We start from the raw sequence: 72,089 nt of genomic DNA, 5'->3' as shown, positions 1-72,089 counted from the left end.
CAGGCAGGGGCAGGAAACATGTAGAATCCAGACATGGCTTCCTGTATGACAACTTTAAAGGCTCCTGAATGCCCCACTAAGAAGACATCCCTGCCCTGGGAGAAGGCAGCCTGTGTTACAGGAATATAGTAAACAGCTTGGAAGGGTGAGAATCACAAGACCTCACAATAGGAGTGCAGGAAGTTACTACAGGGAAGACTTCCTAACCAGGATTGGAAGAAATGGAAAAGTAGCTAAAGAGCAACTTTTAGAAGCTTCCAAATATTTTAAATAATAATAATAATAATAATAATAATTGCTTTCGTTGCTATTGCTTAAAGGGTTTTTCCTGATGTTTTGTTTTCATTGTGTATGTGTGTGTGTGTGTATGTATGCTCATTTGTGTGCCTGTGCATGTGTGTTATCTGTGACCATGGAGGGCAGAGGTCTTAAATGACTTCTTTAATCGCTGTCTACCTTATTTTTCAGACAAGGTCTTTCACTGAACATGAGGCTCACTGATTTTGGATAGCTGGGTAGCTGAAAACCAACAGATATCTGCCTGTCTCTGCCTCCCGAGCAGTGAAGTAACTAGCATATATTACTAAGCCTGACATTTCCTTCCCTTCTTCCCTCCTTCCCTCCATCCCTCTTTCCCTCCCTCCCTCCCTCCTTCCCTCCCTTCCTTCCTCCTTTCATTTTTCTTGTGGGTTCTGGGAATCAAATTCAGATCTTTGTGCAAGTATTTTACTGACTAAGCCATCTTTCAAGCCAGATTTCAAGTTTATAAAGCAAAACAATCATGGCTTCACAGGCAGTTGCTAAGAAGAGTGCAGAGTGATTTAAAATGCCCTTCTGCAGCTTCTCCCAGCTACACCTCAAACCGCTGCTGATCACTCATCCCAAGGGAGGTGACGGTGGACATGGCCACTGACCTTAGTGTACTGTCATCTTTAATTTATGTCTCATGTCTGTGTCCAGCTGTGCCACTGGTGTGCACTCATGTGGCCACAGGTAAAGGATCTCTGAACCCTCTCCACCTACAGTTATATCATCCTCCAGACCATGGACATCTCTGTCTTGCCCTCCATCTCCACAGTCAGAAGGGAGGCGGAAAAGCAGAAACCCTACTGTGATTTTCTGGGCCCCATAGAGGCACTCTACAGAAGCCTTGCCTATGGCAATGTGTTGTCAGACTCCACAGTCATGGTGACATACCACAGGACCCTACTCCCTGGACTTTTGTACCAATGCTTGCTCCGTAAGAATCCAGGCTCATGATAAATAAAGTGATCTTGTATGGTTGTTAGTAGGATTTAAAAAAAAAAAAAAACCAAACCCACATGACCACATGATGAGCTACCTTGGACATTCTGTGGAACAAGCCAGAACTCGAGCACACAGACAAAGTGACAGCCATCAGTCACTCATCAAAGAGCCTGGCAGAGCTGGGACTTATGGTCATCCACTAACACATGTTTATATATTGTAAGGCTTTAAAAAAAAAAACAAAGAATCCCTGCCACTAATCAGTAGATTCCAAAGGGATTGAAAGCAGATGGTGACGGATGGGAACCAATGTGTCCCACACCTAGAAGGGAGCATGCTGCTGTCCGTGGTCCTGCCCTTCTGTCGGTCTTAACTCCTATACACTCCTTTGCTTCTGGGCTGCTTGGAACCCTGATGAATCTCCTTACCCACTGACCCCGATGACCAAGAGGCTTTTCAGGAGGGAAGAACCAAAAGAAAATTCTATAAATTACTAGTCCCTGCAGGTTCACAGTAGAAAGAGTGGGTTTCAAATAACCACACAGTGGTTTTTTTCCTTGGGCTAGGAAATGTGTATATTTGCTTTTCAATATTTTTCCTAGAATCAAAATAGTGACTCATGATCACTCTGGCCAGTGCTTGTGTAGGTTTTCCAGATCTTCTCTGTAGGCCCAAAGATCCCAAGTCCTGGTCTCTTGTGTTGCTTTATATCACATCCTGATCTCTTAAATTGCCTTGTATTGTATTGAGTCCTGGGCCTTGTATTGCCTTTGACACGATTGTCATTGTGAGAAACTAAAAGCAAGGGCGTGTGCATTGGATTCATACAAATAGATAATGGCAGTTACTTTGCCTACATTACTGCTTCCCACCCATCTTCAGTCCCTTCGAAGGTGAGCTTACCATGTATGTGTCCATGTCTATGTCTGTGTCCATGTCCTGTGTGTGTGTGTGTGTGTGTGTGTGTGTGTGTGTGTGTGTGTGTTCTGAACCTCACATCACCTTCTTGGCAGCTTGTAGAAAAACTGAAAAAAGTCGGGGCCGCCTCCAAAGCACAAGGTGGTACCACACTGGACACAGGGCCGACAGGAGGATAAAACTGTCAGGAGGGAAAACACACAGAGAAATACTGCCATTTCCTATTATCCATGTCCTTTTAGCAAGCTGTTTGCCCAGTTGCCATGGCATGGGCACTGAGATTCCATAATTTTCCCCTGCCTGCCATCCACTCATGCGACAATTGAATTTAATCAGCCCAGACGGTTGGTTGGGTTTTGTCTGTGTGGGTGGAGCAAAAACTTTTCTCACCAGCTAAACCCACAGAGTATGGAAAAGCCATAAATAACCAGTAGCTTCTAAGCTTCGCACCTGCCTGCTTCATTTAATCTGGGCTGCAAGGACACAGAAGAGTAAGCCTCGAGTTCTCAAGCAGGGACCACCGTGGGTAGGCAGGGCTGGCTAGACATGTCTGGGGAAGAAAACACCCATTTTGGTGGGGAGGTATTAATCCTGAACAACAGAAGTACTTCTTGTCCAAGCAGTGATGTAAAACAGAACACTTCTAAGAGACTTTCCTTCCACCAGCTAAAGAAACATGGATGACAGGGGAAAAAACCCAGGGATTATCTGAACAGTGAGAGAACAGAAAGTTTAGCAAGAAGATGGTTCAAAGTGAAATGTGAGGTCTGACCCCCACTCTACTTAGTCCAGAAGAAAGACACAAAGGTGCAGTGCCAGCCAACTGTCTCTGCCTTACCTGCATAGGACATGTAACCTAGCTAACAAAACATGTGCAGTTCTTCATAGAAAATGGTCCCCCGCTTTGCTTTGAAATAACATGATCAAAGGGAAAGCCCTCTCAGGGATATTTACCTGCTGGCAACATGTCATAAAAATGTATTAGGTTTCAATTTACAGTAGTAGAGATCAAAATGTGGGAATATTTTTCTCTATACCCCGATGCAAGACTGTTGGATTTCCAAGACCTGTCAAAACTTCACTCACTGTATGGTTAAATAACCATGAAATTCCTCACTGTGTACTTAGTGTAGTAAAGAGCCTGTTAAATGGTTCTTCACTGTAAAGCTAGGAGCTGAGATCATAACAAATGTGCTTGCTGGTTTCATTTTTCAAATTGACAAGCTTGTTTCCTATCATATGTAGCCAAGCCATTTTTCTTCTCAGTGGCTAGCGGAAAGGAACGGGTGGCTAAGCCATTTTCGGTTCAGCTGGAATTGAGGGATTATAGCCAAACCACGGTGCAACTGCAAACTCTTCTCTGAGAGTGGCACGTGGTACCTACCTCAGAGAGCCTCACTTTGCAAAGGGAGGCAGAAGCCACAGAGGAGCTCACAGTGAGCTTGAAGATGACAGATAGCAATCAGGAGATGGTGATGGAGCCGTCAGTCGAGCTGGCTGGAGATGGCTTGTCCTAGGTGGTCCTGTAGTGTGCTTGGTGTCCAGGATGGAAAAGATGGAAGCCATGGGGCCTTCAGAAGGTAGGGCCTTGAAAAAAGTGGAGCCTTTAAGAGGTGGGGTCTTAAGGTAGGAGCCCTGAATGGTGGGGCATAGAATATGGGCAGAGGTTCATCACCCTTGGGAGGGTTTAGGTAGCGCTCCCGAAACCCCACCAGTTCTCACATGGGAGTTGTTACCAATGAACAAAGCTGGCTCCTCCATGGTTCCTGGCTTCCTGTCTCACCATGTGATCTCTCTCCAGCTGTGTTTCTGCTGTGCCCGGCCCACCACGATATGATGTGGTCACAGGCTCTCACCAGACTCACATCATAGTCTGTGGAATTTTAGCCTCTCAGACAAAGAACCCTAGATGTTTGCAATGTCAATGCAAAATAGACAAATAGAGCAAGCCATGGAGTGTTACTTGGTATCTTAATCATGACTCAGTTTCTCTATCTTGCCAAAGTTTATACTTGTCCCTTCCAACTTTTCAGATGTTGCCACCAGTTCACCATATATGATATTAACCATTTCTGAATCCCAGATTTTTTTTTTATTGAAATACTGTTTGTTGAATGTTTCCATAAAGAAGCAATCCACAAACTTCTAGACAGGGGGTGTCTGGGAATAACAGAGAGGGGTGCCTCTCCCAGACTAGAATTTAAATTCAGCTCAAAGATAAACAAGGGTCTCCCCCAGAGACATGATGATAACTGCAGCCTCCCCATAATACCATCAGGATTAAACTAAATTTAACTGCTAATTAGAGCAAAGCAAAGCAATGGCCTGTACCTCAGATACAGCCCAACACCCTGTTCTAAAGATGGCTGGAAAATACCTAGCTTCCCAGAGGCAAGATCCCAGGGGGAAGTGTGAGACTAAGAGTCGGTAGCTAGAATGTAGTGGGGCTTGCACAAGACCTGCTTTCTCTTGGACATGGATGGAAGAAATAGCTTCACCAGCAAACTAACCCTACTGCCTCATATTGGTGTATCCAGTGCACAATGACGCTGCTGGTGGTTCGCTGTGAGGCCACAACAGACAGCAGCACGTATGCATCATGTTTTCCCACTGGATGCTTTGACTTGTGGATTTTCAAGCAGCACAATTCTTTTTTTTTTAATATATAGGTAATCTTTATCTTTTGAGTCCATTGATCACAAAAGTAGAAGGGGAGTAAAAAGGAGGTAGAGATGTGAGGAATGACAGGAAGGAAGGAAGGAAGGAAGGAAGGAAGGAAGGAAGGAAGGAAGGGAAGGAGGGAGGAAGGGAGAGAGGGAGGGAGGGAGGGAAGGAGGGAGGGAGGGAGGGAAGGAGGGAAGGAAGGAAGGAAGGAAGGAGGGAGGGAGATAGGGAATGAAAAAGAGGAATAGGACTGGCCCAGCACCACCAGAGATGTGCTTTGGGCTTCTGTCATGCATCCTTGACCCTGAGGAGGTGTTAGGAATCCAGTCTTCTCATGAAGAATACCCAAAACTCCCTGTGGTCTAACAGTTCTGCTAACAAGTGAAGACCCAGAGATAGGCCACAGTGGTTGCAATAGTCCAGGCACCCTGAATATTAACTTTATCACACAAAGGAAAATGAGTCCTTTATTTTGATTGACTAAGATATACTGCCACATATTTTCAAAGCGAACCTATTCGTAGAAAATACTGCTATTTCAAATGGTGTGTGAGCATTTGTGGGTTAAGATTTGTATGCATATGTGCGTGTGTGTGTATGTGTTTGGATCAACCAACAGAGTGGAGAGTATCTGCAAGAGATAGCAAGTCAAGCCATACTATTTTTCTCTGTACAGGGAAGAAATTCATGACAAAACTGTGACCATGTAGTTTATGAGTATGATCATTGAGCCGGGTTATGGTGGCGCATGCCTTTAATCCCAGCACTCAGGAAGCAAAGGCAGGCATATCTCTGAGTTTGAGGCTAGCCTGGTCTACAAGAGCTAGTTCCAGGACAGGCTCCAAAGCTACAGAGAAACCCTGTTTAAAAACAAAACAAAACAAAAAATATAATAATTACCGCAAAATTATGCCAATATAAATGGTGTCAACATTTATTGGAAGTGTGTGCTCATGCAGAATAAGGGTGTAACCATGAACAATAAGGGTATGGACATGGGGAAGAAGAGTGTTTCTTGGTAGAACAAGGGTATCCCCCCTGTAACTCAAGGATGTGGCCATGTAGAACAACTGTGTGTCCTTGTAGAGCAACAGTGTGTCCTTGTAGAGCAACACTGTGTCCTTGTAGAGCAACACTGTATCCTTCTAGAGCAACAGTGTGTCCTTTTAGAGCAACACTGTATCCTTCTAGAGCAACAGTGTGTCCTTGTAGAGCAACAGTGTGTCCTTCTAGAGCAACAGTGTGTCCTTCTAGAGCAACAGTGTGTCCTTCTAGAGCAACAGTGTGTCCTTCTAGAGCAACAGTGTGTCCTTCTAGAGCAACAGTGTGTCCTTCTAGAGCAATAATGTGAGCATATAAGCCAAGAGTGCTTCCTCGAACAGGAAGGGTGTGGTTGTGTACGATGAGGATATGACCACATCCAACAAGAGTGTGCTCATAGACATCAACCGTATGACCACAGAGACCAAGGATGTTCCCTTGAAGAGCGGGGCTGTGACCGTACAGAATAAGGGTGTGTCCATGCCGGGTAGATGCACTCACACAGGACCAGCACACCAGTAAATGCAATGTACACCATTTCTGTGTCTATCTTGTTATGGTTACTCATGTGAGCCTCTTTAGCTAAACTGACTATACAGATGTGCCTGCCCTGAGGTGCTGATGCTTCAGAATATCCCAAAATAGTAGAGGAAGAGGATACCTGCCCCACTGGCTCTTTTGAATCAATCATGGAGAAACTGTTTCATATTTAGGAGTTTGGGGGGACAATACCTCTTAGTAAGACCTCAATATTAGAGAAAATGGCAAAAGTGAAGAGGTATTTTTGGTCTTTTTTAACACTCTTCCTTGAGCTGGCCACTAGCCATGGGCTGGATTTCCTGACAATCTGCCCAGTCAGGTCATACAGCCCTCCTGTGAGCTCCATGTCCTATATTGACAAAGGGTGACCCTCGTCTCTGAAGGTGTGGGGTTAGAGAAGTGAGAATACTTTCAGAGACTCGCTCAAGAGCGCTGCCACCAGATTCTACCTTTGCCCACTTTGGCCCCCCCAGATGTGTCCACATCTTCATAAAATCTAGCATAAAAACTAAAATTTCTTCACAAAAAAAAAGCCAGGTGGTGGTGGAGCACATCTTTAATCCCAAGTGTTTTCAGCTTTAGAGAAGTAGAGACAGACGAATCTCTGTGAGTTCGAGGCCAGCCTGGTCTATAAGTGCTAGTTCTAAGACAGGCTCCAAGGCTACAGAGAAACCCTGTCTCAAACAAAACAAAACAAAACAAAAAAAAACAATTTCTTCTGAGTTTTGTTAGCTCACACACACTTCTATTACATAAATTTTCGGGATTTTTTTCTGAATCTGTCTTTATCAGTTTAATTTCAAAATCCAGACAGGGATCTCCCCTCCCCCAAAGAAACTATTCATTCCCCGTATTTTCTGGCACTCAGGGAGGGCTTGAGCTGTCTCACTCGGTCCCAGAGCTGCAGTTTAGAGTTAGGAGCCCACAATAGTCATCTCCCCCAGGCCCATCTGGTAGGGTTGTTCAAGTAAAGGTCATAGCAGACTGGATTCACAGACCCGACCAGGACCCTGCACACCATGGCAGATGACTCCCAGTAAACTCAGGAGGCCATTGGATGCCTCTGGGTTGCTAGGACGCCTGAAAGCATCAGTGCATCTCTGCTTTCCTCTTCACAGAACGCATTCCCCAGAGACCTGTCTGTATCCATGGTCTCCTTGTCCCTAGAGCACGATCATGCAGAACTGGGGCCCTCATCTTAGGTTTAGTCATTTGTGCAAACTGCTTCACGCAGCCCTGGTCCAGTACAGGCTAGAACAGCTGCACCTGCCCAGGGATAACCTGAAAGTCCTGATGACTGGGAAATGTAGCCAAGCGTTTCCAGGTACACACTTCAGGAAGGATGTCCGAAAAGCAGAGCAAGGAAGAGTAAACAGAAAGGTGAGAAGAGGGAGTGGGAGGGAGAGAAGGTGGCCCAGGCCCAGCTTACATGTCTCCTTCAGTGTGGGTTCAGGTCCATGAAGACCCTTCTCTTTCCCTCTGCATCCATCCACAGCTCTGGCACATTCTCCCAACCAAGAATCGCCGGTAGGCCCAGCCCAGTTAGGGTGTGGACCCAGAGGGAACAGCCCAAACTCAAGCTGAACTCCAGGCCCAGTTAGGGTATGCACACCCCTGCCCCCAATCCCAAGCTCAACTCAGAAAGTGTTAACAGAGTCACAACACCACCCCAGATGGGTAACAGCTTCACCCCTCTGTGCTATAGGTCACATCTGTGTGTGAAAAGTGAGAGAGCCTCAAGAAAGAGACTAGAGTCCTTAAAGAAAGACTTCTTCCTTCATTTCCCTTCAGGTCTCTTCTGTCCTGGTTTTCTCTCTCCCTAGGTCTTCTCTGGAGGGAGCTCTGAGGTTCTGTGGGTAAAGCGGAAGGCAGGCAACACCCTGACCTACTGGCCAAGTCTCCTTGGGAGATGGTAAGAATTTGTGGAGGAACTGCTCAGCCATGGGAGACCAAGGCCAGTGTTGGCCCATGAGACTGAACGGGGGAGTCAGACAGCTGCACCTGCCCAGGGATAAGCTGAAAGTTCTGATGACCGGGAAAGGTAGCCAAGCCCTAGAGGGGGGAGATGCCTGAATCCCTTGTGAGACTCACTCACTGAAAGTGTGCACCCACTTGTAGGCAGCCCAGGCTAGCCAAGAAGACATTGGCGTCCCTCAGCCAGAGACTATTCATGTATCAGCAATCCACTGTCAAAGTTAAAGAGTTTGCCAAAGAATAATAGATGCTTTATGCATAACTAGTTCTAAACCGGGGCTATAAAAGTTTTCTATTAACATGTAAGCACTAAGACAACTATTTTTTTTAACTTGATAAATATACATAACTCCTTTACAATGGAGCTCTTGTGTTGCTGATGAGGACTCGTAATGGAGAGTTATATTTCCAGGATTATATCTTTATTCAGTTGCAAATGATGGGGGGGGAGTTTAATACTCTGCTTGGTCTATGAATAATAGTATCATTTGAATGCGGGACACCTGGTGCAGGGCGGACAGTGGGGGCTCTGGGCTGACCTGGCAGTCCTGCCAGCTCCACATTTTCCCAGCCTTCCTATCCGCTCCATTCAGCATCTAATTTCATTCTCTCTCAGCAAAACGCTAGACACTTGTAACTTTATTCTCCCTCTGCAAAAACTTGCTCTCTTCTAAGGAAAAAAATCCCGGGAAAAAAAAAATTCCCTTATCACCCTCTTCTTATGTGGAGTCTAGTAATTTGAAGGCTGGCTAAAGTTTCAGGAAAGACCTTCCAATTAAATACTGTAAAAAGATAAAATAACAGTGGCCTTGCTGCTGCCCAATAGCTTTATTGAAGCGCTCTTTTGTTGATTTATTGTACATTAGCCATTGAGCCGTGCAAAGAACATTACGTTTCAGAAAGAGCTATTCGTATGCGGCCGGCATCCACTCCAAAAACAATCAGGCCTGTATTGCGTTTTGCAAATTTATACCAGGATGTTGGTTTAGAGTGTTTCCCTGGAAAGGTTTGCAAGGAAGGGTCTGCTTTCACGGGCAGAGTGATTGAGGCACACAAACAAACCTTTGTTTCAAAACTCACAGATGTATGGCCCGGCTTGAGCTTTGTTTTCTCCTTTAAGAAGTAGTCTCAGATTTTTGTTTTGAGCACAACACAGGATTGTACCAAAAAAAAAAAAAAAAGACAGAAAAAAAGGAAAAAAAAAAAGACAGCAGGAGCAGAGGATAAATGTCTCCTGTAATCTTAGGCCCTTCCAGACTTTTCCCAGGGTTGATGTTGCTACCCTAAACTTTGTGTGCCAGAGAAGTTTGATTTTTCTTCTCCATTATCATTTGTTTGTTTGTTTTGTTTTTTGGAAATTCTGGCACACGACAAAAGGGCATTCTGTGTACTTCAGCTTTGAATGGCATCAGGAAACCATCTCAAAGCTATTTGAGGTTTGCAAGCCCCATAAATAACCTTTTGTCACCCTGGAGATCTGCCTCTTTCTTGCGCTGAGCATGGTGAGTGTGTACGTGGTGTGTACGTGGTGAGTGTGTACCAGGTCGTGTTAGTCGTAGAGCACAGAGGACCTGAGTCACCCTAAAAGTGACTCCCAAGTGACAAAATATTTATACTCCAAGTCAGGTCTCTCTAGAGGCACCAACAGTGGCTTCCTTCCCAAACAGCAGCTGGAGAACTCGTATAGGACAGGAGTCAGAGACGCAGCAGAGAGTATTTGATGGTAAGTGGAGCGATGAGAAGCACAGAGACAAGAAGCCACCAAGCCGCAAGCAGAAAAGCTGCCCTGCCACCCGGCCACCTCTGCAACCCCTCGCCAGCACAAAAGCCAAACTGTTTGTCTGAAAAGCCAGGAGTTGGCAAAGGAAGTAACAGATTGGCAGGGCTAAGTGTAGATATGCACACACCACGGCTCTCAGTGACTCACACCGCTGGGAGATGATTTCTCACACAGTAAGTGCAATGGCGTGTGCAGTCCCTGGCGCATCTTCTCTGGGGTATATCCTTCCTTAGGAACAAGATGTGGCATCTATTTCAAAAGCAGCATGTCATCCCCCGGAGTGTGTGCAGTATCTGGAGAGTCTGCTGACAAGCTTGAGGAAGATGAACTATCAAAGACAATCTGGACAAGAACATCAATGGTGCTAGAATATCAATGGTGACATGGTTTGTCTGGGCTGTGGTTAGTGAGCACACACGTCCTTTCTATACCCTTCCATTTATTTCTATTTAACATAACCGTGGCGCTCAGCGCTCACAGCAGTCTTGTTTCTGAGACTACGGAAGATCCCATTTTAGAGATGAGTCAAGTACTAACGGTTATGGGAACTGAAATAATTGGCCCTCTGTTGCCCTTTGGAAGAGCCAGCTCCCAGTTCAAGTCTAAGCACAAATTCTACTTCTGTTCTCAACATCACCTCCCACCAGTCCCAGGCTGGGTGTCCCAAGGATGTGGGAGGAGGGAAGGGGAATTGTCTCCTGCAGATGTCTTGAGGCCACTGGCTGTCACTTGAGCACTCCCTGCCCTCGCTTCCTTCCCCCCCTTTGAGAAAATGATTTAATCAGCTCCTCGCTCTCCTCGGGACTGACTAATTTTGGCATCAGTCAGTCTGTGGCCCGCTTTCATTGTTTAAAGACCATGACTAAACTGGCCTGAGCCAAATTATACTACAGTGTGAGAATTCACTCTTGCTCTTTCGTCTCTAAACATCGCCTCCATCAGCCAGCATGAACCCCCAGTTCTCTTGGGATGTCTCAAAGACAGTGGTAATTGTCCCAGGGGTGTTAACTGGAACACAGCTTTGTGTCTCCACACCCAGAAAGTGCTGCATTTGAATGACTTCTCAGGAGAAATGTTCTGTGGGCTGGCAAGGACAGAACAGGATCCTGTGGTCACACACTCTCCTGCCCTCAACCAAGTAGACAGAGGTGAAAAGTTGACCTGGGAGGAACCATTTCAAAATGTCCCAGGATGCCTTGTTCTCTTCTTCTCCCTCATGCACAGGGGCCATCTTTGTCCATTCTGGTGGCGTCTGAACAGATCCATCAGGGCCAGACAAGCATGCCTCCATCTTGAATAAGCAGGTGGGCGTTGTCCTCTCTGGGCAGCTTTTACAAAGTTACAGGGAGTTCTCCTAATGTACAGCTTGTGGGCCTGACCTAGTGGTGCCCCTGAAACTATCAAAGCCTGTGGGGACCATGCACACTCCCTATCAGGGCAGGAGAGGCCACCATCACCTCCCTACTGCCTCGCTGCCAAGATTGAGCCCCCCACCCCTCTTGTCCCAGGACCTGAGTTAGGGAGGTTGCACTGGAAGTACTTTGGAATCTAAGCCCAACATCGGCAGGAACTGTCTGAAGGAGCTCACAAACATTGTGAGCAGAGAAAGAGAGGGGAAGATGGAGGGGTGGGTTTGTGGGTGGAGGGGGTAGTGGACGGTGAGGAGGGGATAGACACATGGGTGGATAAAAGCAAGTGCATTAAAGAAGAGGGGAAGAGTAGGAGGTTGAAAAGTAGAGGAAAGTGCCTTGAAGAAGGAAGGGAGGTGGACAGGTAGGCAAGCAGGTCGGGGAGGAGAGGGAGGGAGAGGGAGGAAGGCAGGTGGGAAGGGGGAAAGGAGGAAAGAAAGAGCAAAGAGTGAGGGAAGGCAGGTCCCACCTGCGATGTTTTTGCTTTATCATGATTGCTGACGTTAGGTAGCAGTCTACTTTTCAATGTTTATAATTTATCAAAAAGGTACATTCTTGTCACTTTAGAACCAGAGATTATCTGATCTGTGTAGTTCCTGTTGCTGATAGCAGTTCAGGCCTGTTGAACCTTACAGGGTCAGTCTGGGCAAATCAAAGGAAGAAGAACATGCATTGGTGGAGAAATGCATCTGGTCTGAGCCTTTACACCAGTGGGTTTTTTTTTTTGCTCTTTAAAAATTTTATTATTATTATTAGAATAATGATAATGTTCCTCCAGATACTTTACAAACTGTCTGTCTTCATTATCCCAAAAGATGTGTGGGAAATGCAGACTCAAATGTGAGACGCTGGCCTGGCAGGGTCTCCAAACACCCTGATCAGCATAGAGAAGTAGGATTAGCTATGACCCCTCCCTCGGCTCTGATCTCACCCTCTACACCTTGCTTTCTGCTTCCTTTCTTCGGATGAAGTCCCATATCCCTGGAGCTATGTTAGGCTCAAGAATCATGGCTATTTAACACAAAATCAATTTTGCAGTGACTTCCCAGCCACTGAAAGAGCAAAGGTCGCGAGTGAATCAGATCAGGACTCTAGCTGCCACATCTTCACACAACCTGTGGCCACCACGGCTACCAGGAGAAGTTGTGAGAAGCTAGGCAGATCTGGACACACCAAGGATGCCGCTGGGTTCCCAGGAAAACATTAGGAAAAGAAAACTAAAAACCTCTCGATTGTTCCCCTTGGTATAAGTCCTTCGGAATTCGCTGCCTACAGCCACTGTGTCCAGTGCTGTCTGCCAATGGCATGGGCCGCCTCCTGGCAGGAGAGAAGAGGCTGCCAAGTTCATCAGAAGCAACCAATCACCCATCCTAATGGGCCGACCCACCTATGCTCAAGTGGGCTTGTTCATAGCTCTAGCATGTCCCCTTCTGAGATCCCTAATTGTCCCATAAAAGCAGCCAAGCAATTTGACTGCAATACGCAGAAACTGTCCACTAGTGAAACTTCTACCAAAGCCCCTTCCCTGCTGCTCTTTGCCTGGTGCACACACCTTGTGGGCGCTCAGCCTCAGAAATCTGGCTGCATCCTGCAGTGGAGATGGCATGCCCAGGGGAAGACAACAGGGAATGACCCTGAACACAGCAGGTGGACACACATGTGTGTCCCTCTCCCAGCACTTCCAAACTTGGTCCTTCCGAGTGGCCGTAACTGTTACAGAGACCTGGTTATTGTTATAGGATGGTGGCCCATAGTGTGGCTTTTGTTTGTTTGTTTGTTTTCCTTTTAAAAGTTGTGGTAAAATACACACAGCATGGAGTTCTTCCACTTCAATCATGTTTTAAATGCACTGAGTTCTTGCGTTGGGCTGTGCAGTCAGGCACTGCTCTCCATCTCCAGGACTTGCCATCCTCCATGGAGGACACTCTGTCTCCATGAAGCATTGACCCTCAGCCCCAGCCCCACGGTCTCACATTCTGAATCCAAGAATTAACCTGGTCCCTCCCATAAGGTGCCACATAAGGCACGGCAGGACCCTCACCCACTGCATGGCAGGGTGTCTTCCACACAGAGAGCCTACTTCAGTGCTGAGAGGCTCTCTGCCACTCACGCCTCCCGCGGCCTGGGCCTGACCTTCTGCAGGCTCCACTCTACTGTGTGCTCAGGCTTTCTCCAGCTGAGAACCATCTGGAATGGCTTCAGCTGCTGAGGGAAAGGAAACAAGACAAGTCCTAGCTGCTCCATTAAAACTCAGTCACTATAGGTCTGTTATATGTCTTCTACCATCAACCCACCTCTCACCCACTTGTGGCCTTTTATCTGCCCATCATCTAGATAGCCATCGAGCTATCTATAATTTACCATCTACTATCTATCTTCTATATCCACCTATCTCCCGTGGGTTCTGTGTTCTAGATAACTTTAGAAACTGAAGTTTTAACACTAACTTCTCAATCGGCTCCTGCTGTGGCTCTAACCAAACCTTTTCCTCCCCACTAGAGACAAACCTAGGGCTCTGTAATCTAACTCCACTGTTCTCACAGACACGAGTCCCTGTCTGAGTCCTTCCCCCAGATTCTCCCTGAACTCTGCTTAGGATAGAAAGGCAAACACTGTGCCTCTTTGACTGTGGTTGACCTTTGTGGGCTACAGTATTGTTCCCCTATAAAGACTATAAAGACCACACTGTTGGTGGGGGTGCAAACCAGAGAAACCACACTGTAACCTGTAAACCTCTCAAAGAGCTAAAAATAAAGCTGTACGCGACCCGGTAACATAGCCTTTATAACCACATGGCGAAACTCTACAGCTGAAGAACACGGCTGTACACGTCCTGGTTACATTGCCTTTATAACCACATGGCAAAACTCTACTGCTGAAGAACACGGCTGTACACGTCCCGGTTACATTGCCTTTATAACCACATGGCAAAACTCTACTGCTGAAGACATGACACACTTTTGCTACGGGACATAGAGAAGCCAGTCTCAAACTGGCTAGGGAGCTTCCTCCTGCTGGCTAGCTTTTACAGAGCTGGATGGTACTGCAGGCTGTAAAGGAAAAGAGCCCATATTGGACCCTACATGCTGCAATACTGACCTGCCGCGCGAGATGTGCCTACGGGTGCATTAGTGGCACATAGGATAACTAAGCTCCCATTGGATTTGAAGCCTTCTCCATAGTATGGAGTTTCATATCTGGTACTATAACTCTGGTCAAGAATCCATGGTGGCAGCAGGGCGAGGTGGGAGCGTAGTAATATGTCCTATTATAGAAACTGGTATTGCTATTTCCCTAAATGCCCATGTTGTCAACCCGCTTTCTAAATATTTATATTTCTACCCATTACTCTGTGTTGCTTTCAACCTGGGTCAGAGAAGGTTTTTTTTTTTTTGTTTTTTTGTTTTTTTTTTTTTTTTTTTTGCAGTGGGCAGCATTCCACAAAAGGACCCATATGGTTAAGGTACTGCTGTGTTGACTGGCTTCTCAGACACCCACAGCATATTTTACTTCCCCTTCATTACTATAACCTGTTGTATGATGGTTTATTTTTCAGCTTTCTTGGTGGGGGGGAGGTACCACCCAAGCTCCCAAATAAATCACACATGAAGGCTTATTCATTGTTATGAATGCCCAGCCTTAGCTTGCTTCTTGCCAGCTTTTCTTAAATTATCCTGACTACCTTTTGTCTCTGGGCTTTTATCTTTCTCTATTTCTATATACCCTTCTTTCCTTCTTACTCCATGACTGGCTGGGTGACTGACCCCTGATGTCCTCCGTATTCTCTCCTTTGCTCCTGGCTCTTCCTTCTATTTATCCTCTCTGCCTGCCAGCCCTGCCTATCTTTGCTCCTGCCCTCTGGAGTCTAGTGAAACATTTCATCCCAAAGGGGCCCCTTCATCATACTGAAGAACACAAGGTCCATTCTGCAGGCCCCAGGACTCTCCTGATGAAAATCATGGCCCTCCTAGCACCTGCATTGGCCACTCTTCCTGTTTCTGTGATAAAAAAAAAAAAATCCTGACAAAAGCCACTTAAGGATGAATGGTTTATTTTGGCTTCTAGTTAAAAGGAACATAGTCCATCATGATGAAGTCAAGGTGGCCAGAGCTAGAGGCAGCTAGTTGCCACACTGCAACAGCAGGGGAAGATAATACATAAATTATATTGTATATAAATGATGAAGAATGGTAAATGTTGGTGCTAAGCTTTTCCTTTACACGCAGCCCAGATACCAGCCTAGGGACTGATGCCACCTACAGTCAAGGTAGGTGTTCCACTCAACTAATCTAAGCTAACCAGTTTCTCATAGACAGGACCCCAGAGGCTTGTCCCCAGGATTACTCTAAATCCTGTCAAGTTGATAATCAATATTAATTGTCACAAAAACCCATGTACATAAGACACACTGACAATGGGGACCAGCACTCCCCTGACATGGATAACACAACCACTTCTAAGTCACATAAACTAGAGGCAGTGGTGGGCAACATCGCAGCTGCCTCTGTCACCGCCAGTCATTCCTGAAGGCATACACTTCACAGGCGGAGCAAAAGACAGGGTGGGGATGTTTCCTTCTGGTCCCAAGATGCTTCACTAAATGGACACTGACTGGCATATGGCTTGTTTCAGAGGACCCAGGGAAGCTCCCTTCATCCGAGGAGGAGCCCTTCTGTAATAGGCCCTTTGTCTTTAACAGTGAATATGACCCCTACAAAGTGCAGCCAGGGCTGTGGCCGTCAGCAGGACGAGAGAATGCGGCTCCTCTGCACATCCTCCTCTGCCCAGCCACCATCTCCACTAAGCACAAATGACAGTAAAATCAAAGCAGGGATCATATTCAGAAGACTCAGCGTGGGGGCCAGGAAGCACCATATCACTTCAGTATGTTCCATGGTGAGGGGGAGGAAGAGACTGGCTCAGGCCGCTGTATCAATAACCCAGAGGACGGATGGAAGGATTGGTGTCCCCTGAGCATTTTCTAAAGTCTCCTTGACGCTGCTGAGTGTGGCACTCTGGGTAATCACTGAGATGGCCAGCACCTGCCTGTGGGCATGACCCTCTGTTTCCTCAACCAGAAATCCTAGCACCAAGTCACTAGAGGATACACAGAAGCATGGGCTTCCAATAGGAACATGTTCTCCAGGGACAGAGCAGCCATGTGTGTTCCTTTCTGCTGCTCTAACAAAATGCCACACATCTCAAGTCACAAGCATACCTCCTCAGGGGCTCTGGCAAGCAAAGGTCGGAAGTCTGTTTCATTAGGGCCATGACAGTACCAAGGTGTTGGCAAGCTCTGTAGGAGAGATCGGTGATTCTCTTGCTCTTGACTTAGGACACATAACTACAGTGCTCCAGACTCACAAGAGACTATCAGAAGAGAGAGAGAGAGAGAGAGAGAGAGAGAGAGAGAGAGAGAGAGAGAGAGAGAGAGAGAGAGAGAGAGAGAGAGAGAGAGAGAGAGATGAGGAGAGAGAGAGAGAGAGAGAGAGAGAGAGAGAGAGAGTGTTACCAGGTCAGTGTCCAGCTCTGCAGCTCCTTGGATATGAAGCAGGCAAGTGACCTGTCTTACTTAGGGTTTCTAATGCTGCAACAAAAACACCATGACAAAGAAGCAAGCTGGGGAGGAAAGGGTTTATTTGGTTTATTCTTCCACATTGCTGTTCACCACTGAAGGAAGTCAGGGCAGGAACTCAAACAGGGCATAATCCTAAAGGCAGGGACTGATGCAGAAGCCATAGAGGGGCGCTGCTTACTGTCTTGCTCCCCATGGCTTGCTCAGCCCACCTTCTTATAGAACCCAGGACCACCAACCAAGAGATGGCACCACCCACCATGGTGTGGGTCCTTCTGTCAAGCTGACACATGAAACCAGCCAGTACAACTGACCCCTTGTCTACCTGACACACAAACACATCACTGTTAAGCCACACCCCTTCCTTTCTTATTCATCCCCAAGATCTCGCATTAAAATCATAAATAACTTTCAACGTCCCACAGTCTTCACAAATTCAAACACATTAAAAATTTAGTCATTATAAAATATCCAATCTCCTTTAGAATTTCAAGTCTTTTCATCTGTGTGCTCCTTTAAAAACTAACATTAATTAAATACCTTCATCAAGAAAGAAGAACCAAGGCACCATCACAATCTAACTCAAGCAAAAGCAAACTCGCACAATATAAATAATTCAATGCCCAATTGTCTGGGATGCACTCACCATCTTCTGGACTCCTCCGAAGGTCTTGGTCACCCTCTGCAGCACACACAGCTTGTCTTCTAGGCTCCGGCTGGCTCTGCTCCACCACTGCTGCTGTTCTTGGTGGTCATCCCGTGGCACTGGCATCTCCAAAACACTGAGGTCTTCTGCTGCAACGGGGCTGCACTGTCACCAACAGCCTCTCATAGGCCCTTCTCATGGTGCTAAACCTCAACTTCTTTGTAAGACCCCTTCAGTCCTGGGCCTTCAACTGCCACTGAGGCTGCACCTTCACCACTGGCCTCTCCTGGCCTCTCACAGTGCCAAGCCTCAGCTGCTCTCCATGACCCCTTCGTGCCTTCAAAACCAGTATCACCTGAGTGACTCTCACGCATTACCAAGTCCGGCTTCCAGCATGAGGTAGAACCTTAGCTGCCCCTGGAACATATCTTCTCTGTGCTCTCAAAAAACACTTCTCAGAAGATTTCACCTCAGTGATGCTGGTCTCTTCTTAAACACCTCTAATTTCTTAGCTCCAGCAACCAGCATCGGGCATCCAGCAAAATATTTACTTCAGCAGTCCTGATATCTTGTTACTCATAGCTGATTCTTCAGCCCCAGCTAACCAGAACCACAGGATCCTAATTCAAAATAACAAATGGCCCTGACCGAGTCTTTAAACTTCCCTCTGAAACTTGACAAGCCAGGCCTCTATCCTCTGCAATGCTCTTCACATTCTTTTCTTCCAGGTCCCACAGAGCTCCTACCCCTCAGTGGCTCTTCTAGCCCAAAGTTCCGAAGTCCTTCTCCAGTCCTCCCCAAAACACAGCCAGGTCTGCCACAGCAACACCAACTTGTCTTAGGGGCTCTATTGCTGTAACCAAACACCATGACCAGAAAGCAAGTTGGGGAGGAAAGGGCTTATCAGGCTTACACTTCCACGTTATTGTTCATCACTGAAGGAAGTCAGGGCAGGAGCTCAAACAGGGCAGGAACCTGAAGGCAGGAGCTGATGTGAAAACTACGGAGGGGAACTGTTTACTGGCTTGATTCCCATTACTTGCTCAATCCACCTCCTTATAAAACCCAAGGACCAGCAGCCCAGGGATGGCACCACCCACCAGAGGCTGGGCCCTCCCCCATTGATGACTAAATGAGCAAATGACTTACAGCTGGGTCTCTCTGGGGCATCTCCTCAATGGAGACTTCTTCCTCTGATGACTCTAGCTTGTGTCAAGTTGACACACAAAACCAGCCAGTCTGTTGACCAAGGTTTCTGTCCTGCCCAGTCCTACAGCCATTTAGTCCCAAATAAATATACCGAGGTCTACATTAATTATAAACTGATTGGCCTGTTAGCTCAGGCTTCTTATTAATTGATTCTTACATCTTACATTAACCCATTATTTTTATCTGTGTTGGCCACGTGGCTTGGTACCTTTTTCAGCAAGACGGTCACATCTTGTTAGCTCGTTTCCTTCGTGGCTGGGTCAAGACTGCAGATTGTAACTTCCCACTTCTCAGAATTCTCGTTGCCCCACCTCTACTTCCTGCCTGGTCACCCTGCCTATACTTCTTGCCTGGCTACTGGCCAATCAGTATTTTATTAAAATACAGTTGACAGGTACAGACCATTTCCCCACAGCAATAGTTATTCTAGGATTTCTCTGCTTCTAAAGTTGTGTGAGAGTCCCCAGTAAATTTTTTGCAGCCACGAACCTCTTCGGATCGTTTTCGGGACATGGATATTGCACACACAGAGTATGTGCCATAAACTATATATTTAATATTCTATGTGTTTTATTTTAATCTCTTTCCATTAAACAATGTCTGGATAAATAGACATGCATATCATCTCACATATGTAGATATGTATATAGAATAATTTAGTATAGGTGATCAGAATAAGACAAAGCATATGAAGTTTTATAGTTTTTTAATTGTTTTTATTGGGCTATAAATTTTGTTCACTCCCCTCCCTTCCTCCCTTCTCCCCTTCTATCCTCTTCTGTGAACCCCATGCTCCCAATTTACTCAAGATATCTTATCTTTTTTCTTCTTCCTATATAGATCTATGTATGTCTCTCTTAGGGTCCTCTTTGTTGTCTGGGTTCTCTGGGGTTGTGAATTGTAGCCTGGTTTTTCTTTCCTTTATGTCTAGAAGCCACATATGAGTGAGTAAGTAAGTACATATGATATTTGTCTTTCTGGGTCTGGGTTACCTCACTCAATAGGGTTTTTTTCCTAGATCCCTCCATTTGCCTGCAAATTTCAAAATGTCATTATTTTTACCGCTGTGTAGTACTCAATTGTATAAATGTACCATATTTTCTTTATCCATTTTTCGATTTAGGTGCATCTAGGGTGTTTCCAGGTTCTGGATATAATGAATAATGCTGCCATGGACATAGCTGAGCACATGTCCTTGTGGTATGATTGAGCCTCTTATGAGTATACACCCAAAAGTGATATTGCTGGGTCTTGAGGTAGATTGTTTCCTCATTTTCTGAGAAATTTCCACCATACTGATTTCCAAAGCAACTGCACAAGTTTTCACTCCCACCAGCAATGGAGGAGTGTTCCCGTTACATACATCCTCTCCAGTATAAATTGTCATTCGTGTTTTTTTATTTTGGCCATTCTTACAGGTGTAAGATGGAATCTCAGAGTTGTTTTGATTTGCATTTCTCTGAAGGCCAAGGATGTTGAGCATTTCCTTAAGTGTCTTTCAGCCACTTGAGATTTGTCTGTTGAGAGTTTTCTGTACCTCATTTTTTATTGGACTATTTGTTCTCTTGATGTCAAGTTCTTGAGTTTTTTGTTTATTTTGGAGATCAGTTCTCTGTTCAATGTGGGGTTGGTGAAGTTCTCTTCCTTATCTGTAGGCTGCTGTTTTGTCTTGTTGAATGTGTCCTTTGCTTTACAGAAGCTTCTCAGTTTCAGTAGGTACCATTTATTAATTGTTGTTCTCAGTGTCTGTGCTACTGGGGTTATATTTAAGAAGCGGTCTCCTTTGCCAATGTTCAAGTGTACTTCCCAGTTTCTCTTCTTTGAGGTTCAGTGTGGTTGGTTTTAGGTTGAGGTCTTTGATTCACTTGGAGTTGAGTTTTGTGCATGGTGATAGATATGGGTCTTTTTTCATTCTTCTACATGTTGATATCTAGTTATTCCAGCACCTTTTGTTGAATATGCTTTCTTTTTCCCATTTTATATTTTTAGCTTCTTTGTCAAAAATCAGGTATTTGTATTGTGTGGATGGATATCTGGGTCTTCAATTCAGCTCCATTGGTCCTCCTGTATTTATGCCAGGCTGTTTTCATCACTGTAGCTTGATAGTAGAGGTTGAAGTCAGGAATGGTGATGCTTCTAGAAGTTTCTTTATTGTATAGGATTGTTTTGGTTATCCTGGACTTTTTTGTTTTTCCATTTGAAGTTGAGTATTGTTCTCCCAAGGTCTATGAAGAATTTTTCTGAGATTTTGATGGGCATTGAGTTGAATCTGTAGATTGCTTTTGGTAAGCCATTTTTACTATGTTGATTCTACCTACTCAAGAGCATGGGAGATCGTTCCATTTTCTGGTGTCTCCTTAAATTTCTTTCTTCAAAGATTTGAGTTCTTGTCATACAGGTCTTATACTTGCTTGGTTAAAGTTACCCCAAAATATTTTATGTTATTTGTCATTATTGTGAAGGGTGATGTTTCTCTAATTTCTTTCTAAGCACATTTATCCTGTGTATAAAGGAGGGCTACTGATTTTCTTGAGCTAATATTGTATCCTGCTACATTACTGAAAGTGTTTATGAGTTGTAGGAGTTCCCTGGTAGAGTTTTTTGGCATGCCTTTAATCCTAGTACTCAGGAGTCAGAGTCAGGTAGATCTCTTTGAGTTTGACGCCAACCTGGTCTATGGAATTTATAGTTTTTTAAGGCACCAACAAATTGTTCACCCAGTGACTGTTGATGGGATAGTTACCATCCTCTATAGCAGTACGTTTTTCCTCTCTATTCTTAGTAATACGTTCATGCATGCATCCTGAGCTCTTTTAGACTTCTCACAACTCAGCCCCATTCCGTAGGAGTGATATGCCATGAATCGTTCACCTCTCGGTGAGAATGAACCTTGTTTTACCCTTGGCTATTAGAAGAATGACTCACTGACCTCCTGTGCACACCCGTTTTCACATATGTCAATATGCACCATGATAAACTCCTACAGATGATCTGCCTTGTACTACCAAACTGTTTGTTTTTAACTTGTTTGCATGAGTCTTGGGAGTGAGTTTTGCAGATAGCAGCAGATTGTCACAGTATCAGAAGGCTGGACTTACCTTCAACACTCTTGTAAACCATAAACTCCTGGCTCTTGGATAGTTCACAGATGAAAACGTTTCAGTATGACTTTAGTGTGTCTTTAGTTATAAGCAAGATTGAGCATATTGACGTTTAAGGTCTGTGTGGCTGTACATGTGTCCCTAGCACCTTGCTAACTACACATCATCTGAAGATGAGCCCTGCCCATCAAGAGTGAACATTTCAAATATATGTGTCTGGCTTTTGTAGTTTGGGATTGCTTTGTTTTAATGCAGTTAGATGACTTGAGCTTTCCTTTGTATTGTCCAGATCGTAGCTGCACACACAGCTCTCCTCTCTGGGATTCAGGAAAACAAGTGTGCTTTATGTTGAGAACCTGCACATCTTTCCACCATAATTTACTGTTCGGGCCACTTGGTATCTGTTTTGGTGACAGCTAGGAAGTTTGGTCACACCCCCACCCCAACCCTGTGTGTGTATGTGTACATGTATCCAGTGTGGAGCCCAGGTGTTGATCCTCAGGTGGCAACACCCTCATTCCTCCCTTCTTTCCTGCCTCCCTTTCTTCCCCTGCCTCCTTCCTTCCCTCCTTCCTTCTTTCTTTTTTAAGGTAGGGTCTCTCACTGGCTTGGAGGTTGCTCAGGTAACCTAGGCTGGCTGTCCAGAAAACTGAAGTGAACCACCTGCCCCCCTCCCCAGTGCTAGGGTTACAATTGTATGCCACCATACTTTGCTTTTGTTTGTTGTTTGTGTGTGTGTGTTAGTGTGGGTTCTGGAGACTGACATCACGTCCTTGTGTTTGTACAGAAAGCTCTTCACAGACAAAGCCATCCTCCTGGGTCGGCGGTTTATCTTTTTAATAGAGTACGACGCAGTGTTCTGATGATTCCCTGAGCAATCCATCTTTCCCTAACTTGAAGTTCCATCTCATATCAACGGTGCAGTGGAGGCAGGCCATGGCTCTGATTTCTGTCTGAGCACACACTACATGACTTCACAGTTTAGGGCATGGTACTCACCTACCCACATTATCCTGTTTTTAGAAAATTTGACTACGTTCACTTGGGGCTGTAACCAAATATGTAGGTTAGTTTGGGGGGAAACTGACTTCATTCTGATAAGGGTCACCTGAAGGAGGCATGCATTTCTACTTTTCTACCCTCTCTCATAACCCTCAAGACATTTCAAGGCTTCAATAAGTGAGCCTTAGCTATCTTAAGTTCTCCTAATATTTTCACCTTAACTGTTTGACTTGTAAGTGGGATCTTTAATCATTTAAATTGGATACTTTGGACATAGATGATTATATTGTTTTTTATACCCTACTATTCCATGGAATTCTCTTATTTTTAACTTATTATTTTTACCCTTTTTAAGTTTATCGTCTTGGACTTATTAAATAAATAACTATACTTCTGCAAAATGATAACTAGAACTCTTTCCAACTTTCTAGACTCCTTTCCTTCCCTGGTCTAGTTATCAACAGACTATAAGATTCTGTGACAGCCATGAACCTCTGAGTTCCTTTCCTCTTTTGTGGGGATAGCAAGCACTGTGTGCTCACCATGACAGCATCTTTGGGATGAATCCTGCATGTTTCAGCAACAAAAGAACAGGTCTGGTCCTGCCATATGACTAGATTTGCAATCACCTAGGAGACCCAGTGGGCATGTCTGTGAGGGCATTTCCTGAGGCCAGCAGAGCCATCCAGAGTGTGAGGGCACCACTCTGTTACAGACATAGTGCGAGTCTCTGGTTTCTTGTCTTCTTCGAGGAATAAATTCAGTTGAGAGACATAGACAGCGTGAGCAGAAGTTTATTTACCAAAATGGCAGAAGCAAAGCAAGCATTCCAAAGAGAGACTAGAGTGGGCTGCCTATGGAGGGAGCAACACAGAGGGTTCAGCTCTGTGGAGTTTAGAGACGTCTTATGAATATGTATGAGATGAGTTGCATATTCATGAGGCAAGGTAACCCTTTTTATACCAAATAGTGGTAAACCAGATCTTTCTTTTCAGCTTTTTTCTCCTGTGATCTCCACAAAAGGAGAGGATTGTCAAAAGCACAGTGTAAGGGACACTGTCATGATGATGATGTCATGATGATGATGTCTTCAGGGGATGCAGGCCTCTTGCTTGTCCGTGTGTGTGGGCAAATCCATGGCGCTCTCGCTTCTGACAGGATGCGAATGGCCAAACTCCAGCGGTGAGGATGTCTAGCTACAAAGAGGCACTCTGTCCATGAGCAGATCCAGGCATCAAGAAGCAGCTGCAGATTTCCCTGGTCACCTCGTATCTAACTCCTTGTGGAGCAATTTGGGGTGACCTTTTTGGCGTGGGGGACGCTTTCTTAGAAAGCCGTCCTTACTCACAATTTAGGGTGTTCCAATTAGAAGCATTAGGTGCCAGAATGAGTGAAAGGGCCTCAGTGCCTTGTATGTCCTCACAGCGACTGTCATGAGAGCTTGCCAGAGCCTCCCCAGACCGACCTGATTGCTCTCCCCAGAGCTCTTCCTCTTCTCTGGTCTGCTTGGTTAGCTAATAGGCAGCAGTGAGCACCTTCACTTCCCGTCCCTAGTGTTCCCAGCCTTGTTATTTTAACCCTAATCTTTTCATTTATTTTAAAATTTATTTATTTGTGTGTGTGAGTGTGTAAGGTGTGTGTGTGTGTGTGTGTGTGTGTGTTTGTGAGAGACAGAAGAGAGAGGGAGAAAGAAAGAGACAGAGGAAGTTTTATGTATAGCACATTCATGAAGGAATTGAAGTTATAGACAGTTGTGAGCTGCCTGATATGGATGCTGGAAATTGAACCTGGGTCCACTGCAAGCACAGAAATTGCTCTTAACCATGGAGTCGTCTTAACAGGCCCTTGAACTGAGCCTTTTAATGTTCACTTTAGCCCTGATACTTGTCTGCACAGCAAAGCTTTCATGGGCTGCGCTATCAGACTACATGAAAGAAGAAAGGAGAAAGAGGACTGATCAGAACCCTCCCTTTTTTCTGGTTCTCGGCAGTTGTCACAGGCCAGGCTGGTTTCTCCACCCAGCACAATGGACGGCATCATAGTTAGTGTTTCTATTGCTTTAAAGAGGCACCATGGCCACAGCAATGCTTATAAAGGAAAATATTTTTAGTTGAGCTGGCTGACAGTTTCAGAGGTTTGGTCCATTACTGTTGTGACGGAAAACATGGCAGTGTGCAAACAAACACGGTGCTGGAGAAGGAGCTGATAGTCCTAAATCCTCATCCACAGGCAGCAGAGGAAGAATGCTATATATTGGGCATAACTTGAGCATAAGAGACCTCAAAGCCTGCCCTCATAGGGTCACACCTACTCCAACTAGGTCACACCTTGTAATAGTGACACTCCCTTTGTGCCAAGCATTCAATCACATGAGTCTATGGGAGCCATACCTATTCAGACCTCCACAGACTGCATTCCTTCTGAGCTGTGAACCAAGGCAAACTATCCACCTCCTGTAGACTACATATTTTTTTTTTATCATAGCAACAAGAAATGCTATAAAGACTACCCTTTGCCACCATCAAATGATCTGGACTCAACACATCTCCATAGGAAGCCGTCCCGTCCAGATACTGGAGCAAGAGTGGCTGCTTCAGCAGCTACCCTGCCCCATCCTGATCTTCACCACTTTCAGCCTAATGGTTAGATGGAAAGGAGTCAGAATTTGGAGTAGGGGGGAAACAGGTGCAGAAGAAAGGTTCTTGAGATACAAGTCATGGAAGGTGGAGCTGCCAGCTGGATTCTGAGGGCTGGGCTTCAGAACCCTGCCTGAGCACACTAGGGGACAGCTCAGGAACCAGCAGGAGGGGATGAATGTCTCTGTGATGAGCTGGGGCTCACTATATTCATGCCTTGGCCCCTTCGCATTCTCAATTGCAGTGAAAGCCTTCAGGACGTAATGCTGGAACACTAGGGTGGGATCCCTCCTAGGCCTTTACCATGCCAGCGCTTCAGCTCAGTATGGATCTACCCGTTACTGTACCAGCCAGAGGCACTGGCTCAAGCAAAAGTCCTTCTTGAAAGTCCACCATCATTCCTTCAGCCACCCTCTGGACAGGAAGAGGTGAACTTGATTCTGAATGTTCACACCTTCCAGGCCCTGAACTGTTTTCACCCAGCGGTATGCATCCACACACCAGAGGTGTTACCAAGCCCGCATCCATGCCAGGTAGCACTGTGGGGAAGAGAGCCCATACAGCTCACACCCCTCATCCCCGGGCTTTGGGGACAGGGTCTCTACTTTTCTGGAACCACCATGTGCTCAGAAGACAGTTCAGTGGCTCTTCTGGGACTTGGTCAGAGTGGTCCACCTTCTCCATGTGACACCAGCCAATTAATAGTTTTGGACAAGTGAAGTCAAGGCTTCCAAGGGCCACAATTTCATTAGATCACATACAGCATGGCTTGAAATCAAACTGAAAAATCAATTTAAAAGAAGGGCAAACTATGTCCATGGGCTGGGGCAAATTGCGGATATCAACTCTCGATTCTCTGGTAAGCCTTCTTGGGCTGGCAAGCCCCTTTGCCTGTGGAGCCCTCTGGCAACTGGGTTGTGATATTTGGCAGTCATGGATTTCTCTTTCTCTCCCTCTCTTTTTTGCCATTGCTAATCTTCCGTTATGTAGCATTAGTGCACAATGTGTCTGCCCCCCTCGCTGTGTTCTGCAATTAGTCTCTGAGTGACCATGTTAATAACACTGACATTAGCCGTGTTCTTGTGAGCCCTCGACTGCAGCACCACCCGATTCGGTGCTGTTTGAAATAAAGGGCCTGGATCCCTGTAAACGGAGCCAATAGAGCCCAAGGTAGAAATGCAGTGATAGGTTTCTTATCCCAAATGCCCCCACTGCCTTTGAAACTCAGCTAAACAGAAGCTTTTTACCATTTTGGATAGCTTGAATGGGAATATTATATTTGTCTCCACTGTGAGAAATTTGCAAAACCTAGTTAAGTCTTTGATATATAGGATGTGAACCTAATAAATATTACCGGAAATTGATTATCCTATGAATCAACTGGGAGGAACAAGAGAGTGATTGTTAATGCATTATTAGCTGCTGGCAAAATACTGTATTTTACATTTTACTACATGAATTTTATATCCTGGCACACGCATTTATATTGCACGATCTTTGCCAACATGGTAGCCATTTTCAGGGACTTTCAAAGGCTATTTCTCAGAATACCAAAGCAAAATAATTTGCATTTATAAAACAGGTACAGAAAATGATGCTGTCTGGACCAGCAAAGATCATCACACCAAGACAGCCCACTGCCCATCCCTGGCTTTCTTCTCAGAAAGTAGAGATCGTTAGATGTGGTTTCCAACATTTCTAATGCTTCACAAATCTTCCTAGGCAGGGATTTTGTTTACTAAGTACAGTTCACAGAGAGCAGGAGGGAGTATGTGGCTGGTCTCTCACCAGGCAGCTAAAGGGAAAGAGGACACCAGGTAAGTATGGGACTGTGCAGGCAAATTCACGGCACAGAAGAGCACCTTGCTGCACACAGGCCAGGCCCTCAACCCGAGCCACACATCCTAAGCCTGCCTATACCAGGCTTTCTTTTGGGCCACTAACCAGCTCCCAAATCATGACTCTTGTTATTAGTTTTGAATGCTCAGCCTTATCTTATGCTTGTTCCATTAGCTCTTATAACTTAACCTGTTTCGCTCCCTCTACATTTTGCTCAGGAGTTTTTACCTTTCTTTTCTTCTCTGTGTTCTACTCTATCTAATTTGCTGGCTGGCCCCAAGTTCTTTTTCTCCCTGGTTCTTTCCTCCTTCTTCTCTTCTCTCTTTTTTGAGCCAAGGTTTCTTCTCTTGTTAATTCTCTTTGCCTGCCAGCCCAACCCATCCCCCTCCTACCTAGCTATTGGCTGTTCCAGGTGCCTTAGGCAGGCAAGGTGAAACAGGAACACATCTTTACATAATTAAACAAATGCAGCATAAATAAATGTAACACATCTTTACACAGAGTAATATTCTGCAGTATAAACAATTGTAGCACATCTTTGCCTAGTTAAAGTAATATTCCACAGGCTGTGTTGTCTTTGTCCTTATTTTTGGAAGGACATCTCTAACGTCCATTGAAGTGCTCTTTTCAAACCTGTTAGTCAAAGTCTTGCCCTCAATAGAGTCCTTGGTTCCGTCATTGTGCCAAGCTTCATCTCTACCCACACATCATCCCCTTATGTTCATTTTTACCCTCCTTATAAAATTTCTCCAAACCTAAGAGCCTGGTGCATGATGGTCCAGAAGGCCTCCTGCTGAATTGACTGGAAGCTTTCTTTCTTTTCTTTAGAAATTGTTATGTGTGAGTGTCAGCCTGGCATGTATATATGTGCCCTTTCTACATGCCTTGTGCCTGTAGAGGTCAGAAGTGGGTGTTCGATCGCATAAAATGGGATTACACACAATTATATCTTATCCTGTCTGTATCTGTAGCTATCATTTGGGTGCTGGAAACCTAATTTTAGTCTTCTGCAAGAGCCGCAAGTGTTCTTAACCACATCTCTCTATCCCCAACAGAAAGCTGTCTTGGTTGATCATGCTGACCTGGTAGGGGAAATTCACAGCTCCTCACAGCCCAGTGTCTGTACTTGCTCTGAGTCTAAATCCACAGCTATGATGCATCATGGCACCTTTGTCTCTGTGAAGACTGTCAGCCTCACTGCCAATGTCATCCTGACTGCAAACAGGGATCTACGGGAGGCACCAGGATGGGCATCACCCTACAACTGTCACTTCGGTTGGAAAAACCAAGTCACCAGGAAAGTGATGAAGATCCAGGTGACTCTCTGAGCAATATCCTTGGTCCTTGCAGAGCCATGGAGTAGGCTCTATGGGTGCTCTTGGTTTTCATACATAGCACTAGCCTGGGCCTACCCAGGTTTACTCAGGGCAAGATGCCCAGGGGTACCTGATACCAAAGTCAGAGGACTCAGATTCTAATTCAGAATAGTCCCTCATAGACCAGTACAGAGCTCAGTTATAGATACCTTGCCCACATGGTCAGCACCCGTGCCCATCGTCAGCATTCATGCCCTTCATGAGGGCCTTGTCCACTCTCAGCAGTCATATATGTGGTCAGCACTGTCCCCTGGTCATTACTAGGGGTTCTCTGCCAACACCAGGTCTCTGCTGTTCACCACTTAATGCTCAGGGGTCATCTGTGCTCCTAGAAACGGAAGGTTCTCACAAGCGTGAAAACTTTCAATATTTTCAGCCCGGAGTACTGTTAGCATATACCAAAAAAATAAAAAAAAATAAAAAAATAAAAAACAAAAAGTCCAGCTTGCTGTGAGCACCTTTTGTGAGAGTTCCGTTTGAGCGGAATCCAAATATATTTTAAACCCAAATTCCATGCATTTTACAAATTGCTTTTTGTTGTTGTTGATGTGTGTGCTTTCTTAATTTCTGGTAATGCTCAAGCGTGTGGTCCCTTCTGTATGGCTTTCCTAAGTCTTGATCCTTTCGGCTGCCAGAAATTAAAACAAAAAGGCCATATGCCTCCTTGTTCTGACACCCGAGGTTCCCTAAGGAAAGCCATTGTTAACTGCAAATTACACTGAATAACTCACTTGGTATGGGCTTTTCTCTAAATTCTAATTATTAATAATTACCCTAAAGTTTTGGAGCTGTGTGTAAAAGGAAATATTCTTGCTCCTACACACCAAAAGCCCATGGCCCCCTTCCCATTCAGCCCCCAGTGGAGTCTCCTGAGGAACAGAGGGGGAGGTGCCATTATGCACTTGACCTTTTATGAAATAAACATGTTCATGGAATATAGCACCAACTATGGGCTATTTTTAATGAATGAGAGTTAATCACACCTCAGCAATAAATATTACAATATATAAAGGCTTATTGATAAACAACTATCGTCTAACTTATCTGGAGTTTTTCAACATATAGGATGCTAGTGAAAGTCAATCAATTAATTAGGCAAGAGCGGTTTTATCATGTTACTGCTTCATGGTGGAAGCAGAAGTCCTCATGCAGCGAGTTGAAATGAAGACTGATCAGGGGTTGAGTAAGCTGGGACCACTGGTCCTGTGACAGTCAGGCCATCCGAGAACACCACGGGAGTGATGACAAGCTCACCTTGGAATCTTTCTGTGGATTCTGGGTCCGGGTTGCTACTGCGCTCTAGCCTAGCCTTCCCAGAGTCCTGCAGCTTAATCCTCTAAGAAAGCTTGTTCTTCTCACTCAGAATACGACTCTCTGGACATAAAAAGCAGGATAGGGACTACGCTGACAGCAGAACTCTCAAAAAAATCTGTCAATTATGTGTATGTGTGTACATACGTGTGCAGGTGTGTTTGCGGGTGCACGTGCATGTGTAGACAAAGCTAGAGGCTGATGAGAGGCGTCTTCCTCAGCCCCTCTCGACCTTGTATTCTGAGGCAGATTCTCTCAATGAATCAGAAGATCCTATTATGCAAATCCAATTGATCTTTACTAATAAAAATCCGGAGTCAGATATCGGGGTAAATGCTGAAAGATGGGAGAAGTAAAGGAGCCAGCCACTAAAGAGACCTTTTACCTCTACCAGTCCTCAGACCGATCACTGCAAGATCCTGTCTCCACGAATCCTCAAATTGAATAGGTTGAGCTCCTGTCTCCTACAACCTTTTATATTCCCCTCTCTGCCCAGCAATATCCCTTCCTGTCTCCACCTTCCTAGGCTGGGATTAAAGGCATGTGACTCTCAAGTACTGAGCTTAAAGGTGTGAGCCACCACTGCCTGATTCTGGTTCTCTTTTAGACTGAATCAATCTTGTGTAACCCAGGGTGGCCTTGAACTCACAGAGATCTGTCTGCCTCTGTCTCCCAAGTGCTGGGATTAAAAGTATGTACCACCACTGCCTGGCCTCTGTGGCTAACTAGTAGCTCCAGACTCTGATCTTCAGACAAACTTTACTTGTTAAATCACAAACAAAATATCACCACAAACTCCCTGATTTTGGCTGGCCAATGAGCTTCAGAGGTCTTCCTGGCTCCACCTCATCAGCTCTGGGATTATAGATGCACACCGCCTTTTATAAAAAAGGTGGGGGTCTGAACTCGGGTCTTCATGCTTACAAGGAAAAACATTATTGACTGAACCATCTCTCTAGCCCAAAATGCTGAACTGTTTAAGTTATTTTAAATAGGCTTGCCTTGGTGGCGGCATAGCTGTCTTCTTGACTCTCCGTGACTTCTCTCACCTCCTGTCCACTGACTTGAAGCAAGTAAGGGGATGGGTTCCAGGTAGTGACTCAGCCCAGCCAGTCCTGTCGTGGAAAGAGAAGTGTCTGCTGGCATTCTAACAGAGACCGCAGGCAACCAGAGATCAGAATCTGGCTGGGATCCCAGCAAATAGGACATCACAAACACTTTCCTCCTCTGGGGCTATACCACCAGTCAAAGTCGCTGCCCCTGGAGCAGATTCCAGAACATACAATGGAAATCAATTGCCTTTGACCAATGGAATAGGGATTTATGAAACTAACCTGGAATCCATCCACAAGACATCTCCGCCATAAACCAGCCAAAATCCAAGGGGCGGGAACCCTTGGTTCCCTCCTTCTCCCTCATCCTCCCTCCCACTGTTACAGCACTGCATCTAATTGACTTACAATTTTTCCCTAATATAATTCTTTATGAAACCTGCCTTGAGCGAAGGATCCATGATTGCTCACCGAGGGTCGTGCCTCATTTGTTCCTGTAGATCGTGCCTAATTAACGCTAACTTGTCTGTACATAAAAAGTACAATAGACTGTCCTTTCCAATTTAATGCCGACAGTTTAATCGAATCTGTGTTCTTTCAAAAATAATTAGATCATTTACACTTCATTAACATGTAATGTAATGTTGGGACATCCATCATAATGATTTCTTATTTTTCTTGTGCAATATTATCCCCTCTAATGAAACTGCTAGCACCAAGCATGCCTTAATTAGCTGTATCATATCACTGACGATTTCTGAATAAGGCTCTTTTTACAGATGAAATTGCATTATCTCAGTAGGTACATTTCCAGCAGAATATGCTCTTTTTCTGTTGTTCAAACACCTTCCCAGGGTCCAATCTCACAGTACCGTGATTGGTGCCCTCACAAGACCTAATGGGAACCCTGTTAGGAAGAAGAACTGTGTGAACATGGCAGAGTTGACTCTCCAAGAAACTCGGCGTGTTAGCACAGGCTGCTGTGTGCGCTATGGCCAGGAGAAGCAGTGTGCGGGACATGACTGTCTTGCTGAGTCACCAGCGCAGAAAGATGCACAGTGGTCCTTCTGCAGCAGCTTAGGCAAGTAATAGCTTCTGAGAGAGAATGGTGCTTCTGCAACCCCAGCTGGCTTGGGGGCTGAAGAAGGGGCTCTCGGGTCACACACGCCATCCTCCTTCGCGTGTCGCCGCAGCGGTATGAGGTTTAGCATGAGGTCGGAGGAAAGTCGTACTCGGTTCTCCACGGAGACTCAGTCAATGTGGCAGGCGACTGGATGGTGAGGTGAGGTGAGGTGACCACACATGCAGCCACTGTGTCTGCAGATCTGCATACAGGGCAGTCACAGCCTAGGGAGGGACCACGTGAGGGCACTTGCCACACAGGAATGGGCAACTACTGTGCCCCATTCTCCAGATGCACTTGCCTTCCCTCCATTGTTAAGGAACAATGACAAAAGTCACATGTATGTGTATGTACAAGATGCTATATAGTACGACATGGGAAAAATAAAGGTTTATAGTTGTCGTGTATTAAAGGTCTATAGACTTTGTTTTCTTGCCCCGCTTCTGTTTGTTCTCCCAGTTTGCCAGCTGGAAGCAGGCTGTGGTAGTTGGCTCCACTTACATTTGTGAGCACAAAAATGATGTTTATAAACAGATTCATTTTGGAAGGATTAAATTACATTGATTTACACATCTATCCGCTAAGGCTTGCCGATTTTTCAGGGTAAAATGTGAGAAATGTTCTCTTTCAAATTTCTGCGGGCGGCAAAGTGCTGTTAACTCCTCAGGATGCTGTTCAGGTCTCTAGAACTTGCTCTTCTTCCCACCAGAAATGTTGTACCTTTGGCTGACACCTCCTCAACACCACCTCTACTGCACAGCCGTGGTTGCCATCAGCCCCTCCCCCAGTTAGATTCACATCACAGAGATCAAATGACCTCTCTATTGTCTCTTTCAGCATGATGTCCTCTAGGCTCATGCATTTTGTCACAAATGGCAGGGTTTCTTTCCTGTACAGGAATAAACAGTATCAAGACTCAAAACAACCAAACACATACACACACACACACACACACACAAACAAACACTCTTAGATGTAACAATTCAGTAAAGCTTGTAGGATACAAGATCAACATACAAAATCACCAGAGTTGCTGTGCACTAATAACACATGATCCAGAAAAGAAATCAAGAAAACAATTTCACCTACATTAAAAGCAAAAGCAAATACTTAAGAATACACGCAATCAAGGAATTGGAAAGTAGACCTGCAGAATAAGACATGTAGAACACTGCTGAAAGAGGTGGGAGATGCCATAAATAAATGAAAGTTATTCCATGTTCCAGTACTGAAAGAATTAATACAAATTAATTCAAATAGACATATACCCTAAATGAGATACAGACTCAATGGAATACCTAACAAAATTTTTAAGGAATTTTCTGACCACCCTAAAATTTCTATGGAGTCACAAAAAATCTTGAATTGCCAAGGCTATCTTGAAAAAAGGAAGGAGAAATTGATGGCGCCACCTGGGCTAATTTCAAAATATACTCCAAATTGGCAGTAATTAAGACAGTACGGCACAGACGTGCAGACATTAAAAACAGACACATAGATTAGTGGAACACAAAAGAAAGCCAACATATAACTCTATGAACTTATCATTTATCTTTGAGTAAGATGCCAGTAGAGGAGAGTCTCTTTAGTACGCGGTATCAAGAAAACTTGATACCCATGTACAGAGCAATGTACATCTCTTCAAAATGAGGTAAATACTTTTAAACAGGAGAAATTATTTGAGGCTATTACAAGGGAACACTCCCTGATGCTGATCAAGGGGTGGGGCTTGTCTTAACTTACACCCAAAGCAACAACACAAACATAAACAACATCATGTCAAACAAGAATTCTGCACAGCAATGAAATTGAGCAACAAGGTGAATAGACAACCCACCCAGTGGAAGAAAATGTTTGCAGGCCAGACATCTGATACAGGGTTAACGCTCAACAGCAAGGAAGTAAATGATCTCATTCTTAAGATGAAGGCCTGTGAATGGCCAGTGAGTACGTGAGAAAGTGCTCAGTGTCACACGCCGTCAGGAAGCATGTAAATAGAAACCAGAGTGAGGCCTCAGCGCACACACATTGGGATGTTTGTTATCAGTGAGAGGAGAGACAACAACCACGGGCAAAGAGGGGGAGTGGGAGAAAATGAACACATCTATGTATTATGGATGTCCAGAGGGGATTCCTTGGGTATCAGAAACAGCTGGTATATATCCAGATGAAGAGAAATGAGCAAGTACAACAGACACATTTGCTACCTGTTCATGGTAACACCACCCACAGCAGCCCAGATAGGGGACCAAGCTGCTTGTGATTGGTAGATGAACCAACATTCAGAAAAGAACCATGTTCTGTCAGATCCACTAAGCCCTGAGCACGTCAAGCATTATAGCTGCCCAGGAGAGTGAACACCTTGATGTCCAGAAAAACAAAAGTATCACTAGGTCACCAAATGACTGTGAACAGAGTGTGTGTGCTCTTGAGCCATGACAACTACATGCACCCCACAGCATTCCTGGGTGAGGACTTGGATCTGGGGTCTGTCCCCACTCTAGCCAGAGGATATTCACAAAAACGAAAACCAAGCATCAAGATGGATACTCCTCAGGCGGGATCTGACTGCCAAGCCAATGGTGCCCTTATTCGTGGTGTTTTAACTCTTCTGAGAAATGGCCCGAGAAGAGAAGAGAATGTATCCATCAAACCTGATCCTGACTGTCCCACCTGCCCTTCTTAAGTCAGGAATGACTCTAGTTAGCACATGATTGCCTACAAGCTCAAATACCTGGGAACCGAAACAGAGACTGGATAAGACGGAAGTGGAGGATAACACAACTATAACACTAAATGTGTCGTCTCTGTCTGGAAAACTAAACTGTCCCTGCAGGACAGGTGAAGAAGCATCCCCTGCTCCGACTGCATGCTGTTGGGGTCCCTGACTCCAGATTCTAGCCACGGTTAAACATGCTGCCATCCATCAAAGGCTGTGAACCATGCCCACACTCAGCTCGGTGTGTTTGTGGCCACGGATGTTGTTTTGCTGTTCACCCGTTCTTCCCATCTTTCCCCCAGCATTAAATAAGCAGAAACCATGCATCGGTTTGCGTTTGGGCAAAGAAAATGGAGGATCAGGAAACAGAGCAAGCTCGGTGCAATTAGATGCTTCGTGTTTACCTTCTCCTCCATGGAAGCCATGAGGAGTGTGTTGGGTGACGACAGGACCACAAAGTGGAGGTAGCCAAATGTGGCTCTCAGACGTTGAGTCTTTTGAAAGCAGCACAGCATAATTGTCCTGAAAAACATTTTGGGGACTCCAGGCTGCTAATTAACCGCTAGTGCATCAATTAGTTATAATAGCCATAATAGCACACAAACAAGGGCACGGGGCTCTGCGCCGCTGTGCCGCTCTGGGAATTTGGTGAGCATTTTTTTTCAAACCTTTCCTTTGAAGATTTAAGTTAATAATTTATTCCTAATGAATGGAGTCTTTCTGTTTCCCTGGTACAGAGAGTATTGAAATGGTTGGAAGATGCTATTAACACGATTTTGTTTCAAAGAAAACTTCCAATACAAAGAGTAACGTTTTCGTATCCGTGTTTCTATTCTCCATTCCAGGGGCCATGGGGCCGAGAGCCTCAGTGTATAGCGAAGCTACAGGAAGTTGGTGTGCGGCTTTTTTTTTGTGGGGAGTGGTTGGTTTTGTTTTTGTTTTTGTTTCCCTAATGATGATGATTTGACAGCATCTCATAAAAATGTAGTCCCATTTTCTACAGCATCCCTAAGCGCATGTAGCATTGCTTAAAGAAAAATAAATAAAAATAGTTTCTAATTGTTTCTAAGCTGTCTATCCATCCTTGCTCAATAGGAAGATGTGGTGTGCGGAAGGAAATCCATTTTTTTTTTCAAAATAAATTTCAAGTAGTGAAACCTCCCAGCATGCATCTGTACCTGTCCAAAACTGTGTTTACCTTGTAAACACAGAGCAGGGAGCCATGGTTTCTGCCCTTATTTCTCTTCCCTCCAGTTAATAGTGTCGTGTCTTCCTCTTGGACTCCAACTTATCTTCTTTCTTTGTACTTCTGTACCTATCCTGGTCTGATGAGCAGCTCCTCTGGGACTGCCCGTGAGCCTGCACACTGACCCCACAGCAAATAGGCAGTGGGAACACTCTCCCTGCCTCTTGAAAGCAGGCACTTTGCAGATGGGAAGCCTGTGTAATGTAGCAAGCAGAGCGGTGTCCAAAGTCTCAAAGAATTTGACTCAGTAACTTCAGAACATTGTCAAAATGTTTCAGTTCACAGTTTCTAAAGCTGCTCTCTGCATTTCTGTAAACCATTGTCTAGCTGAGGTTCCCTCAAACTTTGAACAATGTAACAGGGTCTCCCAGACTGGACAAAGGCACCTCCACTCCAGGTTCTAGTGTGATAAGAACAGACCCTTATGAGCTAATTCACAATCACAGAGGAAGACTCACTCACCCTTGTTCCCTATTCTACTCACCTCTATCACTCAAGATTCAATAGACAACCTCTAAGCCTTTTACTTGACTTGAACTTGCTAGGAGCCATAGGATGGGAATCCAAAGATGAGTAAGACCCAACCCTGCACAAAGATGCTTGGAACCCAGGGATGTGGGAGAGAAACCAAGTAAACTATAAGCAGAGGTGCTGAAGACCAGGGTGGGCTGGCTGACATGAGGGCCAGAAGAGACAGTGTCAGAAGAGACAGAGAAATGGCTATGAACAGAGGGCATGGTGGTACAAGCTTGTGAGTGTACACGGGGGTAGACAAAGACAATCAGATTCCCAGAGTTTATTAGCCAGCCAGTCTACCCTACTTGTTGATTCCAGGCCTGTTAAGGATACTGTCTAAACTAAATTGGGCGGACAGCATTTGAGGAAGGATAGCCAGTATTAACCTCTGACCTCCACAGACAGGTACATACACATGCATGTGTACCTGCATATACATGTGTACCCACAAATGCGCATGTACACATATACACATACATACACAAAGGGATGAGAGACAGACAGATGGAACAGACTGACCAGTGACTGTAAACCCTGCTCAGTAAGAACGCAGGGAATATCTCAAAACTGTGAAGACATCAGGGCATCGGGACAGGGCAATCCCTGAGATCAGTGGTAATGAGGGCCAGCAACAGAAACAGGAATCCAGAGAAAAACATCTGTGGATGAAGGGAAGCTCACATTGGACTGTCAAGTCCTCCTCGAAATCCTCCTGTGTTTGAACATCCCTAGGCAGCCCTGCACAATTGGGCAAGGCTGAACTTACCATTGGGAAGATAAGGACTTTTCTGAAAACAGACTTCCTGAAACCCTGAGCAGAATCAACTCAGACTATTGACAGAAGAAGCCTATGGTGCAGGGATGTGGAGCCAGTAGCTCTCCATTGCACCTGTGGACCACCCCCAGAGCCTTACAGGCAAAGACACAAGCCCCTATCCAGCACATCCTTTGTCTGACAATCAAAGCAGTCTAACCATAATCAGGGTCACAGGAGAGGGGAAAAGGGGAGAAGGGAGGAAGGGAGACGGGCAGATAAAAATGTATAGCACAATAAAAACAATATAAAAGGGGGGGAAGCCAGGTGGTGGTGGAGTACTGCTTTAATCCCAGCACTCGTGAGGCAGAGGCAAGTGAATCTCTGTGAGTTCAAGGCCAGCATGATCTACAGAGCAAGTTCCAGGATAAGCTCCAAGGCTACAGAGAAACACTGTCTCAAAAAAAAAACAAAACAAAAACAAAAACAAGAACAAGGTGGGGGAGAGAGAGGAAAGTAAAATTAAAAAGAGAAAAAATAATAAACCAGAAGGTCCTGGAAGCTGTGGCCTACTCACATTGTCCTTGGCGGCACTGGTGTCTTCATTTACATGGGAATGGGGACCCTGATCTGTGACCTTCCTTGAAGGGATGTTCGCCATGCAGGTTCATTCCCAAGTCCCAGTGGGTGGAGAACTGGTGGGCTGTCTCATTCATTGCCCATTTCATCCGTACACACTGAGTGGCTTCCAATGGTCAAACACCCCCTGCCCTCACTACAAGGTAGAGACCAGCTGTTGTGGAGTTGGGGGTGGGGTGGTTCAGGAGCAGAAGCTAGTAGGGAAAGAGGGGGAAGAAGGAACACCCTTCCTCCTGTCTAGCTGGATTCTTCCCCTAGGGTCCACACAAGAGTCGAGGCCATGAGGACTGATTGAGACGGAGGAAGGTGAATGTGTGGAAAGGAACAGCCTTTGCTGCAAGGGAGCACAAGGCTTGGGTTTTGAGCCTGGTCAGGGAGGTGGGGCCACTGGCAATTGGAGCCATCAAGAAGCAGGCATTTCACTGAGCACAGCTAATTCTGCCTGTGCCGTCCGTCTCACTCCACTAGATAATAACTACACTCCTATATTTCCAGAAGAACAGAAAAGATCTTTGAAGTCAACATGTGGAGATAATAAGCTGATGAGCTATGAGTCTATAAAATCAGTAGTCTAAGGACATGGGGCCTATGATTCTGTAGTCTAGGGACTTGCAACCCTTGGCCTTCTTACCTCCCTACATCTTAAATAATGACCTCAACACCAGACCCTTGTTTCTCCACCTACAGAGACACTGGCCCATAGGGGCCAAAGTGTCATGTCATGGTCTGAATGAAGCTCTGGTACAGCTCTTGCCTCACAAGTGAAAGGCCCTATGCATGGTGTGTAGGATGTATGACATCTCCAGACAGTACTGCCCCAGCGCCTATAAATAGGTCAAGATGGCAAGGAAGGTGCAGAGACCCCATGTGTCACAGACAGAGTGTGGTTGTGGGCATACATCACCTTTTCCCTCCTCCTAGGCTGCCTAACAAGAGAGCAATCTGTTTCACCCGAAAAAGAGCCCCATCACATGGGCTCACTCTTCCCAGTAGCCGAGGATGGGGCCTCAACTGCACCAGACTACGGCAATGTGGCAAGACCTTAGCTCTTGCACCTCCTGCTGCTCCCCGAAGAAATGGTCCCCCAAAGACACTGACTGCCATTTGATAACCAGGAACTCAGAGGCAACCTAAACTTTTTAATTAAGGTTCTTCCTCAGCCCCCATCTGGATCCGACAGCTGTTGTGAGGTGGTTAACTTTTGAAGATTGTTTATGTGTTTTTATCTGGTGTGAGGAGAGACAGTGGCTTCTGCCAGCCTCCTCTCCCCAGATACAGCTGTAGCCCTGCTTGCCATGGGCTGTGGACAACTCTGCCAGTGCCTGCCACGATCAGATGGCCCAGAGAGCTGTTACCTGGAACCAGAATATCCCCAAGCAACCTTCCCAGGCTTAGCTGCCACTGGGATATGCCTGCATGGCCGCTTCCAGACACCGTCAAGTCCAGAGCATTGATCCTATGTTTGATGTGAAAAGAAATTAAAGCCGTACTCTCATTAGATGAAGCAGTTCTGGTGAGAGATCACAGGAGAGGTCTTCTCCTTTTGTCCATGCTGAGTGGCCACAGCAGGCAGCTTCTTGCACACAATTGATTTCAAGCAGAGTTTTGTCTGAGAGTCGCTTCTAGATTATGGCAAGAAAGCGTTCTGTAATCCTCCTGCCAATGCAGTTATGTTTAACAGATGAGCCGCTCCTATCACAGACTGATAACGCTTAACTCAAAACATATTTCAGCTTGGGGAATGTCAATATTTTGCCTCTGACTGAAGGTGACCCCCGCTCAGCTTGTTTGTTAGTGTGCACCACGGCTTGCTGGTGACTGGGAGGGTGGCTGTGCGGGAGGCTCCTATGGATTTGCTATCTTAGCCTGAAGTGCTTGCTGCTGATTATGTGATTAAATCAATAATAATTTCTGCTTGGATCCCGTGCCGTCTGCTCATCCCTGAGTCCACACCTTGGCACAGAGGAGCACACTCCTATGCTGGACCCTCAAGTGCTTTGCATTGAAGGAAATGCCCAAGGCATGGCAGGTGCTCTCCTATCTCTCTAGAAAGCAAAACATTAGAATGAGTCTGCAGGTGACTGAGCGAGTGGTTCTGGGCTGCAGAGGAAGGGGCCCGGCAGGTGGAGGCTGCTCAGCTGAATCAGTGGGATTGTTTTCTCTGCTGCAACCTGAGCCCCTCACATCCAGATCCTTCGTTTCATATTAAACAGATGTTCCTGCTAAGGGGGGAGGTGTGCTTCCTAACAGCTGTGACACTCACCCCCCTGGCCATTCGATCATTCAATGGAGAGCTTTCCAGAATCCTCCCCTTCTCAAAAGTCACAGCTGGCTCAGCAGGGCAGACTATGGTTCTTAACACTCCCAGCCCCCAGAAGATATATTCATTCCTGGACATTGTGGCTTAGGATAACCTACATAGCGTAGTTAGTGGCTTGGTTTATAGCAAAGGATATCAGAAACGCCACTCGTCACTATTCTTGCTTACATCTGTGACATACCGGGAAGGACTTCTGTCTGGGCCATTCTCCTTCATCCTCCTGACACCGAGGTATCAAGAGAAATATACCTTCTTCAACCATGAGGCCCTCAGCAAAGTAATCTGGGGCAATTCACTCTCCTGATGGAAATCACTGGGACACCAGCAGATCTTTTAAAAATTAGAACATCTGGTCAGTCACCTTCCCCATATGGGTACACAGCACTTTGCTAATAGGCAAACCGGAAAAGTGACGGAGATGAAGGTAGGGAGGGGACGATGCTGGGTTAATGCTTCAACCAGGAAAGGAGCACACTGTGTCGGACAACTGTGCTAATCAGTTCCTTTAAACAACAAATAGCTCCCAGTGATGTTAAATATTACTTAAAAAAAAAAAGTAAGGCCGCCCCAGGGAGTGTGTTCATCAGTTTGTTGGTAAAAGGCAAGCTTCCTGAGGTTCTTGCACTGAGAGCCATTTCAGTATATATTACTTGCACGCAATTGTAAGTGCAATTACTGTTTATCTATTGGGAATTGGGCTTTTTGTATATAAAAGGGGAGATTGTTTTTTTGGGAGAGCAGGCCAAGGAAGAAGAAAGCCTTCTGTTTCCAGTCAAGCTCCACTTATGGGGAGCCCAGCGGCCACTGCTGTGTGGGATGTCCTGGATGGGAAGCAGGTAACAGCAGAGCTGAGATTGGCTATGCCCACTGCTGTGCCAGCAAGGAGCGTGAAACTTCTCTGACCCCTCCAAAGCTTGGGCTCTCATGCCGCATTGCAGCACACAGTCACATACACACAAAAGGCACTTGCAGCCTCTGGCTTGCTGTCTTGGCCAGCGACTGTTGCTAGTTCCAATGAGAACCCACCAAACACAGCCAGATCTCACGTACCAGCAATATGTGTGGGAGTGGGGCACTCAGAGGCCGATTGCCCTCCGGGCCTCCCTCGACGCAAAAACATTGCCCTTGGAACCAGATTTGAACTATGGTCAGCTCAGCTCTCTGTGAAGTTGATGCTCTGAGCCCTTGAGGCTGTCCACCTGTGGAACAGAAAGCAGACAATGGTCAGACTGAAGCTTCCTCTGCTGAGATGTAGAACCCAGAAGCTCTTTGTTCTGTGCAGCTCATCTGTCTCATGAACATTTAAAAGTATCATATAGAGTGCCCAATTTCTCCATTAATAAACAACAAAGACTGATGTGTGCCCAATTACAAAGACCACTTCCGATTGTGAGCAGAAGCGAGCTGAAAATGTCATATACATATATATAAAATAAGGAAGAATCTTGGTATCTTACTCTTTATGAATAGTAAACATAATACTAAGATAAATTCACTGTCCTAACCAGTCACTATCTACCCAAACAGAGCAAGATCTATGTGTCCTTTTACTCTTTTAATGATTTTTAAACTTTAAATTAACTTTAAGTAACACATAAAAATTACACAAACTAATGGAGAGCCACGGGAAGTTCAATGCACATATGTACTGTGTAATGTAAAATCAAATTAAATATGTCTGTCTCCCCAATCACTTCATATCCTCATAGTGAAGAAGATTTAAAATCCTCTCCTCACACTTCTTGAAAACACTTACTGTTGGTCCAGGTCCTCCATTTTATTGCTATCTAGCTGCATGGCCCCATGTTTTAAATGTTTGAGGCATATAGCTGCTGGGGTAATTTCTTTTAAAAGCCACACTGTACATCATTTGGCAATTTTGTCACTCCAGGTACAATGAAAAATATCCGTGATTATGTGTGATTTGGTTAAGTCCCCATAAAACTCTTTCCAATTCAAAGGAGCCGGCTCCTCAATGAGTAACGGCAGCCCCAAATTAGCCATCACAGATTTTCCTTAGTGTTTAATTGAAACTGATGTTTTGAAACCATCGTGGGGGTTTCTCAAGAAAAGTGCTACGTGTTATTCAATCAACACAAACCAGGCTGCAGTCAGCAAGGTGCTTAGCTCCTACCCTGGGACTGTACTGCTGGCAACATTGGGCCGGACCACTGCCTTGCCCAGTGGATAAATATTTAAATTATATGTGTGCATTCTACAGAGCAATCAGAAGAAACCTGGGTTTTTCCTTCTCTTCTCTGGGTAAACACTGAGAACTAAAAAGCAAGGAACCTGCAAGTTAGTATATTCTTGCCTTGTTGGGTCAGCTGGAGCCAGTTCCATTTTATGGAATCCTAGGACAGGGAGACACTCCATAAATTTTTCACAATGATCATAAAATTCCTTTTTATTGTATTCTTCATCCCCACCCCTTTCTATGCTTCTAGATTTTTATTCATGACCTGTGAGGCGTATCTGGGCTGTGAAACCAACTACCACACACCTCAAGACTGATCCTGGCCCTGTCATCTGAACCATACCCCACCTGGGATGCCAGGATGTTTGCCCTGGTAGCTACCACAATGGCTGGGTTACAGCTGCAGTATCCCACAGGTCAACAGATCACCTGGCAGGCAGTGTCGCCTTCATGAAGGGCCAGTGATGACTGCCTCACAGAGCACCTTTCTGACGCCCTGGTGACAAAAGGCAAGGGTCAGGGTCTAGAGGGTTGAGCACATCTCCTTGAAGCCCTTCAGGTTACTAGTATGCAGGAGATGCCAGCGTGTGGCAGCCAGTGTTTCTGCAGTTTTTACTGTTGTTTTGATTGTTGATATAGGAACTCATTAAAATAGATTGGCCCTAAACCTGCTATGTAGCCATGGATGACCTTAAACTTCTGCCTCCACTTCCTAAATGCTGGGATCACAGGTGTAAACAATACCCTGCTAGATTTTAAAATATAAATAAACTATAATATTTCTTTAATTCTTTTCAATAGACTACCATTAATCTTTATCTTCCAACTGATGTCAATCGTAAAAATTAACCTGGGATAGAACAAAGAAGCCCATCCTGTATCTTGTGGAATACACATTTTAATATAAGAATTATCTTCATTGTTCCTGGTTGAGAGAAACAGACAGTCCAGAGCTGTGTGAGAAGTAGTTTCTTGTCCTGAGAACGTAAGTTCCCCAGAGGAAAAGCCTACATTCCAGAAAGCTTCAGGCCACCATTACTGGATATAGTTTGGAGCTGAGTGTGGTCAGCTGTTGGGAGACATTAGGTAATGACGTATTGTTTTTCCCAGACTATCTGTGGGCACCTTGGGCTTGATAGCCTTCCATTTTACTTTCATTTTACTATGCTATGGCTCAAATTGAGGGCAGGATATGCAAGCAATGTACTTCTGAGCCACGTGCCCAGCTCAATGTGACTTTTTTTTTTTTTACAAAAAGTGAAGAATCTTGGCTAAGAAGAAGGCTCAACTGGTAAAGCCATTGCTATGTAGTCTCAGGAGTTGAGTTTGATCTCCAGAACCTGAGTAAAATGCTGGGCACGGTGACATGCGTTCATAATACCAGGCTGGGGAGGCAGAGACAGAGGCTCCTTGTGCTGGCCACCAGCCTAGCCTACTCCCACAATGTTCAGGCAGTGAGAAACCTTGACCAGAAAATAAAAAAATGGGTGCCATGGCTGAGACTAAGACCCAAGTAAGACCCAAGTTATCCTCTGGCCTCCACACACGTGCAGAGGTGAACCCGCCCACATGACTTGTGCGTGCACGCACACACACATACATGGGGCCGGGGCGGGGGTGTCCATCTATTGGATCTGAAAGCATCCTTGAAAAGTTGTCCTTTACTGGAGAATATTTTCACCCTGAATGGAAGAAGGTGAGCACGTGAACACACAGCTATCACTGCCCACAGGCGGAAGAAACTACACACTCAGTTGTAGATTTGAGGACGATGGACAGAGAACTTGGAGGGGAAGTTTCTAGAAGGGACCTGGAGAGGAAATGAGTGTGGGGACTGGAGATGTTACCTGGGGACACCATCTGCTCATCTCACCCCACCCTTGTTCCGAGAGCTTTCTGGGAGGGGAACTCATGAGACATGTTGAGGTGACACTTCCGTCACCTGCACCACCAATAGCAGAATGACTTATGTGGAAAACTCACCTGATGTCACCCCTTGAGTAAGATTGCTGGGATGGAATTATACCCCACTGATCCTACTCCTGTATCCACCACCTCAGAACTGACCCACAGTCTGTCCCCAAGCAGTTTTTACATTCTTAATAAAATATATAATTACATCATTCTCCCTACTCTTCCCTCCAATCCCTCCCAAAACCCCACCCATCTCAAATGTATAGCCTCTTCATCTTCATACACACACACACACATACACACGTACATCCTGCTGAGTCTGTTTAATGTTGCTTGAGTGTATGTGTTTTTAGAGCCAACCAATTTACATTGGATAGTCAATCCCCAAGCTTTTTGAAGGTCTTCTCTGTCACACAAATGGGGGTCTCTCAGCCCAGTAGGTATTCATTGAATAGCTAGAACACACGAGAATGCACCAGTTGCTTGGAGAGTTCCAGAAACCTGTTGTCTTGGGAACAATCTCCATCCACACATTTGTCCCACGTGGAACAAATGAGATTATTCCCATGTTGTCTTTACACATGGTGAGAACAAGAGACTCAGCAAGAATCGGGACCCTAGTGAGTGGGCAATGCTGGCAGGCCTCTGAGCTCACCTGACCTCCTTCAGGATGGTCTCCTCAGTTTCTTCTTCCGATGGGCTGAGATTCGCCCACAGCCTCCTCCAGGTGGACGACAGGTGTCGGGAAACACTCACACCTCCCAAAACCTCTCGCATGTCCTCCTTCACATCAGAAGAGGGGGCACTGGTCCAGCTCGGCAGGCTTACAGGCTGTACAATTGGTCTGAGTGCTCTAGGGGCTGTGAGCCAGGTTGTGCGCACCCCACAGATCCAGTGGACTGAGTGAGCCAAGGAGGGCCAGTGTCGGGTTGCCTTGGCCAGGTTGCATCTTCCTAAGTGACAGTCAATGGAGGACAGAGCCTGATGCTCTTCCACCCCACCCCCACAGCTGCCCTGAGCCCCAAGATGTTCCAAGAGCCAGAAGCTCTCCCTGACTGCTTTTTTTTCTGTTCCTGGACCTTTGGAGACTTTGCTGTCTTATTAAGAAAACGTGTTCTCAGAGTGAGTGAGGCAGGGGTTTGTTACCAGCTGTGTGAAATATTCCAGCCACCCCCACTCCTGAAGTGCTTAGGGGAAGAGGTCTCTAACTTCTTTCCCATGGTCCTTCAGGGCTTAGAAATCCCTGGACTAAGAGACATACCAATCCTCTGTCTGCTATGAAGTCCAGCTCAAAGAATTGTAGAAAATTCTGACAGAATTATTTTAATTTAAAGACAGAAGCTTGTGAAGAAAATTGATTTAGAGCTGGAGAGACAGGTCAGTTGGTGACCTTGCAAGAACAGACCTGAGTTTGGTCTCTAGAACCAAGGTAGGAAGTCAGGCATGGTGGCATGTACGTGTAACCCCAGTACTAGGGAAACATGAGACCTGTCTAGTGATCCCTACAGCTCACTGCCCAGCTGGACGAGTGTGAAGTTGGTGGACTGGGTTTGGCAGACTCTCCTCTCAAAAGTGGGCCCCAGTGACTGATAAGAAGGGTGTGCATGGCTCAATTAGAAGCTGCAAGCCTCCCAGCATCTCCCGCCCTGAAGTCTGAGAGGTGGCAGGAAGGAGTCCCAAGAATTTTACCAACCTCTTCCAAACCTGGGAACTTACCAGGAGTGTCCTTTCATGTCCATGCATGTGCACATCCATGCGTGCACATCACATGCTTTGCACACTCACACACATGAACATAAGCCTGTACATAAAAACATTCTGTGCATCACACACAAGCATCACATTCATACTCTCGCATATCCACACTCTACAAAAGAACACACGTGCACATTTCTATGACCACACATGTCTGTGCAAATTCACACTGGTGAACACCCATTTATACACGCACATGTGCATGTGCACACACACACACACACACATACACACACACACACACAGAGAGAGAGAGAGAGAGAGAGAGAGAGAGAGAGAGAGAGTCTCAACAGCTATCGCAGAACTCTGGGCAAGGTCTTCCACCTGCTTGCTACCAAGCTCTTTAACCTCCCATTTTCTTGGTTGCTCCAGGGCCTGACAGACACAAACTCCTCCTCCATGGATCCTCCCCCACCCCAGTTTTGCACATGTGTCATTCTGCGTGTGTAAATGTATCTCTACACACATATAAAGGCAGAGAATCCCACACGCGGTGGTTGGTGAGAGGAGACACTGTAGCCACTGCCATTTTTGGACTCCATGCTCCTCTCCATTCCACCTTCTTCTCCCTCAGCTTCCTGTTTGCAGAAGCCCACGCCAGCTTCCCTTTGTGAATGTCCCTGACCCAGAACTTTCACACTTTCCACGTGTTAGGTGACACGCGATGTCCTCAATCCACCTGCCATCCCTCCTCGAGAGCAGAGTTCTCCACAAGCTACCTCCCAGCGTCACCTCAGCGGCTCACACCTGCTCGTACACACACACATCTCACCCCCTCGCCCGAGGGTGGGTTCTAGAGCTTGTGGCACATGGCAGTGAGCTGATCTCTTCAGAAATAAATCCGACCAGCCCTTTCTTTGTTGTGACCTAGTCCCGACGTCCCCCGCCCCCTTCCTAAGGATAACACCACATGTTCTCCAGTCTGGGAAGCTGTGCCAGCTGGTTCACCCCTTCCTCCCCTGCCCCTATTGTTCCAACCGCTCCTTTCACAGGGGAACCTCTTCTCAGCTGCTAAGACGGAACACACCACTGGCCAGACAGCATGTGTCACTGCTCGCTGGAACCCTCCATTGAGACGAACAGAACTCTCCCCATCTCTCCAGTTAACCTCTTCCTTGCTGTGTCAGCCACCACGGCTACAGATGACTACCTGGCTGTTGTTGTGTCCTTCTGATCACAGTGCATACACTCAAGCACTGCTCCAGCAACCCCAACTACGGGATGCTCTAACCACAGGTGAAGCAGATGAGGCAGGAAGGGAGAGAAGCCAAGAAGGGAGAGAACGTCTGAAACATTCTCCATGTGTGCATGTTGTTCCCACCTACATAAGCCCATTGTTCACACAGTCTTCATTTTGAAAGATGACCCTTCCCAGGTTTTCTAGAACTTATGGTTAAAATTGCTTCTGAGTAGGTGGGGGTTCCAAATAGCAATATTAAGGTAATAGGAAGATCAAGTTCACACTCTGTCCCAAACGGTACAGGCCAGCCAGTCATCTTGATGGTTTCATCCTCTCACCTCCCACTGTCTTTCATGATTTGTGAAAACAGGAGACTCAAAATTAATGCAATTGTCTTCTCAGGATGCAATCCCCCAAAAGATGAAATATGGCAATAGAACAGAAATCTGATTTTTTTATTTTTATTGAGGAAAAAAATCAAAGCTATACAAGAAACAGAAACTGAGTAGGTCATATAACGGGGGCTGCGTAGGAATCGTTTCCCAACAAAGGCAATATTTAATTTGTAATTTGGTGATAAAATGCAAATGATAATGTGCAGTGAGTGTTGAGAATAGATCCATAACATCATTTAGTTTGCCCAAAGTAAAATTAATAGCAAAATGAAATGCATAAGGTCTTTGAAAAGAACTCATCCCGAAAAGCATGCTTTGTTTCCGAAGTTATAATTTTCCTCTTAGGAAATCAAATCGTTCATAAAAAATTCCAACTCTGTGAGAGGAAACCCTTACCCTCTGCTCTGCAAATGCTCTGTGCATTTTATCTGTGCTGCAGTGTGCTAGAATAGACGGGTGTCACTGTGAATGCTGCGGGCACTGGATTGTAACCTGGAGCACATCCTGAACTCAGCAACACAGCAGGAAATGGACCCAGACACGTCAAACGCTGTCTTCAGCATCCTGCCCATCAGAGCTCTTGACAGCCTGCATTCCATTGTTCTCTCTGTGTGTGTGCATGCATATAATTTATCATCTATCTGCAATAAATCAAGAATGAGCTAGAAGACTAGGAGCACCTATGTATAGATGTATGTTTAGCGTTTGTACTTGTATTTGGTCGTTTGGCGATGAAACCAAAACTCTCAACTACCTGCATAAAAAGTGAAGCCCAGTGCCATAGCTTTTTACTGCCTGCCACTAAACCTAATCCAAAAGGTTCCTTCACAGAAAGGCTTGACATTCTCACTGAAATAGAACCAAAAGAGGTGATATCTGGGGGCTGAGGCAAACTGGATATATAACACATGCCCTAGTTCTTCATGACTTGCTTTCTATGAAAGAAGAAAGGAGATATCAATTTTTACCACACTTCTCACTTGGGGACTGAGGAGGAAAAGCCTGTGAGGTGGTGTGGGGAGTCACTGCAACTGTGGTGTAGCCTCAAGTCCCCAGATCTCCTCACCTCCCCCTAGGCTCTCCAAGAGCACTCTGGTTCTATGGGTGTTGACAAGTGTGGCATGGAGTGCCCAGCCTGGCTGCTGCTCACCTGGGACACAGGCAAATCTTACACTCAACTCAGTCAAGTGCAAGCTAAGTTTTGATGAACTACTCATGAATTTTTCTTCCTATTGATAGGCAAAGTTGGCTTAGCCTAGGAAACCTTATAGATGCTTCTGGAAGGTAAGCACTGCCCTCATCTTGGCTCCTAGCAACATGGGCCTGAATTCAGAGCCTCAAGTTGCCCAATGAAAGACTGCCACTTGTCTCCCTTGAAGGGAGCCTGGGAAGGGAGTGGTCTGGGTCCTATCCTGTCCCAAATACACAATCATCCCAGTTCCATGGAGATGGAGAATAGGTACTGGGGATGGTAGTAATCTACCATCACTGTGAACCTATAGGTCACCCACAGAGCTCAATTTCTTGGCACCAACATATTCTGCTCATTCCCAACTCTTTGTTCACCCAAGATTACTCTGAACTGTAGGTAGGAGAGGAAATGCCCAATATACCCCCCCCCAGAGAAAGTGTGGCAATCAATTGCTAGGCACCCTCATTGAAGATGGCAGTCCCTTAAACCAAGTTGATTCTTCCAAATGACACAGTCCCCTCTGAAGAATGTGGCCCACTGGCACTAACCCCTCAGCTCTAAGAACCAAGTATCTGTCTATTCCCATCCTCTTCAACCCTCTGGAACTCAACAGAAAGATCTAGACAGGTAGAGCATTTCATGAACACAATGAGCAACCTTTCCTCAAATATGGGGCAACAGAACCAAGAACACACTCCTGCCTACGGCTCATATGGTAGAGGGAAGAGGGTACAGACTTGGCTAATGGAGCCCTGATGCAAGATAAAGTCAGCAGTGGCCAGGACTGACACTGGCATTAGTGACCCTCACTACTACATGACCTTTCTCTGAACCAGTTTGTAGCATTGCAAAGAAAAACTGCCAGTGATTAGTTCTGTCTCTTTTCATCAGCTACAAAAGGCAGCACATGCCCTTGCCCTAGAAAACGGGTATGAGATGTTCATCCTAAAACAGGAAAAGCACGTGGTTCCTAGTGTGAGAGACCAGAGTTATAGCAACATAATAGAAGAGACAAGCAGGGTGGAGACGGAGGGCCGTGAAGACAATCACAAGGAGATGGGATCTGGGATCTGCAGGGTGTCACGGGGACAGCAGCTGGGCACGGGGACACCACAGCCTGTGGAGAGGTGAGCAGACAGAGCAGGTAGCTCCGGTAGTAAAGTCAGAGAGAGAACCTTGCAAAATCACCCACAAGGAAAGGGGGGACATTAGCATGGTGAGGCGTGACCACAGGATAAGGAAGATGGGACATTAGATGGCAGGAAACAAGATGTCAAGACCACACCACAGCCTCAAGAGACGGGTGTCATTGTGCGCAAACTCCTGACAATGCCTGCAGCATGGACCATCTCAATAGGATGAAGTGGGGGCCAGGAAACAGCCCATGCCAAGGCAGCACAAGCCTTGGGGTTGTTGGCAATGTCCACCACTCCCGTGGGCTTTTTAGTATGCCCCCATATCTGAAGGAATCATCATGCCAGGCACAGTTCACTCATCCTAGATCCCATCGTTAACTCCAGATCTGCGTGCTTAACGAGTGCTTCGAGATCCCAGCCACTGAGGTCAGTTGGAAACCCAGGAAATGCTAATAAGAGGACTGACAATTGCCACTGTTAGTGATAGGACACTCTTGGCTTCTTTTGCATTGATTTGTAACGGGACCAGCGTTAACCTGCAAACCTCTGTTCTACACAACCTTGGAAACTCTGAGAACCCAAGAATGACAACCTCACTGGAGAGAAAACCTCACAAAAAAAAACAAGCAAAGCAGTGGAATCATCTCAGCTTTGGGGGAGCACTTTCTAAATAACCAGATCGTCAAAAAAGATCAGCTCAGCACTGAACACCGCATCTGCAAACTTCCTGTCTTTTAGCCAGTGCCAGCAGAACAAACACCTGCTCCCGTATTAATCTAAGAACCATACAGGAAGAACGGGAAGTAAACCTTGCCTTTGGCAACCAAGTCCCCTGAGCCAGGACACACAGACCTCTATGGCTGTGTAAGGAACTCGCAGTGAGTCAGGGGCAAAAGGTTTGGGCTTAGAGAAGATTCTTAAGTAGAGTGAGCATTGTGCTGGCTCCAGTTTAGCTGTACAGTTGTACAAGTGAGCAGCTTGGCTTACCCAATGAGTCAGTACCCAAGGCTGCTCTGAAACTGCGCCACCCCACTGCTCATATGGAAACATGACTGCATTGAGTCACTGTATCTAGAGAATGTGACACAACAAGGGGATCATGGCATCTAAAACTAAAAGCGAACAAGAATTTAATCCCAGCCCTCCCATCAGTAACTACTGGTGTGTGTGCGTGTGTGTACAAGTGTGTGTGTGTGTGCGTGTGCGTGTGTGTGTGTGTGCGTGTGTGCGTGTTCATGTGTGCAGGTGCATGTGGGTAGGTAGGTGGCGATGCCTTCAGAGGAAAACCTCAACTGTCTTTCCTTAAACATCATCCACCTTGCGCTTTTTGAGACAAGGTCTCTCACTTGCCTGGAAGTTGCCAAGTCAGCTAGACTGGCTGACTGACAGCCAGGAGGCTGCCTACCTCCAGCCCCAGCCTCTGAAGGGAATGGACTGTTGGAGGAGACTCAGCACAGACATTCTCAGCAGGGTGTGTGTCCCGAGGTTGGGTCTGTGCACATCTTACGTGACGTCTCACTAATAACATGGGGCAATTGCCGTTGACAGTTGACCAATTGCTGCATGGTGAAGATGATCTTTTTAGCAGAGCTGCCCAAATGTCCCACTGTGGCTCCAGGGTTTGGTCACTAACGACTTCCGTACTGTCTTTGGTACTTGACTGGCTTCCTAACGATGCATTCTGATTGGCTGAATTTTGTTGCAAATTGTTTTCCGTCAAATTAATGGAGAATGAAAGTACAAAACTTTATCTTCTTCTAATGTGATATTTTATGTAGAGAATTATGTTATAATAAAAATTCTCTGTGCTCTATAAAACAAGTGATTTAGAGCTGAGGAAGAAATCTCTCGGTGTCTTGGCTAACGCCAGCTGCTAAAGAGCAGTAAAACATTTATATGCACAAGAGCACACGTCCAAGCCACCAACCTTGAGGAAATGTTCTTTAATGCCCTGCGTCATGTGAGCAGAAGGTTACAGAATGGGACATGGGACACGGTGCCATCGGGATGCCTCAACCATCTTCCGTTCTTCTCATCTCTGTGTCATTAGCCATGAACAATCCGCTATTCTCTCCCTCCCTCCTCTCTCTCTCTCTCTCTCTCTCTCTCTCTCTCTCTCTCTCTCTCTCTCTCTCTCTCTCTCTGTGTGTGTGTGTGTGTGTGTGTGTGTGTGTGTGTGCATGCTGTGTCCATGTTCCATGTCAAGTTAGAACTTTCAAGAGTACAAGAGTCAGCTCTCTCCTTCCTCTGTGAGTTCCAGGCATTACACTTAGGTCACCAGACTTGAGCTGCAGGCTCTTTTACCTCCGGAGCCATCTTGCTGGCCTCTATCTCCATGTAAATGCATGTTACAGCTCACAACTGTCTGAAGTTTCAGTTACAGGAGATCAGACACCCTCTTCTGGCACCTGTGAGCACTGCACACACATGGTACACAGACATTCTTACAGGCAAAAATACCCACACACATGAATTAGTCCTTAAAAAAAACACTTTCAAGCGTAAAATTATACTGACAATGTGTGTGATTATTGCAAGGAATTCAGAATGTTACCTGAATTTGAATACCAAGATGGCGGGTTTTTTTTTTTATTTTACTTAATATTATTGTGAGTAGATCAAGAAACAGCTCTGTGAATTTATTCCTCTCCTTCTACCATGGGTTCTAGAGACTGACCCTAAGTCATCAGGCTTGTGCCTAAAGCAGTCTTACCCTGAGCCGTCTTGATGTCCTAGGGGTTTTAAGGGGATAACAGATCTGACACAGTCCTTCCATGTCAGATGAGATGAGGGGGCTCTCACCTCCTCATCACTGTGGGAACAAATGTGAGCACATGGCAAAATGATGTAGCGTACAATAGAAAGGAATAGGAGACTAGGCTGGGAGTGTTCCTAAATGCACAGCAACACAAAGGCCTGACATCAGTGACTTCAGCCTGGTCTCCCGTGGGCCTCTTCTCTCCACATTAGGACTGAACTAAAGGTTTGAAACTCTCAGCTTGGAATCAGAAATTAAAACAATGGGAAGAAGGGAGACATTCCTTTTAGAAAAATTCCAGCAAGCAAAAATGGGAGGAGTGAGGGCGAGCCAAATAGATAGTACCCTGTGATTGCTGAGGCCACCCCGCACTCAGCAGTGATGGCTGAGGACACCTACCTTCCATGGAGATGCAAGTATCAGTAGGAACAGGGTGCTCCCACCCTTTCAAAGCCCCAGCCCCAAGACATGTCAGTCACAGAGGAAAAGATAATCATGGAGAGACCTGGCCAAAAGACTGGGTCAAGTCACCAGGCCCTCTTAGCATATTCCTTCTGTTGCATCACAAGGGAAGCTCTCCGAGTCTTTGTTCCTACCAAAACCACACAACTCAGTCTAAAAGAAGCAACTCAGAGGCCTTTCACAGAGTAAATGGCCAGTGCCCTTCAGCAATGTCAAGGTCATGAAAGACTGAAATACTCGAGAGCTGCCAGAATCCAGGAGACTAAAGAGATGTGACATGCAGGCATTCCAGGAGACCTGCCGTTTCTGCGGGATCCTGAGATAGGAAAGGGCATTATTGGAAAAACTGTGAGAAAGCAAATGAAGTCTCCCACCTATCGATAACACTGTGCCAATTTTAATTTCCATTTTGCGATTGTTCTGTGGTCATACGAGGTGCTAGCATCAGGACAAGCAGAAGATTCCCATGCACCATTTTTGTGACCTTTCTAGAAATCTAAGATCGTTTCAAAAATTTTAAAACAGTCTCTGGAGCACACGCTAAAGTTTTGTTGATTCCTTTGTAGTATCTTCCGTACTTGCCTAGGAGACCCATCCCTGCATCCTACCCTGGAAGGAGAACAGCTTCATAGAATAACTGCAGAAGGGAAGAGAAAGGCACAGGTGGCTTCTAATAGGACAGGCATGCAAGCCCCATCTGGAGCTTCCGGTTGCTGGTTTCCCTGTCCACAGCAGAGAGGAGTCACCATCAGAGATTCTGGCCACATCACCTGGAGGATGTCACCTGTAGGACGTAGCCATCCTCACCGGTGACCAAATGAGTCATGATAAGAAGTGATAGAAGCATGGTACATCCAGAAGAGAATTGGGAGTGTGTACCGGCAAGGTACCAGCGGTTATAGGGTTTAGGGAAATAACCACGGTAGTCCTTTATAATAAATCAGTTTTAATACAAGGGAAAATAAGGGAACTTACAGATCCAAGGGTCCAGTGGAGCAGAAGGTACGCAGGGGAGAACCAAACGGGGCTCCTTCCGGCGCCCCGATCCTATTTAAGGGGAATGCTACTCCGCTGGGGCAGCCACGCCCCTGAACGCAGGGATTGGGCCAGCTGCCCCAACAGGAGTGTGTTTCCAGAGCTTCTGGCCTCCTCGCATCACCATGTGAGACTAGGTCCTGTCCCATTATGCTAAGTTACATGGAACAGACTTCTAACCAGAAGTCCGGTCTACTTTAGAAGACATCCCTGTGACATCACTTGCTAAGCTGCACAAGGACAGGGAGGGTGGAGGTTGACTCCCTGTTTCATTCAGAATGGTCCAACGTTGTCCCCTTAGAACTGGGTTACAGGCAAAAAGAAAAGTTATCCACAAATAAAATTCACAAAAAGCATGTAGTTCTGAGGGAGTGGAAGTGAAGGCAGACAGGTATCACCATAGTTTTTATAGGTAGATGGCTTACCACTAGGGCCCTCAATGGTAGGTGGATGTTCATAGGGTCTCTCAACTCCTGGACCTCTGCACATGTGGTTCTAAAAGTCTTGCTCACACAAGCCTCCCATGGAACTGATCTCAGGCCTAGAGTTGACCTAGCTCAATGATCTAGGGGTAATAGGCCACAAGGCAGATTTCCTGTATGTGGTTCCAGCTAGGGCTGGATTAATTAATGCAATAGGGCTGCATCCCATTAACCCTTAATGGGGAGAGAGACAGATATCTGTCTCTGTGTACAAGAAGCCACTTTCCAGTGACTGAGAGTCCATCACAGGATGTGTTCCAAAAATCGCACACTAATACTCCCAGAGCATGTGACCCTGACATCTCCTCTGGTCTCCAGAGCATGTGACCCTGACATCTCCTCTGGTCTCCAGTGCGGAAGATGATGTGTCCCCTGTGCAAACTAAGACAAAGAGAGAAATTATACTTTTTAATATTTTAAATTTTTATGACATTTATTGGGGGTACTCTGTCACCTCTCCTGGTCTGGAGTTTGTGTGCACTCTCTTGCCTTAGTACTGACCAAGTGCTAGAATGGCCAGTATGAGCCCCTGATAGAATCTTTGAGTACTTTTTTTAATGCTTCATTTTCTACCTTAAAAAAAAAAATCAGTGACTCCCGCTGGCCACACCAGGCTGGGACTCACACCGGAGCTCCTGGCAGCCATCATTAGAGAAGTATCTTCTTGCAGTAGATGGGTATTAACAGAGCCCCACAAGTGGGCACTGTGCAGAGAGTGAGAGACTTTGGAGAGCTCAATCTCCAAGGGGATGTCTTCACCCCATCCTGCCCTGTGAGCCCCAGGGATCTGTGTGAAAGAGGAGGAGAATGGTTTGGGAGCCAGAGGTGCTGGTTGAGTCCATGGAAGAAGTGTCTTCCAGACGCACCAGGACTGCTACACGTGGGAACTCATAGAGATGTACAAGACCTGCAGAGGTAAAACCAGACACACCCCCAAATGTTAAAAAGGCGTAGCGGACACAATTTCCCACCTTTAACCAAGAAGCTGCTTGTCATTGATGCCTGCCAGGAATGGAAAAAAAAAATCATACAATATATTCTGATCATATTTTCCCTCCCCCGACTCCTCCTAGATCCTCCCTACCCATCCAACTTCATATTCACACTCATTTCCCCCAAAAAAAAATAGGGCAAAAAAATACCAAAACAAAATAAGAGTTCACAGTGGGGAAAGCAAACAAAGAAAAATGCAGCACCTTTTGTGCTGGCCAGCTATTCCTAGGCATGGGGCCTGCCCAAGAGTGTAGTGAGAACTCAGTCAGTCCACCTTGTGGCTGCTGGGGATAGAACTGGGGTCCCTGGGGTGTGTGACAAGCACCGTCGCCTGCTGAGCTGTATCTCTGGTCCAGGAAATGGTGTTATTAAAGTGAAATGCCTCCTGGTTAAGAGGATGGGAAAAAGTCAAGTCCAGAGAGGCCTTCTCTCAGGAAGTTTACTGAAGATTATAAACGACGACATTCCTCTTCAGGCACCTGTATAGCAAGTCCTGAAATATTTATATGAACTGAACGTGGAACATAATTAATGCTGCCCACTGCCATCACGTGCATCTCTGTATTGTCACTGAACTGGAAGCGTCCCGCGATGTTTTACAGGCCTGGTAGTCCTGCCCAGAATTCACGAGGCCCCTGGGTTCTTCCATGAATGACCGTCTGTCATTTATTATGTGATTTATGTGCGAAGGAAAACTACATGGGATATTTTTTTTAAAAGACTTTCCCATTGTACCCTGGGATTAGATTTTCACAGTGAATTAATTATGTGAACACACACTACATTTGATGAAGATATTCAGAAAACATTTTCACCTGTTCAAAAGATTGTCAGTCATAACTAGGCAATGCATGGAAATTGAGGTGTGTTAGTGTTTGAGTCCCATGCTGAGCCACCATGCTCTTCTTGCTGGCTCCTTTCTTTATTTTCAACACTAAAGCAGAGCTTTGGCATTTTCCAGACTAAAGCAGGGCCTGGTAGGCACACCCCCAAGCTAGTGGCTGACCTCTACTGAGCACCAAGTGGGTGGCCAGCCCTGTGTCCCATTTGGCACTGTTAGCATCACCTGTAGTCTGCAGGAGAGAAAAAATGGAGGCTCGGAGTTTCAGTTGGTGCCAACTAAAGACCTTGGGGGAAGTTCAGAAGCCTGGGCAATCCTTGCAGTGCCCTGCCCTGTGCCACACTGCCATTGTCAGGTAAGGCTTCACACTGCAGCTTGGCTCCGGTTCACCAGGTCCAAGCTCTGCCTCCTACCAGATGGCACAGGTCATTCATGAATGTACATCTCAGCCTGGGACTCCCTTCTCTCCACCATTTCATTACCCACCAAGTTCTGCCCACCAAGGCATCTGACGTTCTGGTATATGGTTGAGCCTTTTCTTCAGAAACCGCTACATTCTCAGTTCCTATTCGCAGCTTTCCTCAAAGCAGAATCCATCATAAGACATGGGCTGTCACAGCAGGCAGATGTAGGATGGAAGGAAACACAGAGGGTGACAAGGTGCCCTGGAGGGATGCTGTGTAAATACAAGGCGCTTCTCTCTGAGTTGGGGACTGTGATGCCTAGGGGAGGTCTGCCAATAGTCAAAGGTGCAGACAGACAATCTCTTAGGCTGTGCCAAAAAAAAATCCTCTCAAATTGTTAACAGACAAATAATTTACTGGCTTTTCCCTGCTAAGCAATGACCTCACAGTCTCACATAAAGTATCAAATGGCAAGAAGTCTGCCATTGGGGAGACTCCAAGAGAGTCTGTCTCCCTGAGGGTCATGACGTGCAGCCTGGGCTACCTGACTTCTTTGCCTCTGTTTCCAGGTCTCCAGGATAGAGAGCCGGTGAGGTCCTCAAAGTACCCATCTCTGAGAAAGAAACACAAATGTAGAAAGTCAAACAAGCTTAGGAGCTAAGCACATGTGGGCTGTCTTTTCAATGGTTTTGTTGTCTGATTTCCTCAAAGGAAGGAGAATGAAGACTAGAACGGGCTGCTTGTGGCTTCTGATTGCCCAGCCTCTCCAGACATTGCCTCTCAGGCTGGGCATGCGTCTTGAGGATTTGTTCGTTCATATAGTGGGGTTTTGTTGGACTCTTCTCTCAAGGTTGCACATGACCCAGGGATGTCATAGAATGAACTCTATGTAGTCTTGTTCTTGCAGTCAAGCAGACAAGACAGTTCAGGAAAACAAGTAGGAAAGCCGTAGTCGGTGGAGAAGTAGTCAGAGAGGAACCCAACGGCGTGACCGCAGTATCTCCAGCTGCAGGTGGAGTTGTCTCTGCATCAACTGTAATATATATGTAGCATCTGTCTACACGGCATCTGTCTACGCAGGTCTCATCCATAGCTCACTCTGATTCAGTCGCTCATTCTACATAAAGCCAGGGTAACAGGGCAGAAGGCACACAGAAAACCCTCATGGCCTCACTCACCAAGAAGCTCTGGAAGTACTGACTATAATTTCTCTCTGGTCCCAAGAAACTCAGCTTGTGATGGGTTCCAAACCTTGGCGTGTGGGGACTTGGGACTAGGAGTGGCTGAAAGAATCCACGGCCTGCTGATTCTCACCTCAGCAAATGGCAGGACTGAGGGTTCCCTGCAGGCCTATTGACATACTATTGCGATGGGGTAGCTATGATCACCCTTGAGTTGCCTAGAAGCACTCACATGCTCAGGGGGCTTCCAGTCGGTCACCTGGAGTAAGTGAGTACTGGCAGGCTTCCCTCGGGCCTACCAGTGTGATTCTAGACCCACGTGCCATCCCGACGTTTGTGACATCAAGACCCTGTTGTTTCTTGGCCTATCCACATCCTGTAGTGTTGGGCCTCACTGCAGGGACTCAACCCTCACAGCTGGGCCTGCTCTTTTTGCTCAAGCTTCTAGAGTCAACACCCCCAGCTCCTGGCTTCCCTCTGCTCTGCCGCTCCACATACAAGGTTCAGGGTGGCTCTGGTAAGACTCTGAGGAAACTCACAAGAAGGAACCCCAGTGCCTGCTGCACTTCCTTCACTGGATCAAAGTAAACCAAAGACCAAATGCTGGGCTAGAGAACAGAACAAAGCTGGTAAGAGAGGTATTTCAACAGTTGAAGGTGCTTGTTCTTGCATAAGACCCAAGTTCTGTTCCTAGCGCCAACCCTGGGAAGCTGGCAAATACCTATAACTGCAGCACCTGGGGAGCTAACACTCTGGCTTCCATAGCACCCAAAGTCACCTATACTTACAATACGTACACAATTTAAAATAAAATTAAGGAAAGTTAAAGGCAAACACTTGGTGGACTCACAAGAAATAAAGTCACCCCAAAGGCCTATGGTGCTGGACCTGGCCCACCCCCATCCTCTAGACCTGCCCAGGCAAAGACAGAACAGGACTCTGAGTCAGGAAGTATCACTGAGCCCAGTGGACCAGTTCAGATCTGGCAGATACTCTTGGAACAGATCATCTCTGGGATGTTACAGTCTATTCCGTGGCACCAAGCTGGATGCCAGACTGAAGCTGCTGTCCACGGAATGTCTTCAAGACACCTCAGAGGAGAGACTGCCCTGCTTGCTCCAGTTCATCATTGCCAAGGATGTTCCTTGCGACTATTGACAAAGCATGACCTGCAATGCCTAAAAATGTCTTTCCAGAGACTACCTGCTCCCCACAGCATACCTGGGCAAAGGTCCAACCAGGTTCTGGTCGCTTGAGCCACAAACAATAGGTGATTTTCTTCTCAGACCTTTGCTGAGGGGAGGTCACAGGTGTCTCCTTCACTGTACCCACTTCTGTGGATTCCATGGATGCCACCTCTGACTCCAGATGTCACTGGGGCAGAAAGACCTGCCATCCATATACCAACATATACTCTGTCACCAGAATCACCCCGAAAGCTCAGTGTAAAGACAGCCTTCTCTCGTCTTGAAATGTGTGTAGGCAGGATAGCAGCCAGACAAAGTGGGAGTCACTCGGGATCTCCACAGCCCAGGAAAACTCCTGTGTGGTGCTCCAATAGGCAGAAAAGAACCCGTGAGAGTACTGAGTTCTCAGTATTCAGTACTACAGCTTAGATTTTAGATGCAGGTGAACTTCATCAGAACCCAGACAACGCAACTGAACCCAAGCCCGGGCACCGAGTTGGAACTCAGTTGCTAGGCATCAGCTGGCCCTGATCCATCGGCATCATTGGCTTGCTGGTTTCCTAAGGCCACCTTCACTCACACAATATACTGTGACTCTAACATTGAAGGTACTCAGCACATGGGGAAATGGATGGATGGATGGATGGATGGATGGATGGATGGATGGATGATAGAGAAGGGAGGGAGGGAGGGATGGAGGGAGGGAGGGAGGGAAGGAGAGGGAGGGAGGGAGGGAGGGAGAGGGAGGGAGGGAAGGAGGGAGGGAGTTAGGTCATAGGGAAAATGTCTTTTTTTTATTATCCTGTTCTTTCAGGAAGGGTCGCCAGGTAAAGAAAAGGCAGTAAGACGGCCACCATCTCCCTTCATCGGCTTCGTTTTCCTCTCTTAGTCTAAGTTAGTGAAAATGTGTGTTACAGTGTAGACCAGAGTGTGCAGTGTGGCAACGGCATCTGAGGTGGCATCAGCCAGGGTAGAGCTGCAGCAGAAGCAGGGCTGTAGTTGAGACCCTCACTCACAGGCCCACACTCTGACACCTGTCCCACGGGAATCAGATCTCAGCAGAGCGGCAGAGGACCCGGAGCTCTGAGGTGAGAGAGGAGTGTGCCTCCTTTTCCTGTACGGAGGGGATATGTCGCCAGAATTGCAGAGAAGCAGATGGAAAACAGAGACAAAGACTAGAAGGTTTCTTCCCCTCCCCCCCCCCGCCATGAACTGCTGTTGGCTGGGGCAGTGTTATTGATTCTCTTCCTTAAAGGTCATAAATTACAGGGGGGAGTTTCTAAGGTGCTTGTTGGCCTGATCTTCTCCAATAATCTTTTTTTGGGGGGATGTTCACCCTTGGGCTGAGGTTATGAAGTCCTCTGTTCCTCACAGTCAACCTCACCCTCCTCTGTGGGCTCTGAAGGTGAGTCCACAGCCTGGCCGCAGCTGTGTAGCCATATCGTGGCCACACCTGAGGTGGGGGAGCATGCCCTCTTCTGGGAACAAAGCTGTCCTCCCCGCTGGGAAATGAAAGGTCCACTCGCTAAAGGAGCACACGTGTCAAGGTGTTTGAGAGCCTGGTCACAGCAAAATGAAGGACAAAGCCTGTGAGACCTCCCAGAGTCATATCAAAGCCACATGCAACCTAGTGGTGATGCACACCTGTAACACCAGGACTTGACAAGCTGAGGCAAGAGATCACAAGGCCAGCCAGAGCTACATAAAGAGCTCCAGGCTATCCTGGGCTATAGGCAAAGACAATCGGTTTTTTGTGGGGGAGGGTTTTGTTTTGTTTAATTAAAAAAAAAAAATATATGCCACGCTGTGGAGTAAGGCCACGTTCAGGCAGGTTGTGGAAAAAAAGAGGACAATGACATTGGATCAGCCTGAATCACAAGGTATTCTTTTACCTGTTTAAAACCAACAGGGAGCAGGCTAGACAGGAAGCGAAAGGAAAGCACAGCTTGGCTACCTTGTACAAAGCTCTGTGTCCCTGGACCGTGTCCTAAGACGGCTCATGGGCAGATGGTGAATTTGCCACCTTTGTTTTTAAGGGACTCATTACATTTCTATCTGTGATCTCAGCACTAGATAAATGATACAGGGTAATTTATTATTTATACGGTGTCCTTCGTGATGAGTGTCCAGGATGTTTAGCATCAGGAAGGAGGAAGAAGAGGAAGGACTTGGGTCACAGTGGCAAAACCTTTCCACTCACCTTAGTCAGGCAGCGTCACCCAGCATCCCTGACCCTCACCTGGGCATGTCCTAACCCCAGGGAACCAAACACAGATACACAAGTACCACAGCAGAGCCTGAGCCCTTGGGACTCGGCCAAGGACAGCTGCCCTCCTGCCTACCCCATCACGAGGACTCATTGCGGGTAGCCCAGGCACAGAGACTCAGGTTCAAAGCCACAGGGCACCATGCATGCTGTGGGGTCTTGGAGTTTGTTGCTGTGTTGTTTATTCTGGGAGGCAGATAAGACTAATTTTACAGCAGTCGAAAATCATGCAAATATAGTTCAGGAAGAGGCATTTAGTTCTTTATTGCTCTTGCACACACACAAATAGGACCTCCAAAGCCAGCCCGGCTGAGTGTTTTTAGTGCTATTGCACGATACAGTACATCACAATGTTAATTTCCACATTACTTTATCCCTTCTCCAGACCGTATTTTACAACAGAGAAAACAAACTGCTTGTAATTACACTGCATGCCAGGACAAATTAAGTAAACACGCATTTTTAATGCTTCGGGCTGTTAGGGTACAAAACAAAGGACTTCAGTTAAGGTCAATATTAGAGTTATGCAATTGCCCAGGGATACAAAAGACAAACCCTTGATTGAATGTGGGTAAATGGAAATGGCTCTGCTCAGTGCCACAGAGACAGACTCTCCAAAGTAATGCGCGGGCTGCCAAGGAGGCCGGGACGCGGTTCCTAGTTTATATTCATTTTCTTAGGGATTGATGTGCATGCCAATAATAAAACAATATTAGCGAACTAACGGAAAAAAACCATCATGTCATTAGCGGGAACCGGTGTCACCCGCAGTGAGCATGCTTTCTTCCACGCCTGCCTCTCACCTGCCCAGTGGTCCACAAGAACACGTGTGGCTCATTCCCTTCCTTCCTCCTCACCTGAGAAAAGGGAACTGACAACCGGACAATGCTGAACACAAGGAGGCCGAGCAGAGACAGGAGATGCATGTGGTATGGGAGGGGTGGGGAGAGCACGCGTGTGCACACACACAGAGGATGACCTCAGTGTCGTTCCTCCCACCTACCGTGGTTTTAGAGGGGTTCTGTGCCTGAGTGGGAGCTGCTTGGTTTTTGTTATGTTTTTGTTTTCATTGTTTAGTCAGGCTCTCTTGCTGTCCTAGAACTCAGCAAGTTAGGCTATCTGAGAAGGAAGCCTCAGGGATACACACACACACACACACACACACACACACACACACACAATGTCACCACTTCCTCAGCCCTGGGATTACAGAGTATACTACCATGCCTTGGATTTTCTTAACATAAAAATTCTTTATTCAACCTAATCCAGCCAGTTTTGTATTTTCTGTAGTAAATACAAGGTTTTTTTTTAAAAAAAAAAATTACAGTAGAATTAACAAGGCAGTGACTAATAAAGTCACTGAATTTAACTATGTATTTTTCAATTATTTGATAAGTATGTAATGATAAACAATATTTCCATCCTCTTAACTGGAATAAATAGAATTTTACTAAACAGTGGATTTTATAGAAAGAAGTTGAAAACATTGACATTTCTAGAAATAACAGAAAAGCAATATGAAAATAAGCCGGAGAAAAGTTTATTCACATGGCCCCGAAGTCTGCAGTGCCCCTCCACTGCCTACCGACCTTTCTCTTTACTACTGTCCTATCCTAGAGTGCACGCAACCATGTTTAGAAGCTATTGGGAGCCTAAAGTATCTGTGTTCCTTTCTCAGCTGATCCTAGAACACGTCTAAGTGTTTTTTACATCTTAGAGATGAAAATAGCTATGGCTGAGCAATCACTTGGTGAAGGTTATACACTACGGTCATTAAAGCTTGAATTTCAACACAAGTCCAGTCAGCTTTAAGTCTACCCATGCCTTTTGCTGTTTTGTGGTTGGATACCCACCACCCATGGAACACTGCCACATGACATTTTCAGACTTTAAAAAAAAATGTCCTGGAGATCCAGCGCAGGTCCCCATGCTTGCAAGGCAAGAACTTTGACAACTGAGCCATCTCCTCAATCCCAGGAGCCACATTTTTAATTGAGCCAATGCAACGAGAGGGCACCAGCAAGTGTCTACTGAAACTCAGTGGGGACAGAAAGAAGGGCAGGGGCTGTCTCCAGTGCAGAGGGTGGGCTTGGGAAGGCTGGTTGAGACCAGAGGACTGCAAAGCTGCCAACGACACCCTGGGAACCACAGACGTGCTAGGAAAGATGACACCACTCATAATCCCCATGTGCTCCAAGATCTGAGGGTTAGCTTTCCTCCTCCTAGGCAAGCTAGGACTATTTGGTCTCAACTATTTTGTTGGGATTTTCTACATTCAGACCTCATTATTGCTCATTCTGTAGCCAAAAATTCACCTCCTTGCAACTTAGCTGTAAATGCATTCAAACCTTGCGTCCCCACAGCCCATATTCCGCCCTCTGGCAGTTGCCTGTGCCTCTCACAGAGCAGCAACCACACAACGGTAACCTCTCCCACTCTCTCTGTTTATGTGCTCTGACACTCGGACTATAACCATACATTGCTCACCGAGGGCAGTGGCTCTCAACCTTCAGAATGCTGCCACGCTTTAAGACGGTTCCTCAAATAATGAGCCCCAACCATAAAATTACTGTCCTGCTACTTTGTAACTGTAGCTTTGCTACTGTCATGAATGATACCATAAATAGCTGATACGCAACCCCTATGAAAGCGTTGCTGGACCCACTAAGGGGTCACAACCCACAGGTTTGGACCACATTTTTCTGCTTCCTCTTGGTGATTTTGATGTTCTAAATGGTCCCAAGCATAGGACTCTGGCAGCATCTTGCATCCTCAGCACTGTGAGGCCACGATGAGCCTCACAGATGCGCACTGAGAAATTTCATTCCGACAGTTGGCGTGGGTTTTATGCTAGTGTGCCAGTACTCCACACTGCATTGAATAAGACACCTTTATACAGGAATACACAGTAAATGTGGCCCAGGGGAGAACATTTGATGACTCCAGACCTGTAGGAACCTGTCCGGAATCTGTGGACTTAAGGTCCCCTAACTCAGTGTCTGCTTAAGTGTATGACCTTGGAGATCATGACCACCCCCAATAAACAAGCAATAAATAAGAAATAAGAAAGCATTGTCTTACATTTATGTAGTTCATGCTTCTGTATGTATGAACTATGACCTTTATTGTCAGATGAAAGTTGAAGACTCCTTCAGGAATGAGGAAGAAAAGTCCCAGTTGGTGGCATCCTTGATACCCAGCCCTGCCCCATGCCCTAGATGCTGTTCTAACAAGGCACGAAAACAATAAAAGCACTGCATACTTGCTGGGGGAGGCCGCTTGTTTGTTCCTGGCTGCCCAAAACCAAAATAAGCATTCAGAAACTATATTATTTGCCATACTATTTGGCCAATAGCTTACGCATATTGCTTGCTAGCTCTTACATCCTAAGCTAAGCCATCTCCATTAATCTATGCATCACCACGAGGTCGTGGCCTACTGGCAAAGTTTCAGTGGGCTTCAGTGGAGGTGTCTGTCCCTGGTAATGGCTACATGGCTTCTCTTTGACTCTGCCTACTCTCTCTTTTTTTTTTTTTTGGTTTTTTTTTCGAGACAGGGTTTCCCTATAGTTTCTAGAGTCTGTCCTGGAACTAGCTCTTGTAGACCAGGCTGGCCTCGAACTCAGAGATCCGCCTGCCTCTGCCTCCCGAGTGCTGGGATTAAAGGCGTGCGCCACCACCGCCCGGCCTCTGCCTACTCTCTATATATATCTTTTCCAGTCTGGCTATATTTTGTTAAGCCATTGGCCAAAAGCAGCTTTTTTATTTATTAACCTAAAAGCAACACATATACAGAAGTACTTCCCACATCACTCCAACAGTCCTTGAGAGAGAGAGAGAGAGAGAGAGAGAGAGAGAGAGAAAGAGAGAGAAGAGAGAGAACCTGTGGCTCACACCTGCTTCCTGACGGTATGTAGAATGAGGGCTTCAAATAACCTCAGAGGGGTATTGCCCTCCCCCTTCCTTTATCATGTTCATAAATTCACCAGCATCCCCACCACCATGTTTCCCAACAAACTTCTTAATGCCAGGATTTTTCACGTGTTCGGTAGACTTGTAATTGGCAGTAAAATTTGCTTTTGGAATGCAATATTCAGTTCTCAGCTCTGGTTCCAGCAGTCATGCAGGTGGATAGATGGCTTGCATTGGTACCCACACGCTTCTTCCATCCCAAAGCAAGAATTAAGGTGTCCTGTCTTCCATAATGAGGACTGAGCTGGGCTGTGCTGAGGCAAGGCTGTGTCAACACAGTGTTACTTTTTTATTGTCTCAACAAGATTTTTTATATTTCACTGGAACAGGACCTGGATTTTAACCTTGTCTTCTCATGAAGAGCCATCTGATTTCTAACTGGAGCAATGAAGACTTGAACAACAACAATAAAAAAAAATGACTCCATTGGCCATTGCTCAAACCTGTAACCACCAATGGAGAGGCTACTTAAGTGACAGAATTTGGTAACTGTCCACCCTGAAGAGCAGATGCCACAGCAGGATGTGAGGTAGTTTGTCTTACTTTGCTGCAAATTCCCTGGCCATTCTCAGCATCTCCATCATGAGATCAGCAGGAAACAGGAGTCAGTATGAGAAAACCAACTACCTCCAAAAGTAGCTATGATGCAGCAGCAAGCCCAGTGGCCATCCCAGCCATGCCAGCAGGGACCTCCATGATGGTTACTGTGTGACCAGTGGGAGCCTCTCATAGGCCACCACACTGTGCACATTAGTGTCCTGTGCCCTACCCGGTCTCCCAGGACCCAAACAACCATGCAATTCAATAGGATTTAAGTTTTCTTCAAAAGCAAGGTTGACACTTAAATATGTTTTAGTGTGTCAGCGTGATTTCCTTGAAACAGTGCTCATCTTTGGGTTCTTCAAAAAACAAGATAAACAGAAGGGTCCTGTGTAAAAAGGCAGTAAAGGCATGACTGTTTGCATGAGTTCATACCCAGCTCCTCTAGGGAAGGCTAAGTGCTCCCCCACAAGAGCCTCCATCCTGGGCCAGCCAAGAAGATGGTCCCTGGCCCTGGTGGACTGAAAACTCCTAATCTCTGTTGCAAGGCCAACAGGAAGTACTGCTTCAATGCCAAGATCCTGGCCCACGAGGCAATGCAACCTAATTGCCAACTCTGCCCTCAAAATCCTCTCATCATGCCATTCATCTCGGAGGAGATCATGTGACCACATGTACACGAGTGTTTGTCCTGAGGCAGTCACTGCCTAAGGCATTGTGAAGTGCAGCCATATCTGAGGCCATCCAAGAGCAGGTGATAGGGTCAAGAGATTATAAACTTGACAAATAACTTGACAATAAAAACACTGAAAAGATACTGAGAACGCAAGATGCTCCAAGAGTAGACCCAAAGAGACAGGACAAAGTCCAGGCCAGCCAAGCATCTGGAGATACTGACTGTGTGGAGCAGAGAGCAGCCATAGAGAGCCCCCTCTTTCCAAGGAGTCCCTTTCCCCTGGATGCCAGGCCCTTGAGAAGTACAGTATCATTCTGGCATAATTGTTTGCTACATGGGTTGAGTGGAACCATTAGGAGCTGGGAAATCTGATGTAGTTTTCCAGCTCAGAACAGAACCAAAAAGATGGCTAAGTGGGTGAAGGTGCTTTACACCAAGCCTGATGACCTGAGGTCAGTCCCTAGAATCAACATGATAGAAAGAGAGTCTATTCCTGAAAAATGTCATCTGACCTCCACACATGCACCATGGCTTGCTTCTACACACACAAGTTCAAGTACATATATATATATATATATATATATATATATATATATATATATGTGTGTGTGTGTGTGTGTGTGTGTGTGTGTGTGTGTGTGTGTGTGTACACAGCTTCAGGGACCTTCCCTAAACAAGGAACAGCCACCAGACTATCTTGTACTTGGCTGTGCAGCTGAAGGGACACAATCCTTGGTGTCCTCATTTGCTGAAGCAAAGCTAATACTGCCACGCAGTGCCTGCCTCGCTGTCCACTGAAGGTCAGAACAAGGCTGGCACAGCACCTGGCCGCCACCAGCTCTACACCCGGCAGGCCACGGATGTTGTGCCTGTTGAAACCACGGCTAACATCGCTGGTTTTCACTGCTCCACACACAGGGTTAGCATGGAGCATGCCCAGATGTGGTCCTCCTTGGACCCTGGCCTGTAGCGTCACCATCTCCTTGTCATTTACTCATTCTAGAACAAAACCTTCGCGCTAACTGTTTCTTCCTTATGTGTAGATGGCGCCTCAAGATCTCAACTGCTCAAGCAATGAGTCTTCACACAAATCTTGCTTCCTTTGCTTGCAAAGAGATAAAAAATATCAAATCGAAGAGCATATTTTAGAAGTAAGAATCTCATTTAATCCACTATTGGAAAGCTAATAAGTTTTCAAAGGCAAAAGTGTGACGTGGCTGGAATTCCAGCAACTGAACCTATCTCCAGGAAAGAGTCTTCACACACAAGCTGACCAAATTCCTGGAATTCCCAGGTTTGCTACTGATTTTTGCAGCCTGCTGTTAATTTCTATCATGCATTATGTCTCAGAGATGCATCACTGCTCGAGACCTGACAATAACCTACTTTGTTGAGAATGAAAAGCAATCAGTTCAGACAGTGGGGTGGTGAGTGCCTACACTGCCAGCATCTTGGAGACGGAGGCAGGGTGAGCCAGAGTTCAAGACCAACTTCAACTTGACAGAAAACTCAAGGAACTTTCTGGATGATGCAAAACCCTGTTTTAATAGAAAAAAAGAATAAGGAAATAAAGAAGGGGCTGGAGAGATGGCTCAGTGGCTAGGAGCACTGGCTGCTCTTCTAAAGGGCCTGGGTTCTATTCCCAGCACCCACATGGAAGCTCACAAGTACCTGTAACTCCTGTCCCATGGAATTCTGCACACTCATACAGACATACATACAGGAAAAAATACTAATACATGTAAAATAAGAATAAATTTTTAAAAATGTATTTTTAAAAGAAAATAAAGAAGAAAAACAGTAAATTAAAAAAATCCAGAGATATTTAGTCTTAAAATGATTGGTGATATTAAAGCATAATTCTTTATAACATTGCTAACTTTCTTTTATGTGTATGTATTTCTGTGTTATAACATGTGTGTGCATGTGTCTGTATGTGTGTGCATATGAGTGCACACATAACAGGACATGAGTGTTGATGTATGTGGACAACTTGGGGGTCAAGCTTCATCTTCCTCATTGTCTAAAACAGCGTCTGTGGTTCAACACTGTGTAAACTGGCTGGCCCACAGACTTCAGGGATTCTCCCTTCTCTACCTACGATCTGTAGGAGCACTAAAATAACAGACGTGCTACCACACCTAATTTTATGTAGGTTTGGGGATTCAAACCTGGGTCTTCACATTTGCATGGCTACTGATTCCCGAGGTCATCTCTCATTCTCACTGCTAATTTTATGAATGGAAATGTTCCCTTTTATTAAAGCTCCAGATTTACACAGGGAGATGGTTGAGCTCCAATGCCTCATGCAGGGAGGAGATCACTCATGCAGGATTTCCTTGCTGTTCCCTGTAACTAAGATGTGTGTCACAGGAAGCACATACGTGCCCACATGGCCCTTGTTGCCTACAGACCTCCCAGATAAAGAATTCCATTTTTAAGGACCTAGTTACTAAGTGTGAGGGTGGTAATGTGCAAATTGCCCACATAAGCTCTTCTGTGCAGCTGCCCCTTCTCTGCCTGGCTCTGTATCTCCCCGCATCCCCTACAAAGTCCCCATCAGAAAGAGGAACTCATTGTTTACAGTCTTCAGATGTTACCTTCAGTAAAAGACACTTCAAAGGGTACATGTGGGACTCTCCCCAGCCCAGCAAACACTGAGGCCCATGGCTATGATTGATGGACCTCTCCCAGATTTAATAAATACAAGCCGCTGCCCAGCTCTCCTAATGGGATCCCAGCTCACGGGTGGCCTGGCTGGGCACAGCCGGAGAATGAGACGGACTGCAATGACAATCCAGGCCTTCTTTTATTTCTTCCCGAAGCTCCCTTTGCAGAACATCAGATGGTCTGTTAATGTTTCCTCCTTAGATTCCATGATGGTGACTTCATCCTCCTTTGGAGGACGATCCCATAAAGATCTGCTCCCTTCTTCTCAATATCAAGTTGCCCAAATGGATCCGATGAGCATCTTTAATTAAGTACAGAATGTAAATATGTTCAAATGTTACCTTGCCAAGCACGTTAACAGTGGGAAGGCTAGATGCTGTCAGTGCCCCCCGGAGAGCAGCCAAGGGCAAGGCCCATTCCTATCGCCCTGCACATCCCAGGCAGAGCAGTAGCCCACAGCCAGCCCTTCTCATCGTGCTCACTACAGGGAGCCCGGAAGGAAGGTAACTGGAAGCTCTTGTCTGTGTCTCTGATACGAATGGTTTCGATGACCCAGATTTGCAAGCCCACCACCCTGTAGGACGATCATTTTATCATATCTGTCCCTGTAGGTGCATCTTCTCTGAAAGACAGAAGAAAACATAACTTGGAAAATGAGGTTTGCATCTGTTCTTCTTATAAATCACTTAGGAATAGGGGGCAGAGAAGGCAATACTAGCCTTTGAGGTACTAAGGGTTCACGTTTCCCCCCAATTTGACAAGGGTTTGCTGTGTGAGACCTCCAGATTCCTCACCAGAAACCTCACATGTCTGTTCATCAATGTCACATGGGCTTGTCGGTCCAAGTGTGCTCTTGAAGTGCACTCTTGAAAGACAGGCATGTACCGCGGATGAACTCTCCAAACCATGTCTGCAGTTTGGATGCTGGGGATGTACACAGACCAGACATATCTGACACAGGAGGAGACTTGGGACCACTGCCCGGTGGGCATTGCTTCCTTTTCACAAGGGCTATCAGAACCCTTCAGTCTCACAACAGTGTCTTCCAGAACACCATGGGCCAGTGACAATTCACAGGTTGTATTGCTATCATTCTAAGCTTTCATCCGGGTTCTGGGTCATCTGGGTCACTCCTTTCTCTCAGTAACCCTGAGCAACCACATACTCACCCAAATCAATAGACATGAGCTGGCCAAGTGCTAGGTCAGGGGTCTTTTGTCTCAATGCAAAGCCAGGATTTGAGCCAATTCTGGCTCCAAAATTAGTTCAAGGAACCACTGTGAGTGACTGGATAGTTGCCCTCCCCCTGTGTCCAAACCTCCCATGTGGGGACAATACATGCCTCCAACTCCCATTAAATCCCTTACCTTCTGGAAGCTGGTGCTACCTACCTATCTCCAGAGACTGTCACTTATCTTGGGAAAGACTCCATGGGACATTGTCCCTCTATCAATCTCCCACCACCTCCCTCCCTTGCATGCTAATTTTGTTTTTCTTTTGGACAAGTAATGGGGCATTGTGTTTGACTGTTCAAAACCTAAAAGATGGTAAGCTAAGACAATATGCAAAAATTAAAATTCTCCAGCAATGGTTTTAAGGGTTGTGACAATTAACTACACAGTTAATCCTAGTAGCGCTCAACAAGGAATAGCTTCTTCTATACAGAAGTACTCAATAAAGACAGATTTAAGAGAGATGAGGACCATGGAATAAGCAAAGTTCTGAAGATTCATCGCAGAGGTAGTGTGCTGAGGGCTGCACAGTGACTGCTGAACCCAGAAGAACTTTGTTTAAACACTCACATGAGCAGAAAAGGCACGTGTGTATCTTTACACGCCACAGAGGACTCATTGTGCAAACCTAAAATGTAAACACCAAGTTAATAAGCGAGCCATAATTGAGCATGGCTTGAGTTTGTTATTGGAGAAGGATATCCCTGTGGTCCACATGGTTGGTGCCTGGGAGTAGATGAGCACGTCCAACTGTATGAGCCTGCACTGTAGTTTCTCAGAAGAATTTCAAGGAAGCACACATTATAAGGTAATAGTTGAAAGGCTAAGCATTAGCCCCAAGGGTCAGTTTTGCATCGACACCTAAACTCAGGTGCAAAGAGAATGCATTATAGACACAATAAGAACAACTTGAGGAAGGGTGGATCCACTTTTGGCTCACACCATCAGAGTGGAAGAGACATGGGACAGGAGCATGAGGCA

This window comes from Arvicola amphibius, chromosome 5 (genome assembly GCF_903992535.2).
Source record: "Arvicola amphibius chromosome 5, mArvAmp1.2, whole genome shotgun sequence".
Taxonomy (NCBI): domain Eukaryota; kingdom Metazoa; phylum Chordata; class Mammalia; order Rodentia; family Cricetidae; genus Arvicola; species Arvicola amphibius.
Note: the sequence above shows the minus strand (reverse complement) of the source record.